Source organism: Phyllostomus hastatus, unplaced genomic scaffold (genome assembly GCF_019186645.2).
Source record: "Phyllostomus hastatus isolate PE091 unplaced genomic scaffold, TTU_PhHast_1.1 phas_scaffold_55, whole genome shotgun sequence".
Taxonomy (NCBI): domain Eukaryota; kingdom Metazoa; phylum Chordata; class Mammalia; order Chiroptera; family Phyllostomidae; genus Phyllostomus; species Phyllostomus hastatus.
This window is the reverse complement of record NW_025334035.1, coordinates 187,095-248,042: the sequence shown is the minus strand read 5'-3', so window position 1 is coordinate 248,042 and position 60,948 is coordinate 187,095. Positions and strand designations below refer to the sequence as shown.

Genomic DNA, 60,948 nt, shown 5'->3' with positions numbered 1-60,948 from the left:
GGTCCGAGCTGTTCTCCGCGGGGGTCGCTAGTTCGGAGACCGATTCCGTAGACTGTGTGAACTTCCTGCATGTTCAGAAGGCAGGGTCTCAGCCACCCCAGTCTTAGCTTGTTTTGAACAGGGCTGACAGACAGTTTATGTTGTTAGTTCTTAGAAGCAAGAGACTCTGTACAGTGTTCACATGATCACATCTGAAACTGTAGTCTTAAATCTTGATTTCAGTAATTAGGCTCAGAATTTGACCTTGTTGAGAGAATATGAGCTACAAATTTCTTTCTTTGAAGGTGTAGTCAAATGACTTCTTGTAAATTTGGAGTGTTACAGAAAAAGTTATAGACTTTGATTTTGAAGGAAATGAAGAGAAACCTAAATGAAAGTTCAATTCGAAGTACAGCAGGTATTGTACAACTTTTACTTTTAAATTTTCTATATTTTGTATATACCATGTAAAGCTTATGAAATTTATAGATGGAGCATTTTGGAAGGAACATTTAAAACGATTGAACGTGTAGTTTAGCCTCTTTACTATTTAGGTCCAAGGACATAGAATAACTGAAGACAAAACATTTAGTGGCAATGGTGAGAATAAACCCAAACTTCTCTGGATTTATGAGTGTTCTTCCTACAAACCCTATGTGCTTGAGTTGTTCTTGCTTTTAGGCTCAAAACAAAGAAACAGATTTATTTTTTATTTGTATTTGTGCCTTATTTAAAATATTTCCAGAAGCAATTCTGTCTTCCTAACACCTTCCTCTACCATTTTTGCTTCCCAACTTATTAGTTAGAGAGCAAGATTGAAGAGAACCAGGGGAATGATGACAATGAGCAATTAAGATAATAATAGCTATTGTTTATGGTGGATGTGCTATATTCTAGACGTTTATGTAGTAATATATTTAATACTTACACCAATCCTTTGAGATAGGTATTATTATTATCATCCTTGTGTTCCAGGTGAAAAACTAAGACACAAAGATGTTGTTAAATAAGTAACTTAGGAAGTGGCAGAACCAGGATTTGAACTTAGGATTGTGTCTCTAGAATCCAGACTCTTAATCACTGTATTATCCTGCCTCTCAGTATATGTCATACTGGCCCAGTTAGTTTAAAGAAATTGCTCAAGTTTATACTTCGAAGTTGTATGCAATTCAACCCTATTTTGAAGTTGTAATCCAAACCCAGGAAGTCTGACTCAAGAGCCAACATCATTTCATCAGACAATTGTCACAGAATCTACATTCTCCTGTAGCACAGAAGTTTTAATGGATCAGCTGGAGTATGGCATGGTGGCAAGATATCTAAACTAAGATTTAGGAAGCTTGGGTCCTACCTAGCTTCTTCCACTGTAGCAGTGTACAAGTTTTTAGGACCTTTTTTCTTCTGAGGTCCCTTCTAGTTCTATTGCTAATAAATTCTGCTTTTTGTCTTGACTTGAGATCCAAGGTATCTTATCTAAAGAATATAGAGTAGTACATATTCTCATTTGAATTGGATATCATCACTCTAAGGCATTATCAAAGTCACTGAAAATATGCATTACAGATACCTGGAGTGCTTGTTAAAATTGCAGAGTTTTGGCTTCCAAACCAAATCTATTGAAATAAAATCCATGAGAATGGGGTCTAGGAACTGGCACGTTAAGCACAATTCCAGTTAAATCTTAGTCAAACTGAAGTTTGAGAACCATGGCCCTAAAGGGTGTGCCAACATAGACCGAAGAGTGTTTAGGGTTTTGGAAAGGATGGGTCAAAGTCTGGTTCTCCCTCACCTCTTTTGTATGTGAAGGGTCCCCTCCAGTTGACATGGTAATAGGCAAACATAGGTGGGAAATAAGGAAAATGAAAAGTAGATTTGGAAAGGGTTGGGGGATGAGGGAAGAGCTAGGAATTATTTCCAAACAAGAGGAATTAAGGCACTGTTAAAGTAGAACAAGAAAGAAGTTCTTACAAAATAGAAACAGACTTATAAATACAGAGAACAGATTGATGGTTGGCAGAGAGTAAGGGTTTTGGGGGGATCAGGTAAAAAGGTGAAGGTATTAAGAAGTACCAATTGGTGGTTATAAAATAGTCACAGAAATGTAAAGTGCAGCTAGGGAATATAGTCAGTAATATTGTAATTACTTTGTATGGTGCCAGGTGGGTACTTGAAATACCAGGGGGATCACTGTGTAAAGTACATGGTTGTCTACCTGTAGGTTGTCTACCTGTAGGTGTACACCTACACCTGAAACTAATACAAAGTAGTGTTGAATGTAAACTGTAAATGAAAAATAAATTTTTTTAAAAGAAAGTATTTAGAGAAACAAATGAGGCTATTTAGGATCTTAAAAATAATGTAAGAATCAATACAAAGATATAGAAATATATTTATATTAAATATCAATTAACATTTAGAAGTAGATTATTCTATAACTAGATCTGTTTTCCTATGATATACTAATTCATTGGAACATTCAATTTAGGCTGTTTGCCTGTACCATTGTTCAATCAGAAAAAGAGGACTAGACAGCCACTAACTTCCAATCCACTTAAAAATGATCCAGGTATCAGTACTACTTCTGACAGTTATGATTTCCCTTCTCTACCAACAGGTAAGAAAATAAGGTGAAAACTTTGAGAAAATAAGAACTAAAATTATAGAAAATTACCATTTCTCTTTTATTATAAGGGATATAGAAAGTTTATGTTTTTCTTCTTTCCATTATCCGTATATAGAGATTACTTGGCTCCTTCTGAACATTCCAAGACAGTAGTTTGAGTTTCCTTGTCTATAAGGGTGGTTTAGCATTTTAAATGGAGTATCTTAGATCTGGGGCCTTTGTTCTAATGAAGTGGTAACCTACATTGTAAAGAATTTTTGTCTTTTTCAAGATACATATGGATATTGTGACTTAGATATTTGGTGCTAAAGAATGAAGAAACTCAAGTTGCCTCAAGAATAAGTGTGCATGGGAACACAGGAAAAATGAAAAAAAAAATAGATCATAGGAAGACTAGAAGCCCAGGAATTCCTAGCATTTGGCCTTAGGCTTTTTTCTCTTACAGCATTTTTGCCTTTCTTTATTTGTTGGCTCTTACTCTCCTATCCAGTTGGCTTTCTTATAGTTTCAACCAGCACATGAACTAAATTGCCCTTAATGGGAGTTAACTTAACCTTTTAGTTCTAGCTCTCAGAGCACATTATTGACTGCCCTCTGAATCTTGTGATTCAAATTCTAGAGAGAGAGAGTCTCTGATTCAGCTCATCTTTTTAAATGAGGTTGTGAAAATACTGGTTTTATCTCTGAAACAATTAGCTGTGGTGGTTGTCCTGGGAGGTCTTAAAGTTTATTGATTTTTTACTTATCTTAGAAGAAAGCATGGACAGTAAGATATTCTGAAATATACTCGGTACATGCTGATTATATACATTTGCAATTTTCTGGGCACATTTAAAAAATCTTTAATAGGATCTTATGCAAGTAGAGTTTTAAAATTAATCAATCAATCTCTCTTTTTTCCCTCTCAATACTTGTATTGTTAATTTTATTCAGTGTTTAACCACAGACCTTAATTTACTTCTAAATTAATAGTTACTTTGTTTTTTCAGCATTTGAGGAATTTGAAGTAAAAATTTTATCTCATCCCCATTTTTGTGGATAAAAATTAACATGGATATGCATAAATGGGCATTTGTCTGGTCATCTTCTGCCATTTAAAAAATTCTCCACCAGCTAAAATATTTTTATATGTATCATAATGTTGACCTTGAAAAATAATAATTTGAGCTGCTCCAGAGAGAAATGTGCATCCTGCTGAACTACTGATTTCTACAGGCTCTGACCAGGATAACTGTCTGTCAGAGTTATGATAAGATTCTTATATTGGGTAAGAGATAAGACTAGATCAGTATGTTTGAAATTTTGAGAGCTAGGTTGGGAAACAACCAATCTTAAAAGAAAATAAACATAAGAGAGCAGAGTAGAATAGAATAGAAAATATCAGAGTATATTACACACAGTAAGAATAAAAATTGATGGCAAAATTTTATGCTTTTTTCTCCCTCTCCCACAACACACATGCACACCACAGATTTATATGTTCTAGGTTATGATGTATTTCTTGCTGTGGGTTGGGATCAAAAAGTTTAAGAAACATTGATTACACTAAATTCATAATACAGAGTACAAGGTATTATACTCGGGTTGATTGTGGAAAAAAGATGCAGATGAAACTATTACCTGTGCTTAAAACTCAATGGGGAAGAAAGACATCTATAAAAATTAATAAGGCAGGCTGTGAGAAATTCCACAACAAAGTGCTACTGAAGAACAAGTCCATATCTTTCAATTCTTTTCTTCAGGCTTTCAACGATCAACTTAAATATGTATGAAATAATTATTTTAAAAATACTACATATTACTTTTTTCTCTACTACTTATATCTTTTGAGATTGGGCCTGGGAAGCAGTGAATCCAGAGTTGCCTCCTTCAACGACAACAATGAACACAGGGTATGTGAAAAAATATACATTACTAAATGTGTGTCTGTTACTGACTGATGTTTTATCTTCGATGTATATTTTACATTTCTGAACTTGGAAACAAACTATTAACACTTAATAAGATGTGTTTCCTCAAAAGGCAAATACCACATTCTGTTTCTCATCCTCTGAGAAGTCAAGATTCTGTGTTTAAGTCTACTCAGTCGAATACTGAGGGGAACAAGAATGGTTGGAGGTGAGTCTACTTAAGAGTTTTTTCTTCTTTTATCTTTCTTCTTCTTTCTTTCTCTTTCCCCTTCCCTTCTCCTTCATCCCCTTCTTCTTTCTTGGACAGAATTACATTTAGGAAATTTCTAAATTTAATAACAACTATATCAATATTAGCTACATTTAATAAAAGAAATTAAGAGAACATTAGATAAATTTAGCAGTGATTATGTTTCCAAAGAACTCTTCATGCTATTGAAATTTCTGCCAATATTTATTACAATGAATTTATGATTTTGCTATGGATTATTAATGATCTAACTGATAATAGGCAAAGAGTCAGGAACAACTCTATCGTATTTTTGGATATATTTAGAAATTGAGGACTGAATACAATGCTCAATCTTATCCTACCTAGTTAGACAGTCTGTTTCAAGGTAAATGGAATGAGAATAAGAAAGAAAAGATGGAAACAAATATTGAATACGTATGCATTTGCAGTGGTAGGAGCCAAGAAATGAAGAGGACTATCAAGGAAGATGGTGAGGGTACTTCTGGGTCATTATCATAAGGATCTGAGTGTAAAGCCTAAATATTATGAAAAAATTGATAGAAAAGGGGACATGGATTTATTTTAGGTTGGATTTTAGTATTCTTGGGTAAGTGACAACTACTGAAGGAAATAGTTTGGGAACAAAGTATTGGAAAACAGCACCAAACATGTGTCGTATATTTGTCATTGTTCAGTGCTTCAATATGTTATTTTAATAATCCTTATAATAGCCTTGTGAAGTTAATATTATCCTAACTTTCATTGAAGATACCATATTTTTTAAAAAAGGAAAATTTCAATAAAGTGTTTAATAAATACATCAAAACAATATTTTTATTTGTAAAAAATGAGTTTTGGTTTTATTACTCCTGCTAGTTTCCTCAGGACTAGTCAGTTGCTTTTTTCAGGACCAGGGCTTGAAACTAAACCTATTAATGGTTTTGAGATGGTTTTTGGAGGCATAGTTCCAGCTGCAGGTACTAGGGGGAAGCCTATTGTGATAGGTATTAGACAGAGACTTAGGTAGCAGATTGTAACCTGGATAGCCAACCACTACTAGAAGTCCAGTTTGAAATAATAATCTGTTACTACAGTTGGAAGATAACAACAGAAAATCCAGGAACAGAAAACATTTGGAACCCCAAGTAGGCAGTTTGTAATCTGCTGAGGATCTTTTAACCAGTTCTTTGCTTAGGTTCAGAATCTAGGCTTTTCCTTTACATCCATCTGCCCCCAACAACAGCCTGTTTTGGGGGATCTTGTTGACCACCTGGACTCCATCTTTATACCAAAGAAGAATCTGAGTGGGACACTGCTCCCTGCCTTGCTCAAGGGTCACTACAACTTAGGCCTCATGGTGTAGTTGGGATATTGAAGACCTGGTGGAGCTGGATTGGCTGGTGAAGCAGCACTGTGTGTGGGCATGATGTTCCAAAGCTTGTCCAGGCTAGGAGCACCTCCTGAGCAAAAAACTATTGGAGGAAATTGCAGATGTGCTGTTACCAGTAAGGAGTTGTGAAACTGAAAGAAACTTTTCTAAACTGAATAATAAAAGTAATTTCCACAGCCATGACAGGGAAGACAAAATTTCTATTCTTCCTCTTGAAAATAAAATCGCTGTTATAGGAAGAGATGATCAATGTACAAAAAATGTCTTGAAGAGGTGTATCAGGCAGTTACTGTAATTAATAATAATACTAATATTTTTCTAGGATATTGTGATTTTTATTAACTTTTAAGGTTTTGAAATTATTTTTTATTTTTTCTCATTATTTTTATATGTAATTTTGTACCTAATTTACTTAAGAAGGCTCTTCAAATTATACAAGCTTCAGGCCCCATATAATTTGTATTTGTTCCTGATCACTAAGGAACCTAGATCTTTTATTTTTTGGATTATTTTCTCTACCAAGGGATGGATTGTATTGTTTGCTCTTCTGTGACATCTTCAGGAAAATTATTCAGAAATAAGAATTTGTGAGTTTTTCTCTGTGGTACCCTTAATTAGAAAGATCAGAAATTATACTTTTGATTTTGGCCTCATTAGTACTGTGTTCTGATCAGCTGATACAATTTGGCTTCATGTAGATAGCAAAATGTTACAATAGATTCATAAGTAGAGCTTTTAAGCTATGTAGTTAAAGTACAAAATTTCTAAGCAAATTGCTAGCTAACTTGCCTGTGTTTATTCTTGTGATTTAAAATCACTGACAAGCAATTAGTTTAACTTAAAATTTTACTTTGTAGAAAATTTAAAACTAAATGTATAAAAAAGTACATAAAAGTTCTCGAGATTTTACTCTCATGGACAACCACTGTTATGGGAAGGCTTATATAGTTTAAAAATATGCTTTATAACACTGAACTCTGAATTGGGAGACAAGGATTCTCTGGGTTCTGTATTGTCAGTAACTTTCTATTTGACTTTGGACAAGTTACTTCTTTCCTAAGGCTCAGTTTCCTCACCTGAAAAAGAGAGGTATAACATGTTGTAGGGTTGTTGTGATGTTGTATTTAGAATTTCTAACTAGTCAGTATAAACCACAAATTCCCATATAAATACAAATTTTAATGATTAATTTTTTAATTAAGAAAAGTTATCCCAGTGTTCATAGTAGCATTTACAATAGCCAAGTGCTGGAAACAACCTAAGTGCCCATTAGTAAATGAGTGGATCAAAAAACTGCGGTACTTTTACATAATGAAATACCACAAAGGAGAAAGAAAGAAGGAGTTCCCACCCTTTGCAACAGCATCGATGGAGCTGGAGAGCATTATGCTAAGTGAAATAAGCCAGGTGGTGAAAGACAAATACCATGTGATCTCACCTCTAAGTGTAACCTAATCAACAAAACAAATGAGTAAAATAGAACCAGAGACTTGCAAATAAGGAACAAACTGACAGTGACCAGAGAGGTGGCAGGAGGGGAATAATGGGAGAAAGAAGGGGAAGGGGCAAGTCAAGGAACATGAATAGAAGACTCATGGGCATGGACAATGTGGGGGATTGACTGTGGGAGTTGGGGGGTTGAGGTTGGGGTGAGCATGGGGGAAAAAGGCGGACAACTGTAACTGAAAAACAATAAATTAAAAAAGTATATAGAAACAAAATCTAATACTTATTAAAAACTATTACAGCTACAGAGGTGGCAACAAAAATACCAGCTTGAAAACCTGGGATAGAAATGATTTTAGGCCTCAATGCAGAAGAACCAACCTAGTGGCAAATGATGGAATAAATTCTCGTCCAATGAATTTGGAAGTGCAACAGCAGAAACAATTAAGAGTATCTCAACCTCCTAACTTATCTCACCAAAGACAAAGTGAAGTACTCAAACAAATACATTCGTCAAAAACATCTGGCTCCACAATGACAAGCCTAGACAAAGACAGTGTATCACAGTCTTTTATGTCCATTTTTCAACAAAATCAATTTAAGAAAAAAAAGTTAGATGATATTCCAGAAGAAACCTCTCTCAAGGTATAATTTTAAAGATGAATATTTACATTTTTATGTTTATGTGTAAGAAATGAGATAAGTATTCAGAAAATTAAAAAGATAAGAACATTTGAAATCAGTCCCATTGCATGCATTACTTAATTAGCACAAATGTCCAGGTCCGTTGGACTGAGTGAATGTTAGTTTCCAAAATATTTCTGTAAAAGTTTTGAATGGCTTCTCTTTTTAATAGCTGCTTTAGAGTCGCCTGCTGGGTTCTGAATTTCACTGTTTACTAATAATTGACCTGATGACAGTTTATCCATTGCTTACAGAAATTCTCCAAGCTCTTCATATGTCAGTCTAAGTTTTTTGTAACAAGGGTCAGAAAACTTTTTCTGATAAGGGCCAGATAGTAAATAGTTTTGGCTTTATGGGCTATGTGGTTTCTCTTGCAACTAACTATTCAACTATACCACCCAACTCTGTCATTGTAGCATAAATGCAGCCTTAGACAATACATTAATGGATGGATGTGGCCTGTTCCAATAAAAGTTTACAAAAACAGAGAGCAGGTTAGATTTGGACCACAGGCTACAGTTTGCTGACCCTCGCCATATAATCTGGTTTTATTTTACCTTTCCAACCTCATGTTCTATAGTCCATTAATTCTCCATTGCACTTGACATATTCAAACTATTCACAATTCTGTAAACATAAATATGTACTCTAATATGACTCTGCTTCATCTTGTATTTTTTCCTATATCTGTACTTCCTTCAGCCTCACTTCCTCTTTCCACTCCTCACTGTAATTGTTTTTTTGTAAATGTCTTGTACGTATTATGTGTGCTGGTTGTTTGCTCAATCTCCCCTCCCTTGCCACCTGGCCCAATAGCTTGTTTATACTCTGCCCTTTTCTGTGCTCTGGGGGCTGAATAGTAAGTGCATCATCTCTCAGCTGACTTCTACTAGGAGTCAGCCTGTGGGAGTCATTGGCAGTACATCAAAAGGCTGGGCAGAGGGGTTGTGTTTTCCTGTGCCTTCCCTGCTTTAATGTAGTGTCACAGGCAGTAGCTGTGTCCCTGCATATTGCCCTTCTTTGAGTCCAACTTCCATAGTTTTGGTATTTTTTTTTCTTCCCTTTGTCCTTTCAACCTAGGAGTGGTAGAAGTTTCGTATTGTCACTTTTTAAGTGCTTAAGTGCCTTAATATTTGTTCTGCCCATGTCTGTAAGCAGTCTTTTCAGTAAGCCATCTGAGGTAAATTCTGTTTTTTTTTTTTTCTAGAAATCTGACTAAAATAGCATGTTTCACAGTTGTTTTCAACCTTACATTTTCTTGTACATAAGAATGATATGACATAGTCATTTTAATAATAGTAGCTCATTATGGCAGTTAGATATGCCTGCCTCAATGGGAGGCATTCATATCTTGGTTAGGAGGGGGCGGAGGGAGGAAAGGTATTATAGTTGGAAAACAGTGTCCCAATAAATGTCTTTAGATATGACCTACCTTCACAAAGGAAGTGCCACCAGTACTCCCTAAAAATTAGTATCTTAACACATTGTGTTTTCAGTTGATCTTTAAAAATGCCAAACACATTCCCATCTCAGGGCCTTTATACTTGCTGTTCCCTCAGTTCTCACTCAACAACCCTTTAGAAATAACTATTTCTGTGTCTCTTTATCCTTTTACCCTGTTTTTTAAATGCATAAGATATATCAATTCCCAACATTCTATTACATATTTTTTGTTTATTTTCTGAATCTCCCATTGGATGGCAAAAATCTGTGAGGGTATGTCTTGCCTGTTTTTCCCACTATTATTTCCTCATTAGCTATGTTTAGCACATGGTAGGTGGTGATAAGTACTTTTGGAATGAATGGATGAATGTGTCTGACTCCCCTTCTAGAATATTGAGCACATTAAGAAAAGGAATTGTGTTTTATTCACCTGTATTTATCACAGGTTTGGCACACAATATTTAAAAATTTTAATAGTTCTTTTACATATTTTACCCACATGCCTATTATAAGGACCTGTAATCTTTACAAAGAAAGTAAAAGAGTATGATGAGAAATCTGAAAGGTTTTTCTAATGCTATTATTTTATTTTTTTTCCAAAAGAATGCCTCATTGTACCAGTTAAAGTTTAAGGAAAAAGAGAATTCTTTAAGACTTATATCTGCAGTTATTGAAAGCATGAAGTACTGGCGTGAACATGCCCCCCAAACTGTACTCCTTTTTGAAATACTGGGTAGGTATAATATACTTCAAAGATACTTAAGTAATACTATTTGGACAATAGTTTTGAATATCAGTGAGAATACCTAGGAGATCTTGAAGAAAAATAAAATTGTGCAAAAAGAGATTACAGTTAATTAGGATTTTGTTTAATTTCTGGGTCTGTCATTGATTTGTGTGACTTGAGATGTATTTGGTTATTTATGGTGGTACTCTTCTGGTTTGTAATGTTAAAACTGGAAAGACACTTACAAGCAATCTAACCCAGCCCTTGAGTTATGTGAGAAAATGGGGCAAATAATTAAAATAGACTTGACTAAAATTACAAAGCTAGTTAGCAGCAAAAATGGGTATAGAATATAAGTTTCTTAATCTCAATCTAGTGTTTTTCTACTATATTCAACTAAATCCAGTAGTAATTTTGTATATAAATTAAATCATACTTAAATACTCTGAAAGAACATTTGTAAAGAACCCTTTACTAATATGAGCACCCTACAATTAATCTGTTTTCTAAGTGAATATTTAGAAGGAGGAGAGTTTGTAGAATGTTTCTGGAATTTGATTCTACCTAAAATGAAGAGAAAAGTAAAAGTAGAGATTCAAAACATATTTCTTTCAGTAGTTTAAGTAAAATAAATATTTAATTTAATTTAAATTAAGAACTATCTGAACATACAGAAAAATATTGAGAATATAACATACATATCCATGTTATATGTATTTTGAAATCTTCTCCATTTATCTTCTCTAGAGATAATCACTGTGGTATCTTTCTTGTTCATGCTTATATAATTTTACTATATATATCTGATTTCATAAATGTATGTTGACTTTTAATAGCTTTTTGTGTTTTAAAATACACAGCTTGCATTTTCACCCAGTATTATGTTTTTGAGATTTACCCATTTTCTGTCCTGCCACAATATTGTCTTCATCCTGAAACTCCAATTGTGGTCTGCCCAGCAGCTACTGACTCTTCCCTTTGGGTATTAAGATGATTATCAAAGTTCTCTATACCATCCATCCTTATACCACAACATCACATTCTTCGATGGTTTCTTTTGATTGCTCTTTTCCAGAGGCTAGCAAATGACTCCTTGCATATCATTTCTGACTGGGTAGTTAAGTCTACCATCCAAACCCTGCCTACATGCTGTAACTGGAGAATGGGATACACTAACTGGTTTAAGTCAATCTCAGGACACTCCTGCACCCGGGAGGCAGGGGAGATACAAATTCCATTCAAATCATATGGCTAAGAATGGCATAGGAGAGGTTTTCTAAAGGAAAATTTGGGTATTATTAGGGGAAATGGAGGCTGACCTCAAAAAATAACAAATGCTCACTATCAGTAGTCAGTAGATGGTATTTGAAGGAATAAATAATGCTCTCATTTGATAGTAATTTTTAGAAATAAACATGAATTATTATTTGCATTTTATAGATGAGACAGATTTAAAAGAAAAACAATTTGCTTAGTTTAGTAAGTTGAAGAACTAGGACTCAAATGCATGCCTTCTGATTCTAATTCAATATTTATTTTTTTCATTAAACCATGATGCTTATTAATTATTAGTTATTAGTTATATGTGTTTATTTTATTATTACAATGTGGTAGAGTGGCCTGGGGATTTAACCACTCTATAAAATAAATTCTAAGAAAAAGGTTCAGATGGCTAACTATTGTCTGGTGTATGAACTTTGGCATGTAACTTGTTCCTAAGTTGGAGAGGGCCAGAAATTTTGTTTCCCTTAGTATAAAACAGTTTCAGAAATATCTTTCCCTATTTATTTTATTTATTTATTAAAAAAATCCTGACCTGAGGACGTGCTTATTAATTTTAGAGATAGGGGGAGAAACATTAATGTGAGAAACATCTATTGGTTGCCTTTTGCATATGCCCTGACCGGGGCCTGAACCACAACCTAAGCATATGGTCTGACCGGGAATTGAACCTGTGGCCTTCTGGTTTGCAAGATGATGCCCAACCAGCTAAGTCATACTTGCCAGAGTTCTTTCTCTGTTTAGATGTCTTCTTCATTAATGTATAAATAAAACTATCAGAGAAATTTGTGTGGGAATAGTTATTTAAATATCAACTTCTCTTTGTTAAACATTTTATTTGCATTTTACCAGCATTGATTTTTCCTTCTATTTTAATGTTGCTTAGCCGTTCTTGATTCAGCTGTTACACCTGGACCATATTATTCTAAAACTTTTCTTATGAGAGATGGGAAAAATACTCTGCCTTGTATATTTTATGAAATAGTAAGTATTTGTCTAAGTATTCTTTGCAAAGCCTGTGCCAGCAAAACATACAAATGCAGACTGTAATTCCATTGTAGTAGAAATTCTGTTTAATACTTTAGTAGTACTTTGAACATTGTTTGCTTTTAGTTTAATATTAAAGTTATCTGTTCAACTAATATGGAGAGCCTGCTTTGTGCCAGGCACTATGCTAGCTGCAACAGATACAAATTGGAATATAAACATGGCTTTCTCAAAGAGTTTATAATCTCAGGTAGAAAGAGAGTTGCATAAATGTTACATTGTCATATGATAAATTATATGATGGAGGTATGTACAGGGTGCTAGAGAGGTAGATAGGAAGGTCAGGGAAAGATTTGAAGAGCGTAGTAACCTATGTTATTTTAGATATTTAGGCTTAATAAACCAAATTGTGTGGGAGGGATGGGAAAGGGTAAGGAGGAATGCATGCTAAATTGAGAGAGTAGTATATTTGAAGACATGCAGCTAAGAGAGCCTGGATTCTATAGGAAAATGCAGGTAGTTTATAATTACCAGAGTATAGAATTAGTAAGTGATGGGGGTAAGGATAGTGGTGCTGGAGGAAGGCATAGATGGGCTGGGATACAAGGAAGAGGCTTGGTGATAAAGAAGGTTGGGGGTGACACAGGAGGCTGGATGTCACAAGGAAGTCTGGAGACCTTATAAGACTTACATACTTTGTAAAAGAATTTGAGATTAATTCTGAAATTGGCCATCATTCTGAAATCAGACATGGATTCTAATTTTTATTCCACTATTTAATGCCTTTATGACCTTGAGTTAGCTGTTTAAACTTTCTGAGCTTCAGTTTTTTATCTGTAAAATGGGGAGACTCTTACTTTGAAAGGTTGTTTGGAGATTAGATAATAAAACATGAATGTAGCCTGCTTCCAACACTTGGCTATTGTAAATTGTGCTGCTATGAACATTGGGGTGCATAGCAACCTAGGTGCCCATCAGTAAATGAATGGATCAAAAAACTATGGTACATTTACACAATGAAATTCTATGCAGCAGAAAGAAAGAAGGAGTTCCTACTCTTTGTGACAGCGTGGATGGAACTGGAAAGCATTATGCTAGGCCTAAATAAGCCATGCAGTGAAAGACAAATACCATATGATCTCACTTTTAACAGGAACCTAAACAACAAAACAAAGAAACAAGCAAAATATAACCAAAGACACTGAAATAGAGAACAGGCTGACAGTGATCAGAGGGGAGAGGGGAGGGAATTTCAGGGGAATTTTAGGGAAAAAGGGGAAGGGTTTACAGGAACAAGTATAAAGGACACATAGACAAAAACTAGGGGCAGGTGGAAATGGGAAGGAGGTGGGGAGGGCTGGGGGGGTGGGCTGGGATGGGAGTAAAAGAAAATTGTACTTCAACAACACTTAAAATAAAATTTTAAAAAATTAAAAAATACCACATCAAACCCTGCCCCCCCCCAAAAAATAAAACATGAATGAACAGTGTCTGACACACAGTAGATGATCAAGAAATAGTAATTGTCAAGTTACTAATTTCTAAAATATCTTAATTTCTTATTTTTCTCTAGTCTTGACTTTTTAAAATAAAACACTTTATAACTCATGACTGTACAGTTATATGAACTATCACACAGTGAACATTATCAAGGTTAAGAAATAGAACATTGCTACTACCCTGTACATTCTTGTGCCTCCTCCCACTCACTACCTCCTGTTTCCTACCTAAAAGTAAACACTATTCTGACTTTTAATACTATAAATTAATTCTGCCTTTTAAAAAACTTTATATAAGTGTTATCATATGGTATATTTCTTTTAGGTCTGATTCATTCAACACAATGTAAAATTCATGTATGTTGTTGCGTGTAGCTATAGTTTTATTTATATTTCTATATACAATTTTCTGTTGTCTGAATATATTGTACTACAGTTTAGTTTTCTATCCTGCTATTGGTGGGCATCTGGGTTATTTCTAGATGTTTTGCTATTATAAATAATGCTCTATCAATATTTTTACATATGTCTCATGCATATGCATGCAATTCTATTGGGTATATACCTAGAAGTAAAATTGTTGCATTATGGTGCATGTGTATGTTCTAATACGGTAGTTATTGCTAAAGAATTTTCCAAAGAGTACCAATTCACACACACACAATCAGTATAGGTGAGTGTTTTTCTTTGTGTTCTTATCAACACTCAGTACTGTCAGTGTTTTTTATTTTAGCTCTTGCAGTGGGTGTTTAGTGCTATCTCATTTCTCTACAGTTCCCTGGTGACTAATGAGGTTGAACACTTTATGTGCATACTGGCCATTTAGATAACTTGTTTTGTAAAGTCTGTTCAGGCCTCATGTTATTTTTTCTATTATTGAATTATATGTTTTTTTTCATTATTGGTTTTTAAGAGGTTTTCAAAAAACTATTGTAGGTACAGGTTCTTTGTACATTATATGTATTGCAAATATCTTCTCATACTTTGTGATTTGCTTTTTGAGTTTTAATGGTGGCTTTTAAGGAACAGAAATTCTTCACTTTAATATAGTACTTTTAGCAATAGTCAATATTTTCCCTTATAGTTAATGCTTTTTGTGACCCTTTAGTGAAAGCAATCCCAGAATAATTTAAATTTGCTCATGATTGAGAGCATTTGATACTGGCTGATCTTTTTCTGGTTTACTAGTCCCATTAGGGCACAGTCCTTTTGGGTCCCAACCCTGAGCTGGGGTGGTGGTGGGGGTGGTTACCAGAATTTCTTTTTCTTAGGGGCCTCTGATTCTACTTTTTCCCCTCCCAACTCTCTGAGCCTGTCAAAAGCTCTGCTCATTTTCTTTAGACTCTTAACTTTGACTATAATTGACAGGTACCTCAGGGGGAAGCACCCCCAAATATCAGGCCCTATCTAGACTCTTTCTCAGATGAGGTCTCTGTAATTCCTCACTGACTTGGTGTCTCTGAAATCTATGAGGAGATTTTTAAGTATTTCATCCAGCTATTTCAATTGTTCTTAGTTGGAGATTTGGTATGAAATATTTTTCTGCCATCTATTGAAAGTAGAACTCGGGCAGTTACAGAAGTGCTATTACACAAGTAGGCAACCTTTTAAGGAGCAGCAGCTTGCTAGCCTATAAGAAGCCTTTCCCAAGTGAAGGTCTTTCCTGTGTGACAAGGCACCGATAAATGCCTAGCTATCATGGTTTGGTCAGCAGTGGGGCCCTGAATCAGGTAAAGGAGTTACAGTATTTTGGAGTGATTCATATTTACTTGACCATATAGTTAGTTTCAGAATGTTGAAATTTCAATGAAATAATGAATGGTTTTATTGATATTATTTTTTTTAAAACAGGATCGTGAACTTCCAAGACTGATTAGAGGCCGAGTTTATAGGTGTGTTGGAAACTATGACCAGAAAAAGAATATTTTCAAATGTGTTTCTGTTAGATCGGCATCTGTTTCTGAACAAAAAACTTTCCAAGCATTTGTCAAAATTGTAGATACTGAGATGAAGTACTACACCAATGTAATGAATGAAATGTAGTGATAAGTTTAAACACTATAACTTAAAGCACTTTTTCTGTTATTGTTGAAATTACTATCTCCATGGTTTTATAGCTGTTGCTTTTCTGTATTTCACTTGTTGAATTAAAATATTTAAATTATTTTCAGTGTATAAAGAATTTTTGAAAAATAATTTTACTGTTTTTATAAAAATGGTACATTTGCTAAAATTCAACCATTTCAAATAAAAATGCTCAATGTAATGGGAATAGACCCTTATTTAACATGAGATAATCATAATTTGAGTCAGCCCAAAGGCCAACATCAAGCTTAATGGAGAAATATAGAGACATTTCCACTAAAGTCAGGAACAAGCAGACAGGGTGCCCACTATTAGTACTATTAGTAAGCACTGTCCTGGAGCTGCTAGTCAATGCATTTCATGTAATTACTTCAAATATTTAGTGAGCATGTACTCTGCCAAGCGTTGTTTCAGGTGCTGGAGGCAAAGCACTTCACAAAGTACAAAAATCTCTGAACTTAAGGAATTTATATTCTAGGGTCCAGAGATACATTAAATAAATGAAACATTTGAGGTATAAGAATTATTGCTGTTGGCAGATGATATGATTGTAATCATGGAAAACCTAAGAAAATTTACTGAGAAATTACTGCAAAAATGAGATAATTTCACAAGACACTAGAATAGAAAACTTAATATGCAGAAATCATTAGTAGATGATATTGAAATGACCTACAACAATTAGAGTGTAAAATGGATAAAGATATCATTTAAAATAGAAAAAAATTTCAGTACTAATCAAGGCTAAATGATAAATAGAGGAAATATGTGAATAAAACCTTAAAATACTAATGAAATATGGAAAAGAAGGCTTGAACAAATCATTTTCTTGGGTAGGAAGACAAAGATGTTGATTTCTCTCTAACTTGTAGCATGTAATTTTTCCTTCTGTGCATACATGTACACACACATGCCAAGCTGATACTAAAGGTTATGTAAAAAAAAGAGAATTATCAGGAAAACTCAAAAGAAAAGAACAATAGACCACATAAAAGCTTTATAATATATAATAAAGTGTTCATTATATATTATAAAACCTTATATATGTTATATGATATTTTAATATATATAATAAAGCTATTATATATTATATAATAAAGCTATTATATATTATAAAACTTAATATATTACTTACCTATTTCTGTATAGCCAATTATGCCCACCCCCAAATTAGTGGCTTAAAACAATAAGCATTTATTATCTCTCACACTTTCTGGGGGCCAGGATTTCAGAAGTAACTTAGCTGGGGACATACTTCAAGGTGGCTCATGCAAATGGCTGCCAAATGGGAGCTTTTTGTTGAGAGGTGGCCTGTTTCTTACAAGGTGAACCTTTACAAAGGGCCACCTGAGTGTCCTCATGACATGGTAGCTGGCTTTCCCTAGGGTGAGAAATCTAATACTGAGGTATCCAGGTGGAAGCTGTCTTTTTTATGACCTAGCCTTGAAAGTCATATCACTCCACTACAGTGAATCATTATGTATGGCCCACATATAGGAAGAAGGGAATTAGTCTCCATCATTTAAAGAAAAGTGTGCCAAAGAAAAGTGTGCCAAAGAAATGGCAGCCTTTAAAATCTGCATGTATTTTGAAAGCATATTTATTCATACACAATATGGTACTGGTTAATGAATAGACAGGTTAATAGAACAATGTAAAGTAGAAAAATAGACTCAAGTATATAGAGAACCTAGTGATAAAGGTAACATCTGAAATCAGCGGGGAAGAAAAGCTATTCGGTTAGTGGTACTGGAACCACTGGGAAGCATTTGGAAAAAAAAGCTTAGAACTTAATTTTATGCTTTTTAAAAAAAGTTTTTTAAACTATTTTTTTATTGTTATTCTGTCAGTTGTCTCAGTTTTTTCCTCCTTGCCCTCCTTCCCCCATCCCACCCCCTGCTCCTATAGTCAATTCCCACAGTCAATTCCTACACTGTTGTCCATGTCTGTGGGTAAGCCAGTCAGTGAAAGACAAATACAATATGATCTCACCTCTAAGAGGAATCTAATGAACAAAATAAACTACTGAGCAAAATAAAACCACAAGCATGGAAACATGGAACAGACTGCCAGTGATCAGAGGGGAGGCGAGAGAGGAATAATGGTGTGAAGAAGGGGAAGGGACTAGACAACGTGTATGCTAAGGTTTTTAAGTATTTTTTTGTATTCTTTTGTAATTCTATTTTATATATTTAGCTTTTTGATCCATTTGGAAGTTACCTTTATGTAGATTGCATGACATAGAGGTTTAATGTTATTTCTATTTCTCAAATAGGTGGCTAATTATTTTGACACTATCTCTTGAATAGCACATCATTTTCATATTGATTTATAATACTATGTTCACTATAAAATCAAATGTACAGAGGCATGAATACATGGAACAGACTGACAGCTGTCAGAGGGGAGGGGGAACTGGATGAAAGAAGGTGAAGGGATCAGCCAAGAGAACATATGTGCATAATTCATAGAGACAACAGTGTGGTGATGGCCAGAGGGGAGGAGGGATGGGGCCTGGGTGGAGGTGGGCAAAGGTTGGGAGGGAATGGGGACATCTGTAATAGTGTCAACAATGAAAATAAAGTTAAAAATAGAAAATTAAATATATAAAAAGGAAAAAAATCCTGTTGGACACCATATATTTGACCCCTTTACCTTTTACTACCCTCTACTCCCCTCCCTTCTGGTAACCACCATACTGTTGTCTGTGTCTATGAGTTTGTCTGTCTTTTTCATTTGTTACTTGCAGTTTTATATCCCACATATGAGTAAAATCACATGGTATGGTTCTTAACTATTTCTGACTTATTTTACTTAGCCTGATATTCTCAAGATCCATCCTTGTTGAAAATGGCAGTATTTCATCATCTGAGTAGTAGTCCATCACATGTGTGTCTCACATCATCTTTATTCAATGATGGAAGATTTGACTTTGGGTGGTGGGCACACAATGCAATATACAGATGCTGTATGATAGAACTGTACACTTGAAACCCATATAATCTTATTAACCAATGTCACCCCAATAAGTTTAATTAAAAAATAAATAAAAAAATTCTGTTGGAGTTTTTCTTAAGACTGCATCAAATTTATGAATTAGTCTGGGGAGAGCGGACAAATTTATAACAGTAATCTTCTGCCAAGGAGTATATCATGTCTGTGTACTTAGATCTTCTCTTATGTTCTCTTATGTATGTTAATAATGTTTTATAAACTTATTTATTAAAATCTTAAACATTTCTTGTTTTATGTATAATTTCTATTTAATTCTCTTTATTTCCTCAGACCTGTCCTTCTGAAACACATCTGCACTGTGGCCTTTCCTCTGTGCATTCTCCTTTTGCCCTCATTCATTAGATCTCTATTGTTAACCATTCTGTGAACTGAGAGGGGTTGTAGTCCCTAGCCCCAAAAACAATCATGGTGGAGGGATCCCATGAAAGGAAGATGCAGAGGATGATAGCAAGTTCTTTTTTAAAAATTGTTATTCTATTACATTTGTCCCAATTTCCCCCTCTTTGTCCTCCTCCGCCCATCCCATCCTCAGCTCCCACAGTCATTTCCCACAGTTGTCCATCTCCATGGGTCATTCAAATGTGTTTTTCGTCTAGTCCCTTCACCTTCTTTGCACTGTTATGCCCCTCCTCCCTCCCCTCTGGTCACTGTCAGTCTGTTCCATGTTTCCATGCCTGTGGTTCCATTTTGTCCTTTATTTTGTTCTTTATGTTCCTCATAGATGAGATCACATGGTATTTGTGTTTTCTAGCTTTACAGTTACTGACTGTAGCAAAGATTCAGTTGTAATGCCAGTGGGGAGACTATACCCAGAAATATTGGTGTAAAGTTCTATAGATATGGTATATACTTTGCACTAGGAACCCATATATGGTGCGCTTTCCTCCATAGCCATGATTCACGAGTCTGGGAATCAAGACATGTGGTAGCAGGACCAACTTCTGTCATTATTAGACCAAATGTTGGCCAAAAGGTCTGTTTAGTTTTTTCTGCAAAAGAAAAGACGCATTTTTCATTTTCACCAATAACTCTATTGATTTAGATATTTTGAGTTTGTCAGCTATCTCCCACTATTGGCTTCTAGTGGATAGAGCAGGGGTGTCAAACTGACTTTCACTGGGGGCCACATCAGCTTTGTGGTTGCCTTCAAAGGGCCGAATGTAACTTTAGGACTATAAATGTAACTACTCCTTAACAGTTAAGCAAGAGCTCAGTGCTGCCACTGGGCTGAAAAAGTGCTGGGCCAGATAAAACACGGTGGAGGGCCGGATTTGGCCCATGGGCCTTGTGTTTGCCATCTGTGGGGTAGAGGCCAGGGGTGCTGCTAAACATCTTCCAATGCATAAGACAACCTAACAACAAAGAATTATTTTACCAAAATGTCAACAGTACCAAGAAACTTCACAAACCACTTTTGACACGTTCAATCAGTTACAGCATCTTCTGCATGCACTGCTCAAATCTTTTATTTTGTGTTTCAGTTGTCTTTACCTTTCTTGAAATAATACAGCATAATATGCTGAAAATGTGTATCTTCTTCCATCTTCAATATTAAAATGGCTGCACAAAAATTCACTAATTTTAATAAGTTTTTAAAATGTACGCTGATATGACAGCTGTCACAATAAAATCTAACAAAATTGTTTTGAATGATGTTAAAACAACTAAGCACTACTAGAGCCATCATATGGAAAAAACTAAACAAACTTTTTGGCCAACATATACTACAACAATAATGTACTTACAAAAGTTTTGTTCCTTACCCTTACAATTTTGGGTTCTTTCTGGTGTAGAGACCTTACATTCTGTCACAGCCTGAGTTCCAAAAAACAGAGGCTGCGACAGTCTTCTTTGTTAGTAATTTATTTGGGAATATTATCTCATGGGGAGAAGTGACAGAGGGGTTAAATAAGGAAGAAGGGAGAACCAGTAGTGGGGTGGCTTACTGAGTTGGCCACCACTAAGAGTGAGTAACGTTGATGAATTGCATCATAGGACCACCCACTTCAGTGAAAACAGGAGAAGCATATGGTCATCAGCTCCCAGCTGATGTGGACCCTGGCTCGTGGGGTCCGAGACATTGTGGATGGGGGAGAGACATTCACACGGACTACTGTTACAGAACAAACAAGGGGGGCCTGGGACGATATACTATTATTGAAAAAAAAGCCCCCAGGTCCGTCATGTCCGCCGCCAGAGGAAAGACGTCTTTCAATGCCAGAGATTTGTGAAAAGGAAAGGAAATGTTTATTTAATGCTATACAACCTTAAAGTAGTGACCTAATGTCTTTATCAAAAATTCCAAAGTCCCTTAAAACACCCACAAACACACACAGTCCTTCCTTCCTTCCCCCTTTGCCCAGTCCAGAGTACCGTATCTCAGGAAAGGAAATAGAAGTCCATGGCTCAGGCAGTCCTCTGGTTATTCCCAGTTAGTACTCCATCTCGACTTGGAGACCTCCCTGGGTTCCCGGCACCCTCCACTGAGTCGCTAGGATCTCTGCTAAAACCAGGTGGTGGTTCCCCCTTCTAAAGCTGCGGGGGTCTCCACTCTGGCAAAGGCATGTGGTCCTCTCTCCCAGGGCCACGGGAGTCCCCATTCAGCCAAAACCGTGTGCTTCTCCCTCCCTACAAAGCTGTGGGAAGGGAGAGTCCCCACTCTGCCAAAGCCGAGTGGTTCTCCCTCTCAGGGCTGCGGGAGTCTCCACTCTGTCAAGGCCTCGTGGTTCTCCCCTCAATGGCTGCCGTGTCTGGGTTTAAATCCCCACGCCAATCTTCCTCTGCAGTCCCAATTCCGACTCCTCCTACACTTGGGCACACTTGCCCTCAAACTGTTGTCTTCTCCAGCTTTTCTGGTTGCCATCGTGGGTCTGGGCAGGTGTGACCCCATGTCATGGAGCCAATCTTCTCCGAGCTTCCACACAGGCGCTGTAACTCGGGGGACCTGCCCCACAGTCACATCTTGGGGGGAGGTCCCTTTCCATCCCCCTGGCCTAGAGCATAGCCATAGCTATTTAGCATATCTAAGTGACCAGCCAAAGGCTATAGGTATGTTAAATGACCATGCCATGGATTAGTTGCAAAGCTTCCCTAAGTGTTCTTGCTCTGTGTGCCCCTTCCCCCAACTCACACCTGTGGGGGAAGGGGTGAAGACATCTTAAAATCTCCTGGATACCTTGAGTTCTGGACCCCATTTCAAATGCCTATTTGGGGTACCCCCTCTTGGCTGCACCCTGTAACACTACCAAGTCCTGTGGAGGAAAAGGGCGGGCAGCTTCACCCTCAAAAGGAGCCAAAAGCTGTGGCCTCCACCATCACAGGCCTTTATTTCTTTTTTTCTGCACACATTACATGATGTTCCTCAATTACTATGCACAGGTTTGCTTTAGGTGGTTACCTTTTACAGAAAACAAAGGAGCCAATGCCGCTAATCACATCACAGAAGAGGGATATTTGCAAATGAATAGGGAAAAGTAGTTGAACTGCTTACACTCCATAATGGGAAGTTTTAGCTTGGATTTTAGGAAGTTACAGTGCAGTAAGTACTTGCTGCAAATCAGGGTGGGGGAGTTTTAGCAAAAGCAAGTCTCAAAGGAGACTAGGAACATTGCAGGCCTGAGTTCCTACCGGAGAACTTATCCATAGGTGTGGGTCCTGTGCATCTCTGAGTGGGAGTTGGGCCCACGCCATGCAGAACAGTCTCCTATACCCAGTATCTGTTATTTAAGAGTTGGGCCACGAGTCATTAACTCCCCTCTACTTTCACGTTGTGTGTGTGTGTGTGAATATTAAGCTTGCTTCCCATGATAGTCTAATCCAGGAAATCAGAGAAACCCTATGGCAGGAATGGCAGGACACAAGAAACCCGTGGGCCAGGTCTGAGGTAATGCAGTCTGATTGTATTTAGGTGAAGCTTGTTGAAATCTGTGCAGAACTGGCTGGAGTAAAAATGATGTCTGAGAGGGTCTAAACTGGTGGTGCACAAGAAGTGTCTGATGCAGTTCCCAAGGGAGGACTACTTCTATGGATTGCTTCAATGGTTCTGTTCTGCTGGATGCTGAGACAGCCACTTGGCCATTTTGTGTACTGAACCAACAGGCAAATTAAGGAGTTACCATAGAAAACTGGGTTTCTCTACACAATGAGGAAAGACCATGTTGGATCGCTAGGATATTCTTTGGGGTACCACTTAGTAAAAGTTAATAGAAAATTATAATAACCCAATAAAGGCAATAATACTGAGGATTCAGACTCCCAAGGAATGAAGGTTGAATGTAAATAATCCCATCCAGCTGAAGTGATGAAAAGGGAATGTGGAGTAGGTATGGAAGAAAGTTGTAATGTTAGCTATGGCCTTGTGCTCAATTGCAGGGTAAGGAGGAGCTGGAGACTAGGAGTTATTCTGACACATCTGTACAGTGGTAGATATAATGGTGGGGGCAGGGTGATGTTTCAGTTTTCTTGGAGAGGTAAGAAGCTAGGTGTACCTTAATAAAATGCAAATCTGGGTTTCTTTTCTATCTTGGTCTGAGGAAGATTGAACATGATCTGAGAGAGTGTATCTTTCCATATGTCTGCATATGGTTAGGTCACAGAAGTCAAATCCTTGTTAGCTTCAGGTTTCTCTCTCCTGGGTGTGTTTATGGGGAATTAGGTTGTAGTGAGAGATTCTGCCACCCTGGGAATCTTTCGAACATGTATCTTTCATGGTAGTACCCTGATGGCTTCTCGTTGCCCAGAGGGTAAAAGCCTAAACTATACTTGAAGTGATTTTAGGATATTCACAGTCTTGCCTGTGCTTGTTTTTATGGCTTCTGCAACCATCCTATTTTACCTCCCAAAAGGTAGGCCCCAGTCTCATAGGACCACTGTCTGTTAAGTAGGCAGTGTTTAAGCATCTATACATGAGCTTCTCTCCAACCCCACCTTCCCCCCAGAGTATAGTTAGGCGCCATCTGTGACTAATCAATCACTGCTCAAGGACTCTGAGAGCATTTGTCCTGAGAAATCCTGGGTAATTACTTTGTCTTCCAGGAGTTCCTCCAGGATCTAGCCTCCTCTGGGATTTAGGGCCCCTTAGGTCCAAGGATGTGTAGAATGGGAGATGTGAGAAGGCATGTTATAGACGCAGGTGACAACTCCAGAGGCTGTTCCTTCACACACCTTAGTGAATGAAGGGGAGCCTAGTCTCAGGCCAGGATCCTGGAATCACCATCAGATAGACTGGGTAGGTTGGGTAGAAGATAAATGAGCTAGTCTTTTAGGGTCCTTCCAACCAGAGGGTCTTGTATAACTGTTCTGCAGCATAGTTTTTCAGGTATAAGAATCCTCTTCTCTACCTCTGAGCCTCCCAAGATTTCTTTGCAATCTAGAAATATTTTGACGGATGTTCACCAGTTTTTGATGATAGCATTTGTAAGTATTACTATGTAATGTATGTCTCAAGATTGTATCATTTCAACAAAAGACATCTGTGTGAGGCAGGCATTCAATAGAGATGAACCCTTGACTATATATTTGAATTACATAAGGAGCTTTAAAATATTTTGGATGGGCTCTCCCTCTCTAGAGAGTCTGATTACATTTATTGGGGGAGGGTGCAGTAATCTGTTTTTAAAAATGTGTTGCATATTCTTACTGCTCAAAATGTTGTCCACAGACCAGCAGAGTTGCATTACTAAATGTAAAATTTGTGCAGACTGACAACTGCTGATTCACCAGGTCAAGATGAAGCATCCATAATTGAGCAGCTGAAGCCCATAAGCCTGATCCGCGGCTGCGGCCAGCTGCAAGTGCTGGCTGTCTGGTTTGTGATTCCTAGTGAAAGTCTTGACACCAGAGATGGGTCCCACTTATTTCCCAGGGGAGAAAAATTCTGAGAAATTTGGTATATGAAACCTCATTTGATGCTTCTCTCTACTGTAAAACCAACCCATTATGTCCACATGTAAAAAATTATTAACATGGCTCAATTAAACAGCATCAACAGGATGGAAACCCCAGCAGCTGAACTTAGTTTCTTTAGGGAAGGAACTTCTCATATCCCTTTGGGCTCCTTTTTAGCTTTCTTCATCAGCTCTGAGGCACACTCTGAGGTATGGCTATCTGGAGAACAACTAGAGGAAGAGGGTAGAATTTATCTTTATCCCTTCCTTTTTCTCCCTTCATTACCAAACCTCCCCATCAGGTTTATTTTTCACAGCAATATCATCATATCCTGTGGGTATCCACACAAGCAGAGAGTGACGGTATGGATGTATGTACTGGGTTGTCTTTTCACAATAAAGAGTAGTGTGGTTGAGGTAGTCTAATATTTTCTAGAAGTCTGAGGTTACATCCAGGAATTCTGCAATAAAGTGTCAAAAACTAGTAAGATCTTGTTCTGACAAGATTTAGTAGATGTAGTATTCTAACTTAACAGGAGTTTGCTGTCCTTCAGTTGGAGGAATGAATGTCTAAGCCTGAAGTACAGCCAATAAATGTTTATGAAACAGCTACTTGGAGGCACTGTGCCAGGTGCTGGCCTTGTTGCAGCCTTGGCCTTTCTTGCATGGGATTCACAATCCAGTAGGGAAGACAGTGATGAACAAATAATCCCAACGGGACTAAGTGCTGTGGGAACAAGCCCAGGATGCTGTGGAAATATAGCAGTGGGTTCTTTCCTGGTCTGGGAGAGAGGCTTATGAGTTGAGCCTGGGTTTCTTTTGCCGAGATGTGAGAGACTTGGAGGAGTGGATTGGGAGAGGGGCAGGGTGAGATTATGAGTTTCAATTGGGGATCTGTTGAGCTGAAGATGCTTATAATATTACATGAGGAAATAATCACTAAGCAATTGATGATACGGTTCTGAAAGTGATAGTTTTACCCATGAGATTTATATGGTAATTGATGACATGGGAATATGCAGGCTTTTTAGGGCTGGACACAGAAAATTATAAGAATATAGTGTCTAAGAAAAAGCCCAAAGAAGCAACAATATATATGATACCATTAGAGAGAAACCAGTCACAGTTACTGAGAATATATGCCCAGGGAAGTATAACAAGAACCAGTGGGATCACACTGAAGATGAACTGAGAGTGTTTTAGAGGGGAGGGAAGAGTCAGTATGGTTACAAGCTAATTAATGAAAAATGAGAAAATAAGTCTGAAAAGTGGCTTGGATTTAGTGATATATTTGTGGTGACAGAAAGTACTGTTACAAATCATGAGTAAAACCAATTATTGAAGAGCAACTAACAGACTACGAATCACAGAAATATGTTTATTTTTATTCAGATATTTAATGGACACTGTGACTTTTCCCTTAAGACACTGGACACAGAACATGACTGGAAGAAATCAAACTATCATCACATACTTCTTCCTCCAGGGCCTGCCAATTGAGCCAGAGCAGAAAAACCTGTTCTACGCCCTGTTCCTGGCCATGTATCTTACCACCGTCCTGGGGAACCTCCTCATCATTGTGCTTATTCACCTGGACTCCCATCTCCACATACCCATGTATCTGTTTCTCAGTAATTTGTCTTTCTCTGACATTTGCTTCTCTTCTGTGACCATTCCTAAATTGTTACACAACATGCAGAGCCAAGACCAATCCATCCCCTATGCAGGCTGCTTGGCCCAAATGTACTTCTTCCTATTTTTTTCAGACCTGGAGAGCTTCCTGCTTGTGGCCATGGCCTATGACCGCTATGTGGCCATCTGCTCCCCACTGCACTACACCACCATCATGAGCCCCAAGCTCTGTGTTTCCCTGATGGTGCTGTCCTGGGTGGTGACCACATTGCACGCCCTGTTACACACTCTTCTCATGGCTAGACTGTGTTTTTGTGCTGACAACAAGATCCTCCACTTTTTCTGTGACATGTCTGCTCTGCTGAAGCTGTCCTGCTCTGATACTCGAGTTAATGAATTGGTGATATTTATCATGGGAGGGCTTATTCTTGTCATCCCATTCCTGCTCATCATCATGTCCTATGCACGAATTGTGTCCTCCATCCTCAAGGTCCCTTCTGCTCGAGGCATCTGCAAGGCCTTCTCCACCTGTGGTTCCCACCTGTCTGTGGTGTCACTGTTCTATGGGACAGTTATTGGTCTCTATTTATGCCCATCAGAAGATAACTCTACTGTTAAGGAGACAGTCATGGCTATGATGTACACTGTGGTGACTCCCATGCTGAACCCCTTCATCTATAGCCTGAGGAACAGAGACATGAAGGGAGCTGTGGGAAGAGTCTTTCTCAAAAAGAAAACTTCCTTCTCTGTATGATGGTAAAGCTTGGATGTTTTTTTATTTATTCAATTTTTTAATCCTCACCTGAGGATATGTTTATTGATTTTAGAGAGAGAAGAGTGGAGGGGGAGAGAGAGAATGGGAAACATCAATATGAGAAAGAAACATCAATTGGTTGCCTCCTATAAACTCCTTGATGGGATCAAACCAGCATCCTAGGTATGTGCCCTGACTGGGACTGAACCTGCAAACTTTTGGTGTATGGGACAACACTCCAATCAAATTAGTCACCAATCAGTGCTATTTATTAAATTTGTTGGGGTGACATTGGTTAATTAGATTATATAGTTTCAAGTGTACATTTTTATGATACACAAGAAAAGACTAAATAGTGCCATTTGTGACGATGTAGATGGGCCTTGAGAATATCATGCTAAGTGAAATAAGTCAGAAAGAAAAAGAACCATGTGTTTTCACTCATATGTGGGATATAAAATGGAATTTTTGGCCTTGGCTTGTGTGGCTCAGTTTGTTGGAGCATTGTCCCATAAACCAAAAGGTTGTGGGTTCAATTCTAGTCAGGGCATATACCTAGGCTGTGGATTTGATTCTGGTCTAGTGCATACATGAGGCAATTGATTGATGTTTCTTTTACATCAATATTTCTCTCTCTCCCTTCCTGTCTCTCTCTCTGGAATTAAAAAAAATTTTGAAGTGGAATTTTTGCATAATTTTATACACTAGATATATTGCTATTAGTATTAGGGTATTAACCACACTTCTTAGTACTAATCTTTTAAAAAATTTCATACTAAACAATTGTATAATAAGTAAGAGAAATGAAGTGGAGGTATACTGTTGAACTTGGAAAGGGGATCTCAGTGACCAGCTATCAAGGTCTTCCTCTTTGTTATTCTTTAGTGACCCTGAAAAGCATCCTATCAATCTTTTAACTGATCTTTCTGTCTTCAGTTGTGAAGCCACTAATTTATTGTGTTATTTCACTTAATTAAAACTTAGTTTTGAAAAATACTGTGTCCTCCTCAGTTAATATTGACTGAAAATCAAACATCTCACTCTATTGAATACCTCTGCTAAACTGGACTATTTATTGTCGAATACAAATTCTTTTTTTCTGGAAGGAAAAGTTTTGTTTCTTTTCAGCATAGAAATGGCAAATTGGAGGAAAGGTGTAGGGTGGAGGTGTTTATATTTGGAGGGGTTTGACCTTCTGAGTAGAATTTCTGCATCGGCTCATTAAACATATTTTTATTTTCACTTCCTTTGTTATTAAATATTTTATTGTTATTCTATTACAGTGGTCCCAATTTTCCCCCTTTTCCCTCCTCCAGCCCAGCCCACTGCCCGCTTGCCCAGTCATTCCCCACCCTGTTGTCCATGTCCATGGGTCATTCACATATGTTCCTTAATCTCTCTCTTCCTGAGCACCTACTCACAACATTCTGTCTCTTCACATTTTCTCCTTTGATTTATTTTCTTTCTTTCTTTTTTTTTTTTTAAAATGCCTCTTCCATCTTCATGGAAGGGGCCATCTCCATTTTCTTTTCTTTTCTTTTCTTTTTTTTTAAGATTTTATTTATTTATTTTAGAGAGGGAAGGGAGGGAGATAGAGATAGAGAGAGAGAGAGAAACATCAATGTGCGGTTGCTGGGGGTTATGGCCTGCAACCCAGGAATGTACCCTGGCTGGGAATCGAACCTGGGACACTTTGGTTCCCAGCCCGTGCTCAATCCACTGAGCTACGCCAGCCAGGGCTTCCTTTGATTTATTTTCATATCTACATTGTCTTGAAAAATTTTTTTATTGTTGTTCAGTTCCACTTGTCCCCATTTTCCCCCCTGTTGCTCTCCCCTGCCCTGTCCAACACCTGCTCCCAAAGACAATCCCCACCCCATCGTCCTTGTCCATGGGCCCTTTGTACATGAGCCTTGATTTGAACTGAGCCTAAAGTATAATTTCTATCTTTTTTATTCACCTTTCTTTTTTAAAATATATTTTATTGATTATGCTATTACAGTTGTCCCATTTCCCCCACTTCATTCCCCTCCACCCTGCACACCCTTTCCCACCCACTCTCCCCCCCCCCACTTTAGTTCATGTCCATGTGTCATAAGTTCTTTGGCTTCTACATTTCCCATACTATTCTTGCCCTCCCCCTGTCTATTTTTTACCTACCATCTATGCTACTTATTTTCTGTACCTTTTCCCCCTCTCTCCTCCTCCTACTCCCCTGTTGCTAACCCTCCATGTGATCTGCATTTCTGTGGTTCTGTTCCTGTTCTAGTTGTTTCCTTAGTTTGTTTTTCTTTTTGTTTTAGGTGTGGTTGTTAAGAACTGTGAGTTTGCTGTCATTTTACTATACATGTTTTTTATCTTTTTTTTCTTAGGTAAGTCCCTTTAACATTTCATAAAATAAGGGCTTGGTGATGATGAACTCCTTTAACTTGACCTCATCTGAGAAGCACTTTATCTACCCTTCCATTCTAAATGAAAGCTTTGCTGGATAGAGCAATCTTAGATGTAGGTCCTTGCCTTTCATGACTTGGAATACTTCTTTCCAGCCCCTTCTTGCCTGCAAGGTCTCTTTTGAGAAATCAGCTACAGTCTGATAGGAAGTCTTTTGTAGGTTACTGTCTCCTTATCTCTTGCTGCTTCTAGGATTCTCTCCTTCATTTTTACTTTGGGTAATGCAATTATGATGTGTCTTGGTGTGTTCCTCCTTGAGTCCAACTTCTTTGGGACTCTCTGAGCTTCCTGGACTTCCTGGAAGTCTATTTCCTTTGCCAGATTGGGGAAGTTCTCCTTTAGTATTTGTTCAAGTGACTTTTCCACTTGTTGCTCTTCCTCTTCCCCTTCTGGTACCCCTATAATTTGCATGTTGGAATGTTCTTTTCTGTTTGGTTGTTTCTTTCTTCCTTCTGGTCCTCTCCATTGATTTGAGTCCCAGTTTTCTTCCCATCACTATTGGTTCCCTGTGCACTTTCCTTCATTTCACTTAGCATAGCCTTCATTTTTTCATCTAATGTGCGACCAAATTCAACCAATTCTGTGAGCATCCTGATCACCAGTGCTTTGAACTGTGCATCTGATAGGTTGGCTACCTTTGTCACTTAGTTGTATTTTTTGTGGAGCTTTGATCTGTCCTTTCGTTTGGGCCATTTTTTTTGTCTTGTTGCACCTGTTACATATGAGGGGCGGAGCCTTAGGTGTTCACCAGGGTGGGGCAACTCACTTTGATGGGGTCATGATGCTGTATGTGGGGGTGGGGTCCAAGAGGGAACAATGGTGCCTGCTCTGCTCTCTGTCGGATCCTAGTCCCCTCCGCCGCTTCCCACAAGCAAAGTGGGCTCTTCTGGTGCTGATTCCCATGTGGGTGGGCCTGTGTACATTCCAGGACCCTGTGGGTCTCTCCAACAAACTCCCCCATGAGGCTGGGAGTCTCTTCCCCCATGAGGCTGCACCTCAACCCCTGCAGATGTTTTCAATTGGTGTTTTGAGGCCTTATTTCCCAGTGCTGGGACCCTGGACTTTGTGGTTTGTCTTACTCCCCAGTTTTGTCTGGTTTATCTGCGCACGAAAGTGGGACCACCCAGCCAGCCAGCCACCTTGCACACAGTGCCTTGCTTCACAATCGCCGCTTCACTGTGTCTGCCTGTTGCCACCCCATACCCGGGGTCTGCCTGCTGCTGCCTGAGTGCTCAGGGTCTGCCTACTGCAGTCTTGTGCATACGGGGTGCCTTGTGGGCCTAGTGCCACCACTTTTTGTGCCACAACTCCTCTCCACCCTGCCAGCTGATTGACTCCGCCCCGCCTACCTGTCTGGATGACTGTGTCTATTTTAACTCCTTTGTTGTCAGACTTCCATACAGTTCGATTTTCTATCAGTTCTGGTTGTTATTTTATTTCTAAATTGTTGTTGTCCTTATTCTGGTTGTGCGAGGGGACACAGTGTGTTTACATCTTGAGAAATTACTTCTCCATCTTGGCCAGAAGTAATTTCTATCTTCTTTACTACAATAGTTTAGTTTGTCTTTACCTGGAAGCTAATGCATTCCTTGGGTCCTAAACATTCTTCCCTCTGGTATGGAAAAGAAAACCAAAGTCTGCTTAAGAGCTTCACTTAAAAACATTTTTTAAAATTTAATTTAAATTATTTTATTGTTGTTCAATTACAGTTGTTTGTATTTTCTCCCCATCCCTTCTCCTCACCCCCCCAAACCCACCTCCCTCCCTTGATTCTACCCTGCCCCTTGGTTTTGTTCATATGTCCTTTATAGTAGTTCCTGAAAACCCTTCTCCTCACTGTCCCCTCCCCCCTCCCCTCTGGCTATTGTTAGATTGTTCTTAATTTCAATGTCTCTGGTTGTATTTTGTTTGCTTTTTTCTTTTGTTGATTATGTTCCAGTTTAAAATGAGATCATATGGTCATTGTCCCTCACCACCTGGCTTCTTTCACTTAGCATAATGCTCTCCAGTTCCATCCACGCTGTTACAAAGGGTATAAACTCCTTCTTTCTGCTGAGTAGAATTCCATTGAGTAGATGTACCATAGTTTTTTGACCCACTCATTTGCTGATGGGCACTTAGGTTGCTTCCAGCACTTGGCTATTGTAAATTGTGCTGCTATGAACATTGGGGTGCATAGGTTCTTTTGGATTGGTGTTTCAGGGTTCTTAGGGTATAATCCCAGCAGTGGAATTGCTGGGTCAAAAGGCAGATCAATTTTTAGTTTTCTGAGGAAATTCCATACTGTTTTCCACAGTGGCTGCACCAGTCTGCATTACCACCAACAGTGCACTAGGGTTCCCTTTTCTCCACATCCTCTCCAACACTTGTTTGTTGATTTGTTTATGTTGGCCATTCTGACTGGTGTGGGGTGGTATCTCATTGTGGTTTTAATTTGCATCTCTCTGATGGCTAGTGATGCTGAGCATCTTTTCATGCTTCTCTGGGCCCACTGTATGTCCTTCTTGGAGAAGTGTCTGTTCAAGTCTTTTGCCTATTTAAAAAAAAATTTTGTCTTCCTAGAGTGGAGTCATGTCAGTTCTTTATGTATTTTGAAGATCAAGCCTTTGTCTGAGGTGTCATTGGCAAATATGTTTTCCCATACGGCTGTCTCTCTGTTCATTTTAATGCTGTTATCTTAAAAAATTAAAAAAATATTTTATTGATTTTGCTGTTACAGTTGTCCCATTTGCCCTCTTTTATTCCCCTCCACCGTGCACCCCCTCCCACCTGCATTCCCCCCAACCTTAGTTCATGTCTATGGGTTGTACATATAAGTTCTTTGGCTTCTACATTTCCTATACAATTCTTAATCTCCCCTCTCTATTTTGTACCTACAATTTATGCTTCTTTTTCCTTGTACCTTTTTCCCCATTCTCCCCACTCCAGTTCCCCATTGATAACCCTCCATGAGATCTTCATTTCTGTGATTCTATTCCTATACTAGTTGTTTGCTTAGTTTTTTTTTAGGTTTGGTTGTTTACAGTTGTTAGTTGTTCATTGACAACTATGAACATTTCACTTCTTTTTCTTAGATAAGTCCCTTTAACATCTCATATAATAAGGGCTTGGTGATGAACTCCTTTAACTTGACCTTATTTGGGAATCATTTTCTGTCCTTCCATTCTAAATGATAGCTTTGCTGAATAGAGTAATCTTGTGTGGTAGGTCCTTGCATTTCATGACCATGAATACTTCTTTGCAGCCTCTTCTTGCCTGCAAGGTTTCTTTTGAGAAATCAGCTGATAATCTTATGGGAACTCCTTTGTAGGTAACTCTTTTGTCTTGCTGCTTTTAAGATTCTCTCATCTTTAATCTTGGGTAATTTAGTTAGGATGTGTCTTGGTGCATTCCTCCTTGGGTCCCACTTCTTTGGGAATCTGTGAGCTTCCTGGACTTCCTGGAAGTCTATTTCCATCTATTTCCTTCACCAGATTGGGGAAGTTTTTCTTCATTATTTTTTCAAATAAGTTTTCAATTTCTTGCTCTTCCTCTTCTCTCCTCTTCCATTCAAGTTGAAATGTTCCAACTTGGATGTTGGAACATTTCAAATTGTCCCAGATGTTTCCAAGTTCTCTTCATTTTTTTTGAATTCTTGTTTCTTCATTCTGTTCTGGCTGAATGTTTGTGTTTTCCTTCTGATCCAAACTGTTATGAGTCTTGGTTTACTTCCCTTGACTGTTGGTTCCATGAATTTTTTTTTTTACTTTCACTTTTCATAGCCTTCAATTTTTCCTCTGTTTTGTGGCCATACTCAACTATTTCTGTGAGCATTCTGATTAGCAGGTTTTGAACTCTGCATCTGATAGGTTGGCTATCTCTTCATTGCTTAGTTGTATTTTTTTCTGGAGCTTTGATCTGTTCTTTCATTTGGGCCATTTTTTTGGTCCAGTGGGCCTGTTACATAGTAAAGGGCAGAGCCTTAGGTATTTGCCAGGGTAGGGAAACCCACTTTGCTGCATCATGGTGCTATATGTGGGGGAGGGGTTTGAGAGGGCACAATTCCACTTGCTCAGCTCTGGGCCACTTTCAGCCACTTCCCCCACTACCCACAAACAAATTGGGCCCTTTTGGTGTTAATTCCTAGGTGTGTGGGGTGGGTACATTCCAGGACCCTGTGGATCTCTTCATTGAACTCTCCTGTGAGGCTGGGGGTTTCTCCTGCTGCTGCAATCCCCACACGTTTTTTCAGTCAGAGGTTTTGAGGTTTTATTTCCTCACACTGGAACCCTTGGTTGCATGGTCTGTCTCCCTCCCCAGTTGTTCTTCTTGGTTTATCTGCAAGCAAATGTGGGACCACCTGGTCTGTCAGCTGCTGTCTCAGCTACCCAGGTCCTCCAGCTACCACCTTGCCACTAGTCCTCTCCCCCTACTGCTGCCCAACTCCACCCCTCCTACCTGTCTGAATGAATATTTCTCTTTTAACTCCTTGGTTGTTGGACTTCCATATAGTTCAATTTTCTGGCAGTTCCTGTTGCTTTTTGTTTTTAAATTTGTTGTTGTCCTTCTTTTGGTTGTGCGAGGAGGCACAGTGTATCTACTTTCACCTCCATCTTGGCTGGAAGGCAACAGCTTTACTTTTTAAGGGTCTCTTTTCTGCTTAGTATTTTGGAATTTATCAACAAATTTTATACCCATGATCTGAACCTACTCTTAATGATGCATTCTACTTCTTCATGGAATCACATCTCCATTTTAAAGACTGAAAAATGTGGAATTTGACGACTAACCAGGGTTCCAATGTGGATCAGTATTGGGCTTACTTAATGTCTTAGTGTATCTAAGTTTAAGGTTTTTCCTTCTCATTTACCACATGAGAAATAACTGGAACAGGCGTTTAATTTTTAATCTGAGCTCCACATATGGCACTGTCTAGGTTTCCAATGTGGGTTCATATTTTCCTTATTCTCCCTTCTAATTGGTGGCATGTAAATCTGTAATTTTAATCCTTTCATGTATTCTGCCTACCTCCACATCTCTATGTGTAGTCTAGACTTTTCTCTAGTGTTGGGGGCCACTTTGTGTGGTATTGGAAACTGTAGCCCCAAGTGACAAAGGCCTTGTCTGTAAATCTTGACTGGAATGTCAGGAATGCAGGTGGCAGGCGTGATCCAATACTAACACTGAGGGTTCCTGTGGGAAATCAGGCCTGAAGAATACATTGTATCCTTTGAAGCTTGCTTTGCTTTGTATAGCCCTATTGATGTAAACGATGTTTAAATTCAAAGCATAAGGGAGTGAACTCCTAATGTCATGAACCATGCCTTAACAACGTTCTGGCATCAGTATATCTAACAGACTTTGACCTGAGGCAGATCTCTGTGTTTCCTCAATTGTTATCTATGGATATTATCTGTTCTCTGTAACTATGGCCTTAAAACTTTGATTGATAAGTGTTACATGCCTGCTGTATACCCCTGCACATACTGAGCCCAATAAAATCTGCTTCAGAGAAGGGCTCAGGACACTCTCCACTAGAGGGAATTGCCACCTCCTTTCCCACTGGAACAACAGATTGTGTCCAGGACAACTCATTCTCCTCCACAGTGGCCAGGAGAACTCCATGGGATGGGGCTTCCCACACTCTAGTTCTTCATTTTTATTTTTATCTTCATAGTGGACATCTCTATATATGATCTATGAACACTTCAGTCTTAACATGCAAAAATTGAAGTCTGGTTTATGTTTTATATTCCACTTGTTTTTAACTTTATTGAAGTACAATTTATAAAAATTGCACACATTTGTTTTATATGTTGATGAATTTGGATATATACATATATTTACAATATATCACCACAACCAAGGTATTAAGCATATCTAGCACCCCCAAGAATTTCCTAGAGTTTTTGTGTTTTTTCGTTTTTGTCGTTTTTGGCAAAAACATGAGGTCTATCCTCAACATATTATAGAGTTCACAATTCCATATTATTAGCTCTAGGTACTATGTTGTATGGCAATTTTTAAAACTTACTCATTTTACATAACAGAAACTTTATACCCATTGAAAAAAATAATTTTTTCCTTATCCACCCCCACTCCACTCCTGAAAACTACCATTCTATTCTCTCTATAAATTCAACTGTTTTAGACACCTCATATAACCAGAATTACACAGTATCCACTCTAGTGTAACTGGGCTATTTCATTTAACATAATATTCTTTCATCCATCCATCTTATGTCAAATGGCAGGATTACCTCCTTTTTAAAAATTTGAATAATATTTCATTATTTGTATATACCACACTTTCTTTATCCATTCATCTATTGATGAACATTTGACTTGTTTCCATTTCTTGGCTATTGTGAATAATGCTTCAGTGAACATAGGGTTGTAGATATCTTTTTAAGATCTGATTTCATATGTTTTGGATATATAGCCAACAGTGTAGAATAGTTCTGATTTCTCCACATCCTCTCCAACACTTATTTTTTTCTTTTTAATAATATTCATCCTAAGAGGTATGAAGTGACATCTCATTGTGATTTTCATTGACATTTCCTTGAAGATTAGTGATGTTTAGCACCTTTTTTATATTTCTGGGGGTGCATTTGTATGTGTTGTTTGGAGAAATGTCTTCAAGTAGTTTTCTCATTTTTACATTGGCTTATTTTAAAAAATTTTGAGTTCCAAAAGGTTCTTATATATTTGTGATATTAACCCCTTTTGAGGATGATAGTTGGCAAATATTTTTCTTCCATTCTGTAGGATGCCTTTTCATGCTTGTTTCTGTTGCTGCACAGAAGCTTTAGTTTGATGTAGGTATTATTTCTGTTTGATCATATTCTATGATCTTTTGAATGTGCTGTTGAATTTTGTTAATATTTTGTTGAGAAGGAGAAGGGTCATCAAGGAACATGTATAAAGGACCAATGGACAAAGAAAATGTAGGGGGAGGATTGAATGTGGGAGGTGGGGGTGGGTAGGATGGGGAGAGTAATGGGAGGAAAATGGGAACAAGTGTAATTAAACAATAATAAAATAAAATAAATGAAAATATGTCCAGAAAAAGAAAAGGTAAAAATCAGTAAGTAAAAATATTTTTAAAAGAGCTCCATTTTTAGTTTTCTGAGGAAATTCCATATTGTTTTCCACAGTGGCTGTACCAGTCTGCATTCCCTCCAACAGTGTACTGGGGTTCTCTTTTCTCCACAACCTTGCAAGCACTTGTTTGTTGGTTTGTTTATGTTGACCATTATGACTGGTGTGAAGTAGTATCTCATTGTGGTTTTAATTTGCATCTCTCTGATGGCTAGTGATGCTGACCATACTTTCATATGTCTCTGGGTCCTCTGTATGTCCTCCTTGCAGAAGGGTCTGTTCAGGACCTTTGCCCATTTTTTAATTGGGTTGTTTGTCTTCCTGGAGTTGAGTTGTGTGGGTTCTTTATACATTTTGGAGATCAAACCTTTGTCTGAGGTATCATTTGAAAATATATTTTTCTCTGCAGTTGGTTCCCTTTTTGTTTTGCTGATGTTTTCTTTAGTGGTGCAGTTTTTTATTTTGATGAAATCCCATTTGTTTACTCTTTCCTTTATGTCCCTAGTTCTAGGGGACATATCAGTGAAAATGTTGCTGTGTCAATTATCTGAGATTTTCCTGCCTATGTTTTCCTCTAGGACTTTAATGGTGTCACGGCTTATATTTAAATCTTTTATCTGCCATGAATTTATTCTTGCGTATGGTGTAAGTTGGTGCTTGAGTTTCATTTTTTTGCACATAGCTGTCCAGTTCTCCTAACACCATTTGTTGAAGAGGCTATTTTTGCTCCATTTTATGCTGCTGCCCCCTTTGTCAAATATTAATTGACCATAGAGACTTGGGTTTATTTCTGGGCTCTCTGTTCTGTTCCAGTGGTCCACGTGCCTGTTTTTTTTTTATGCCAGTACCTGGCCGTTTTGATTACAGTGGCCTTGTAATATAGTTTAGTGTCAGGTATTGTGATACCTACTTTGCTCTTCTTTATCAAAATTGCAGCAGCTATTCAAGGTTGTTTATGGTTCCATATAAATTTTTGAAGTGTTTGTTCTATGTCTGTGAAACATGCCACTGGTACTTTAATAGGGATTGCATTGAATCTATAAATTGCTTTGGGTAGTATGGACATTTTGATGACGTTAATTCTTCCAATCCATAAACACAGTATATGTTTCCATTTATTTGTGTCTTCCTTAATTTCTTTCTTTAGTGTTGTGTAGTTTTCTGAGTATAGGTCTTTTAGCTCCTTGGTTAGGTTTATTCCTAGGCATTTCATTTTCTTTTTGCTATATCAAATAGGATTTTTTCTTGATTTCTGCTTTTGCTGTCTCATTGTTGGTGTAGAAAAATGCCTTTGATTTCTGGATATTGACTTTGTATCCTGCTGTTTTGCCAAATTCATTTGTTAGGTCAAGCAGTTTTCTGGTGGAGTCTATAGGATTTTCTATGTACACTATCATGTCATCTGCAGACAATGACAGTTTTGTTTCCTCTTTTCCCATTTGGATGCCTTTTATTTCCTTTTCTTGTTTGATCACTGTGGCCAGGACTTCCAATACTATATTGACTAGGAGTGGTGAAAGTGGACATCCTTGTCTTGTTCCTGATCTCAGTGGGAAAGTTTATTATTTTTTCCCATTGAGTATGATGTTGGCTGTAGGTCTTTCACGTATGGCCTTTATTATGTTGAGGAATGCTCCCTCTATTCCCACTTTGCTGAGTGTTTTTATCATAAATGTGTGCTGTACCTTATCAAATGCTATTTCTGCATCTATTGATATGATCATGTGATTTTTGTCTTTTGTTTTCTCATGTGATGTATTACATTTACTGATTTGTGAATATTATACCACCCTTGCATCCCTGGGATGAATCTTACTTGGTCATGGTGTATGATCTTTTTAATGCATTGCTGGATGTGGTTTGCCAATATTTTGTTGAGGATTTTCATGTCTATGTTCATCAGAGATATTGGTATGAAGTTTTCTTTCTTTGTTGTGTCTTTATCTGGTTTTGGGATTAGGATGATGCTGGCTTCATAAAAAGAGTATGTGAGTCTTCCATCACTTTGGATTTTTTGGAATAGTCTGTGAAGGATAGGGGTTAGCTCTTTCTTAAATGCTTTGTAGAGTTTTCTTGTGAAGCCATCTGACCCAGGGCTTTTGTGTGTTGGGAGTTTTTTGATTACTGCTTCAATTTCATCTGCTGTTATTGGTCTGTTCAGGCTTTCTGCTTCTTCTTCATTGAGTTTTGGAAGATTATATTTTTTCTAGAAATTTGTCCATTTCACCTAGGTTTTCAAATTTCTGGGCATACAATTCTTTGTAGTAATTTCTTACAATCCTTTGCATTTCTGTGGTATCAGTTGTCATCTCTCCTCTTTCATTTCTGATTGTGTTTATTTGGGTCCTCTCTCTTTTCTTCTTGATGAGTCTGCTTAAAGGCTTGTTGATTTTGTTTATCTTTTCAAAGAACCAGCTCCTGGATTCATTGATCCTTAGAATTGTGCTTTTAGTCTCTATGTCATTTAATTCTGCTCTGATCTTGGTTATTGCCTTCCTTCTACTTGCTCTGGGCTGTCTTCATTGTTGTTCCTTGAGTTCTTGTAGGTATAGGTTTAGCCTGTTTGTTTGAAATGTTTCTATCTTTTTTAGGTAGGCCTGTATCGGTATGAACTTCTTTCTCAGGACTGCCTTAGCTGTGTCCCATAAGTTTCGTGTTACTGTGAGTTCATTTTCATTTGTTTCCAGAAACTTTTTGATTTCTTCCCTAATTTCATTCTTGACCCATTCATCATTTAATAGTACACTATTCAATCTCCATGATTTTGAGTGTTTTGGGTTTTTTCCCTTGGGTTTGGTTTCTAGTTTCAGTCCCTTGTGGTCAGAGAAATTCCTTGGTATGATTTCAAATTTCTTGAATTTGTTGAGGCTTGTTTTATGTCCTATCATGTGGTCTATCTTTGAAAATGTTCCATGTGCATTTGAAAAGAATGTGTATTTAGCTTCTTTGGGATGAAGGGCTCTCTTTATATATATTTATATATATTTATATATATATCTTGAAGTCCTCTAAGATTTCTTCATGTATTTGGGTGCTCCTATTTTGGGTACACATATATTTACAATGTTTACATCTTATTGGTGGATTCTTCCCTTGAGTATTATGAAGTGACCTTCTGGGTCTCTTTTTATGGCCCTTTTTTGGAAGTCTATTTTGTCTGTTATGAGTATTGCTACCCCAGCTGTTTTTTTCCTGTCTGTTTGCTTGGGAAATTTGTTTCCAGCCCTTCACTTTCAGTCTGTGTTGTTCTTTTGTCCTGAGGTGGGTCTCTTGTAGGCAACATATGTATGGGTCATGCTTTCTTATTCAGCTACTCTATGTCATTTTATTGGAGCATTTAACCCATTTATGTTTAAAGTTATTATTGATAGGTACTTATTCATTGCCATATTTGTATCTCTCTCTCTCTCTCTATCTATCTCTCTATCTCTCTCCCTTCCTTTCCTTAAAGTAGTCCCTTTAGCATCTCTTGAAGAGCTGTTTTGGTTGAGGTGTATTCTTTTAGACTTCTTTTGTCTGGGAAGCTCCTTATTTGGCCTTCTATCTTGATTGAGAGCCTTTCTGAGTAAAATATCCTCAGTTGCAGGCCTCTGGTTCTCATTATTTGGAATATTTCTTGCCATTATTTTCTGGCTTGGAGCATTTCCATTGAGAAGTCAGCTGCTAACCTTATTGGCACTTGCTTGTATGTTACTTCCTGTTTCTCCCTTGATGCCTCTAAGATTCTCTCTTTGTCTTGAAATTTTGCCATTTATGATGTATCTTGAAGTGGGCTTCTTTGGGTTCTTCTTGATTGGGACTCTCTGTGTTTCCTGGATTTGTGTGACTTTTTCTCTCATCAAATTAGGGAAGTTTTCCATCATTATTTTTTCAAATAGGTTTTCTGTCCCTTGCTCTTCTTCTCCTTCTGGTAACCCTATTATGTGGATATTATTGTGTTTCATATGGTCCTGCATTTCTCTTAATCCCTGTTCATTCTTTTTGAGCCTCTTTTCCTTTTCTTGCTTTTTTTTTCCTATTTTGTCCTCCAGCTCACTGATCCGATCTTCTGCTTCATTTTAATCCTACTTTTGACTCTTTCTATTGTGTTCATCAGTTCAGAAATTATATTCTTCATTTCCTCTTGGCCCTTGTTGATAGTTTCTATTTCCTTTTTCATGTTGATATAGTTTGCAGTGAGTTCATTGTGGTTTCCCTGTAGTTTCTGGTAATTCACTGTGAGCTCATTGAACTTCCTGATAACCATTGCTTTGAACTTAATATCTGATAGTTGAGTTGCCTCTGTTTTGTTTAGCATTCTTTCTGAGGCTGCCTCCTTTCCTTTCATTGGGGATTGTTTCTTTGTCTTCCCATTGTTTGTGAGACTCTTCTTGTTAGCCTCTGCTTCTTAAACTGGTCTTTCTGTATCCTTGGGTTTATGGTGTTAACTTCTGTGGTAGAATACCTGTGAGATTCAGTGGCGCAGTCTCCTTGATCTCCTAAGCTCACTGGTCTTGGGCTGTCGTTTAAGTTGGCTCTGTGTTTGTTTTTGGGTTTTTGTTGTTGTGGGTCTTTCTTTGGTGGGTCCTTCCCACCAGCTGGTTAATTGAAGGTCACTCTGTCTACCACCTTTTGTATTTTGTTGTACTGGTGAGAGGAGGTTGTGTTGAAGCTGGTTCTTCCATGTGTACAAGGTTTTGAAGATTCTCTCTTGCTCTTGTTCAGTTGTTTGTTCTGAGTAATTTCTCCACGATTCAGTTGTATTTCCAGATAGGTCCTGGATTGAGGTTAGTGTGGCTTCCATTCCCTCCTTCACCTTCTTCTGTTGCTATCTGTTGGTGGTTCCTTTGTTGCTGGGTTTCCTCTTCCACCAGGTATCCTGGCGTTCACTGCTTCTACCTACTCTTTTTTTGTGATCAGTTGGAGCAGAAGGGAAAATGTTTCAAGACAGCAAGAGAGTATTCTTTGATATTTACATTAGCAGCCAGTCTAGAAGAGATAGTAGGTCTTTTGGCTATGTATAATGTTAACTGTGATCTTCCACCCAAGTAGCCACTTTTTAGAAAGGATGGAAAGAAGATGACTCTTGTCAGGGAGAGAAGGGTTGTGAGTTGGATCTAGAAGGCAGTGAGGTTGTGGGAGGTTAGATTCTGAGGTAAGGTGAGAGTAAAGGATAGTAAATAGGTGTAGTGTGTGAGAGAATAGAGTTAACCACTATAGTAATAGAGTTCAGGAAACCATGAAGTGTGCTAAGATCTGCGAGGGGTGTTGTGTAGTATTTACAATTGTATGGAACAGCTATTATTTACAATACTAATGGAGCAACAATCATATGACAGAATCTATGTGATAACAAGAATAGGGAGTATAGGACCTTAAGTAGTGTGCTAATGGAACACGAGTGAAGTGAAGGACAGTAAATTAACAATACACTATGAAAGGGAGAACAGGGGAATGCTGTCAAATGATACAATATAACCAGCCAAGGAAAGAAGACTAAACAGAAAGAAGAGGAATACAAAAATACTATTAAAATAAAAGATGTAAGAATAGTGAAAAATAATAATATGAATATGCAATAACTTGCAGGTTCTCTGTTATAGCAAAGTGATATTTGGCTCACTGTCTCAGCTCTTGGGATGCCTCCTCTTTGGGCCCAACTCTGGTCTTTTTACAATTCCAGGTTCTTTTTGTCTCACTTGTGGGTATTAAAAAAAAAAGAAACAGAAGAAGGAAGGAAGAAGAGATAAAATTGGAAAGAAAGGAAGAGGGAATAAAACAAGAAAGAAGGAGAAAGAGGAAAAAGGAAATGAGAGATAAAAAATAATAAAAATAAAAAATACTTAAAAAAATTCTCATTTTTGTTTCAAACTGGCCACACCAGTTTTTGTGGTCTTGCTGGCTGCAGCAGGCTGAGGCACTTTTCTCCCTTCCTGATTTATGCTTAGGCAGCCTCATGGGCACTCTCCCCATGGCTAGCCAATCAGTCTCCCCAGAGCTAGCCTGGTGCCTCTCTGAGGGGCCTTGGGTGTGGAATCCAGGCCTTGCAGAGTGCACTCTACCCTGGGTTGTGGGCGTGCCCTTGGCCAAGCTGCCTCTGGCCCCACGGGTTCAGGGGGGCATCGTTCCCAGTGCTATCAGGGCATGCAGGGCTTCCTGGGCTACCTCGGAATCACTGCCCAGCTGGGTAGGGAAGAGGTCAGAGCGATTGTTGCAGGAGAATTCCCCAAACAGTGTCTCTTTTCACTTTTTCTTTTTGAGAAATTCCTCCTACTCAAGCTTGCCACTCCATAGAGTGGTCTGGACTCTTGCACAGCCCAATTCTCTAGCCACACTGGGGACTCTTGGGGTCAGGGCCTGCCACAGCATGATTCTCAACTTGCCTGAGCCAGCGTGCACAGACTCTGTGGGTGCTCACAGCCCCTGTGTGTTTGCCACTTAGTCCTTATTCCCCTCTCTGAGACTTCAAGCAACCAGGTCTGTCCTGGTGCTGCTCAAGCCTTGTTTGGCTGGGGAGGGAGCAGTTGATCCAGCTCTCTCCCCAGAACCCTGTGACAAAGCCAGTGGGCAGGCACCGGGCCTGGGGCTGCAGCTACCCTGGACCCTGTGCTGGTCCTTGGGACCTTATTGTCCTGAAGCACTCTCCTTACCATCTGTTTTTTCAATGTCTGCTACAATTTTGGTCTCCTATTTTCATATATGCTGGGGTACTGTTGGCTATTTGCTCTGTTCCTCCAAAGGAAGGCTAGGTTTTTCTCCCATGTGTAGGGGAAAGTGGAATCTGCTACCTCCTACCTTACCATCATCTTCCTCCCCCTCAATTTTGTTTATTACTTCAAATAACCAGTTTTTAGTTTCATCGATATTTTCTATTGTATTTTAGTCTCTATTTTGTTTGTTTTCTTTGGTCTTTTTAATTTTCTTCCTTCTACTTTCTTTGAGTTTTGTTTGTTATTATTTTTCTAGTTGCTTTAGGTGCAAAGTTAGATTGTTTATTTGAGAATTTTCTTGTTTCTTGAGGTAGGCCTGTATTACTCTGTACTTCTCTCTTAGAACCACTTTGGCTGTATCCCAGAGATTTTGGAAACTTCTGTTTGCATTTTCATTTGTCTAGAGGTAGTTTTTAATTTTCTGTCTGATTTTCTCTTTGATCTATTTGTTATTTAGTATCACATTGTTAAGTTTCCATGTTGTTTGTGTTATTTCCAGTTTACTTCCTATAGTTGATTTTTAGTTTCATACCATTGTGGTCAGACAAGATACTTGAGATGAATTCAATCTTCTTGAATTTATTGAGACTTTTTTGTGTTCTGATATGTAATCTATCCTGGAGAATGTTCTTTCTTTTTAAACTTTCCAGGTTTTTATTCTGTGTGTGTGTAATTTTTATAGAAACTAGATAAAATTAATTTTATATTTTACCTTTGTCTTTGTGTATTTCCCATATCATTAAGAAGTCTTCAAATATATAATTTTCAATAGCTTCATATTATTCTAATGTATAGATATGCTGTAATTTACTTAAACACTTTTCTAGTTTTAGATATTTAAATTGTTTTCTTTAAAGTACATAAATATATGAATGGCTATGTGCACTTGAAAAGAGTATGTATTAAGTGTTTTTGGATGAAATGTTCTATAAATTACTTAAGTCTATCTGATCTAATGTGATGTTTAAGGGTATTGTTTATTATTGATTTTCCATTGTTATTATTGTATTACTGTCATTTTTCCCTTTATGTCTGTTAATATTTGCTTTATGAACTTAGGTGCTTCTATGTTGGGTACATAGATGTTTATGATTGTTATATCCTCTTCTTGGATTGACCTGTTTATCATTTTATGATGCCCTTTCTTTGTCTCTTTTTCCAGACAGACCTGTATTTTGTCTGATAGGAGTATTGCTGCCCAGCTTTCTTTTCATTTCTATTTTCATGGAATATATTTCTTTCATCCCTTCCCTTTAAGTCTGTGTGTAAGTCTTTCAACCTGAAATGAGTCTCTTGTTGGCAACATATAGATGGGTCTTCTTTTTACCCATTTAGCCATCCTATGTCTTTTGATTGGAAAATTTAGGATATTTCATTTAGTAATAATTGCTAGGTATGTATTGAGAGCTATTTGTTAATTGTTTTTTGGTTGCTTTTATAGTTCTTTATTCCTTTCTTCTCATGGCTTCTTCCCTTGTGGCTTGCTGGTTTTCTTTAGTGTTTGTTTTCATTCCTTCTGTTTATTTATTTTTTAAATTAAAAAATGTATGTTTTGTTGGTTTTGGGTTTGTGGTTACCACGAGGTTCATGTATATCAGTCTATATGTATAATGGTCTATTTTAAACTGATAGGTGTTTAAGTTCAAATGCACTCTAAAAACACTACATGTTTACTCTTTCTTCCATGCTTTATGTTTTTGATGTCATATTTTAGATATTTTTGTTTTGTGTATCCATAACTGCTCATTGGGGTTATAATTGATTTTGCTACTTTTTTCTTTTAACTTTCACACTAGCTTTTGAAATGGCTGATTTGCTGTGTTTACTATATTTGCCTTTACCAGTGAGATTTTTAAAATATATTTTCTTACTTCTTGTTATGGACTTTTCTTTTCTGCATAAAGAAAACCCTTTAGACCTTGGCCAGCTAGCACAGTTGGTTAGAGCATTGTTCCAATATGCCAAGGTTGTGGGTTCAATCCTGGTCAGGGCACATGCAAGAATCAACTAATGAATGCATCAATGAGTGGAACAACAAATCGATGTTTCTCTGTCTAAAATTATTAAATAAAAAAGTTAAAAATAAAAGAGAAAATTCTTTAACATTTTTCATAAAGATATTTTAGTGGTTATGAACTCCTTTAGTTTTTATTTGTCTGGGAATCTCTTTCTCTATTCTTTAATTCAGATGATAATATTGCTGGGTAGAGTATTCTTAGGACTTTTTTCTTTTACACTTTAAGTATATCCTGCTATTTCCTTTGGGCTGTAAAGTTTTTGCTGAGAAACCAGCCACTAACCTTATGGGGTTTTCATTGTATGTAACTAGTTGTTTTTCTCTTGCTGCCTTCAAGATTAACTTTGGCCATTTTAATTACAATATGTCTTAGTGTGGATCTCTTTGGGTTCATCTTGTTTGGAGGATCTGTGCTACTTGAATCTGGATGTATGTTTCCTTTGCCAGGTTAGGAATTTTTTTAGCCATCATTATTTAAATAAACTTTATGCCCTTTTCTCTGTCTCTTCTCCTGGGATCCCTATCATGTGAATGTTACAGTGCTTGATGTTTTCCCAGAGGTGCCTTAAATTGCCCTCACTTTAAAAGTTCTGTTTTCTCTCTACTGTTCTGATTGGTTGATTTCCACTATTCTGTCTTCCAGGTTGCTGACCTATTCTTTTGTATTATTTGATCTGCTGATTGGATCTCATTACATTTTCTAACTCTGTTGAAGTTCTCACGAAATTTATATATTCTACTCTCAAATTTGATGAGCATCCTTATGACCATTACTTTAAACTTTTTCCCTAGGAAAATCACTTATCTTGTTTTATTAGGGTTTTCTTCCTCTTCCTTGATTTACAATATATTCCTATGTCTTCTCATTTTGTTTGACTTTCTGTGTTTGTAAGAATTAGATGAAACAGCTATCTTTCAAAATCTTGAAAAAGTGACCTTGTGTAGAAATAACCTCTGTGTAGACTGTTTATGGAAGGTTTTGTCAAGCCAGTTTTAGCCAAGGTGGGCATGTGTGGTACCTGGGGCACTGGCTCTCTGGGGCTGGAGCTGGCTTCAGATTGGGTGGCCTTGTGGACATGCATATACAGCTATGTCCTTTGTCTGGGGACAAAGTGGGCTCAAGACAGCATGGCCAGGAACATGTTATGGAAGTCAGCCAGATACCTGGATAGAGCTCCTATCTACACTACCTAGGTAGAGGGAGAATGTAAAGAACAGCACTCGCTGGCACATATTTTATAATGCTTCTGGAGATCACCAACTTTCTTTATGCAATCTCACTTTTTGTTGTACAGAGCTGGTCAGCCAGCCTTTAGCCTGTAGGTATATATTCAGTGTGTTCATGGGAAGAGGCAAGTTCAACAACATCCTATGCCATGATCTAGGACCCACCTCAGAAAAACCACTTTAGAGTACCATTTGTATTAGCACCAAACCATTAAATACTTAGGTGTGAATCTTACACAATATATGCAAAGATTTATATCTTTATAATCACAAAATACTGATTGAAGAAATCATAGACACCTAAAGAAATAGATAGATATAACATACATGGATTAGAAGACTCAATATTGTAAAGATGCTGACTCTCCCAAAACTTATATAATGATTCAATACAATTGCAATAAAAATTCCAAAAGGATTATTTGGGGGTACAAATTGATATTTTGATTGTAAAAGTTATATGTAAAGTAAAAAACAGCAAAAGCAAATTCATTTTTGAAAGTGAAGACAAAATAAGATGACTAACATTACCTGCTTTCCAAACTCACTATTAATAAATATAATTAGGAAAGTGTTGTATGAGAAGAAAAGATAGAAATACAGATTGGTATAGAGAGCATAGAATAAATAGCATATAGAGTCCAGAAATGTATTCACTTACATGTCATCAATTTATTTTTGACAAAGGTACAAAGATAATTCAGTGGATAATGTCTTTTCAATGACCAGTGCTTGAAAAATAAGTTCCATATGCAAAAGAAACCCCTGATCTGGAGCTCATACTCTACAACAAAGGATTGTGTACCTAAATATTTGTATGAATACTGACAATCTTTCCCTAACTCTTGTTTCATGGAGTTATGGAAGTCTGAGACCAGGAATAGAGGAGTATGTAATGACGAGAATGAGATGAGGTGCTATTAAGTTACATCTATTAAAGCTGTTTGAAGTCGGTTAAATGGAGTTGGTTACTGCAGCTGTAGCTGGGTTAAGAGGTGAGGCTGAAATGGAGAATGGTGCACAAGAAGTGTCCCAGAAGACTGTTACCAGAGGATGGAAAAATGGTTTCATCGATTCAGAAGTCCAGGTGGATACATGGACATTTTGTAGTTCCTATGTGAACCAACACACAAAGATTAGGGTTAAAATTCTGCATGGGGTGGTGATTTTGATTACCAAGTGAAAACTGGGATGCTCTACACAACTAGATCAGAGAGGATAATGTGTGAAATTTTGTGGAATTCACTTGTTAAAACTAAGTATTGTCATGTCTAATAATAAATATTAATGACAACTATAAAAACCCAATAAAGCAAGGCATATGAAAATGCATATTCTCTAGAAATAAAGGTCTGCAAAATATCTTGGTGAAAAGAACCCCATAAAGCTGAGACAATGCAGAGGAGAACATGGAATGTGTGCTGAAAGTGGAGTTATGGTTGTCAACCATGGTCTTGAAATCAACTGCAACATAAGGAAGAGCTGGAGACTAGGATCAGTCTGGCACAGTAGGATCAGTATGGTAGTAGAGATGATGGTGGCAGCAGGCGTATTAAGGTTTTCTTAGAGAGGTAAGGGAATAGATGTACCTCAGTGGGATTCAAACTGGACTTCCTTATTGATCTAGGCTTGAGGAAGATTGAACATGAACTGGGAGAGTTTATCTTTTTCCTTATTCTTGTCTCTTCCACATACACGCATATGGTTGGGTCATAGAGATCTAATACTTGTTTGCTGCAAATGTATCTTTCCCCTTGGGTGTCTTTTTTTGGTGAATTGGGTTGGAGTGAGAGATTCCACCACCCTGATACTCTTTCCAAAGTATGTTTCTTTTGTGGCACTTTGCTTAAAGAACACTGATTGCTTCTAATTGCCCACCAGGTAAGGTCTCCTACACTTCTAGGATAATTTAGGATATTCTCACTCAGGTCCCTGTAGTTTTCATGTCTTCTCCAACCACCACCCTCCTCTATCACCTCTGAAAATTAGGCTTCTGCCCTACAGGACTACTGTCCATTCCCTAAGCAAGCAGTGTTTAAGCATCCATACACAGGCTTCTCCATATTCCACCCTCTCCCCATCCCAAGCATAGTCCAGTGTGGTCAGTGACTACAATCAGTCACTTTTTAAAGAGGTTCTGAGAACATTTGTCCTGAGAGATCCTTGGTAATTACTTTGCTTTTAATGAATTCCTCCAGGATCTAGCCTCCTCTGGGATCCCAGGCTCCTGAGACCAAAGGAGGTATAGAATGGGAGATGTGAGAAGGGATGTTGCAGCACAGGTGACAACTACAGAGGCTGTTACTTCACATGCCTTAGTGAATAAATGGGAACAGGATCTCAGGCCAGGGTCCTGGAATCACCATCAGGCAGACTGGGTAAGTTGGGCCGAGGATGAGTGAACTGGTCTGTTAGGGTCCTTCCTACTGGAGCATCTTAATTCCCAGGCTGTGTGATGTTTGGCAGGGGAGTTTGCAGGTATGATATTCCTTCACTTCTTCACTTCTCAGCCTCCCAACACTTCCCCCAAATTCTACAATATTTTGATTAATACTGTGGCAGAGTAGCTCATTGATAGAGCATCGTCTATATGTGCCAACATTGACGGTTCAATCCCTGGTCAGGGCACACACAGAATCAACTGGTGAATGCATCAATAAGTGTAACAACAAATCAGTGTTTCTCTCTCTGTTTCTCTCTCTCTCTCTCTCTCCCTCCCTCCCTTTCTCTCTAAAAATTGAGTAAAATAAATAAATATAAAATATTTTGATTTATATCCATCAGTTACAATCTTTTAATTAGTAATAGCATTCATAAATATCTGATCCTATGGAATGCATTTCAACCACATAATATAATTTTAATATAATGACAGTTTTGAGGTAGGCTTTAATGCAACAGTTCCAGCCCTTGCTTTATTTCAGAACCACCCCGAGCTTTAAAAATCTTTGCACAGGCCCCATCTCAGCTATTGTGATTAAATTTATCTGAGGGAGACCAGTGACCTTTATTTTTAATAGTATCATACATAATTGCAGCTCACTATGTCATCCCTAGACAACAAGGATGGGCATCCTTTTTCAAAGTGCTACTTTGAAAAGTAGCTACATCTTACATAATCAGAATCAGTGTTTTACTAGAACTCCCAGGCGATTTGCATGGACATTAATTTCAGAAGCACTGCCTACGTGATTTTTTCATGTGCAAGCAGGCAGAGAACTATTGACTTACTGGGTGAAGAAGATGAGAGGCTCATTGTATCATCAGTGGCAGCACCTTCAAGTTCTACCTCCTGTTTGTCATCTCCATACTATTGTCACAGGAGTCAGGTCCCTTTAATCTACCTGGAAAAAAAAATTCAGAGAAACCAGATATATGGTTTGTCTTGGATGCTTTTCTCCACTGTATTACTAGTACATAGAGGCCAAGTGTGAGAACCATTACTATGGCTGGATTGAATAACATCAAGGGTGAAAATCCCAGCAAATGGACTCATTTGTGTCTTTACTGAAGGAGCCTCTCACATCTCTCAGTGCTTCTCCTGTTTCTCTGGTTTGAGGCACACTAAGGTGCCTTAGAGTGCTCCAGGGAAATAGAACCAATGGGAGATTATCTATCTATCTGTCATCTACCTACCTACCTACCTCTATTTTCTACACTAGTGACAGGAGTAGTGAATCTGAGGTACCCTAACATTTTCCATGGGCACAAAATTACATTAATAAATTCTATCATCAAGTGTCATATTTAGTGCTAAATGGTCGAGGCTAGAGACTTTTTGCCCTGTGAAAATGTAGCAGGAGTAGTGACTTTTACTTGAAAGGACTTCTGTTTCTCCAACTTCTGTTAAAGTTGGAGAAATGCAGGTCTCAGCCCGAAGCACAGCCAATAAATATTTGTGAAGCATGGACCACATGGAGGCATTGCACCAGGTGCAGTTGAGGAGACATGGCCTTTCCTGCACGGATCTTACAATCTGGCAGGGAAGACAGCTGTGAACAAATAATCCCAGTGGGGACAAGCACAATGTGCCATGAAACACAGCAGTGGTGCTCACCTGTGGGGAGACAGAGAAGGTTTAGCGTAGTAGGTGACATATAACATACCTACAGGATAAGTAAGGGAAAACCTGGTGAAGAGGGTGTAGAGGTAGGAAGATGTTAGGCAGGAAGAGAAGTAAGTGCAGAAAGGTGGAGGCAAAAAAATTGTCACATTGAAGTCCAGCAGTACCAGAGAGAGGTATGGGAATGCATCGTGGGGCCAGATGAAGCTGTGGTGGTAGAAAGGGTCAGGACATGAGCACTTCTTAATTTAAATATATATAGGAAAATGATCATGAAAAATTGTTAAGTGAAAAAAGCAGTCGATAACATTGTGATTGTATCTTCTACTTTCATAAATATTCATTTGTAGACATTTTATACTTTGATCCTCAATGCCAGTATCTGAAGTCCTTGGGAATGACTCTGTTGTTTATTGTTTCTACTGATTCACAAAAATAAATATAGTTGGTTTAAAATATTATATTAGTTTTGTGTGTATAATACAGTGACTTGACATTCATATACCTTACAATGTGATCACCACACAGTCCAGTAGGCATCTGTCACTGTGCATAGTTTTCACAACATTATTGGCTATATTCCCCTTCACTGGATGGGTGAAAAAGAAGCGTGTTTGAAAGGAATTTTCCTGTATCTTAAGAACAATGGGGATCTATGAAGACTTTAGGGAGAATGATGATCAGGTTTCCATCTTAGAATGCCACAGTGAGACTGAATGCTACTTAAGAAGTAAGGTTCCAGCATGAAGCAGGAATGTGACTGAAGAGCTGTTTCAATAGTATAGGTGAGATATGAAGTCAGTTGGTTTAGGATAGTGAGTGTTGAGGAAAGGAATGGATGAATGAGAATTAAGTGGTAGAATCTATTGGAATTGCTCACAGATGGATGTTGAAGATGAGAGACAGATGGGAATGAAAGAAAACTCTCAGCTTTATGACTGGAGAGCATGGAACTCTTTCAATGAGATGTGGAGAATTAGAGGAGGGGAGATTGGGAGTGGGGGCAGGGTGAGATGGTAATTTTCTTCTGGGGTTTATTAAACTTAAAATGCCTATGATAGCCCTGGCTGGTGTGGCTCAATTGGTTGGAACATTGTTCCATACACCAAAACGTTGGAGGTTCCATTTCTGGTCAGCCCACATAACGTTTGCAGGGTTCAGTCCCTGGTTGGAACACATATGGGAAACAATCTCCCTCTCTCTCTCTCTCTCTCTCTCTCTCTCTCTCTCTCTCTCTCTCTCTCTCTCCCTCTGTCTCTCCCTCTCTGTCCCTCCTCTCCCCCCTCACTTTTCCCTCCCTCCATTTCTCTCTAAAATCAATAAACATATTTAAAATTTCTTAAATGCCTATAATACATCCAAGGAAAGACAATCATTAAGCAACTGAATATCCCTTTTTATAGGTGAGAGAGGCATCTACATCTGAGGCTTAAAGGGTAATTTAAGTCTGTGGAGTAGAGAAGTTTTTCTGGGTAGTATGTATAGAATTATAAGAGAACAGTGCTTAGGAAAAAGCCCAGAGGAACACCATCATGTAAGATATTGATTGAGCAGCAGAGGGTCATAGTTCCTGAGAGGGTCTGGCCAGGTAGGTCTGAGGAATACTGATTTAGATTATGTGTCTCAGAAGCTAATGGAGAAGATTGTTTTAAATAAGTTGGAACATTGTGTATGAAAAAGAAGTAAAAAAAGTAATTTTTTATCATGGAAGTTCTGATTATAGAGATTTGGAGAATAGAAATTGTCATTATTGTGAAAAGGTGATATATAAAGTGTTTTTGTAGAGTGCCTAAAATACCATCCTAGAAATGTACTCATTTTTAAATTCAAATTTCAGTGGACACTATCATTTCTTTCTAAAGATACTGGAGACAGCTATGGCAGCAAGGAATCAAACCATCCTCACAGAGTTCCTTCTCCTTGGACTGCCCATTGAGCCAGAGCAGAAAAACCTGTTCTATGCCCTGTTCCTGGCCATGTATCTTACCACCACCCTGGGGAACCTCCTCATCATCGTGCTTATTCACCTGGACTCTCACCTCCACACACCCATGTATTTCTTTCTCAGTAATTTGTCTTTCTCTGACCTCTGCTTTTCCTCTGTCACAATGCCCAAGCTGCTGCAGAACATGCAGAGTCAAGTCCCATCCATCCCCTATGCAGGCTGCTTGGCCCAAATGTACTTCTTCCTGTTTTATGGAGATCTGGAGAGCTTCCTGCTTGTGGCCATGGCCTATGACCGCTATGTGGCCATCTGCTCCCCCTTGCACTATGCCACCATCATGAGCCCCAAGCTCTGTGTTTCCCTGGTGGTGCTGTCCTGGATGGTGACCACATTGCATGCCCTGTTACACACTCTTCTCATGGCTAGACTGTGTTTTTGTGCTGACAACAAGATCCTCCACTTTTTCTGTGACATGTCTGCTCTGCTGAAGCTGTCCTGCTCTGATACTCGAGTTAATGAATTGGTGATATTTATCATGGGAGGGCTTATTCTTGTCATCCCATTCCTGCTCATCATCATGTCCTATGCACGAATTGTGTCCTCCATCCTCAAGGTCCCTTCTGCTCAAGGCATCTGCAAGGCCTTCTCCACCTGTGGCTCCCACCTATCTGTGGTGTCACTGTTCTATGGGACAATTATTGGTCTCTATTTATGTCCATCATCTGATAATTCTGTTAAGGAGATGGTCATGGCTGTGATGTACACTGTGGTGACCCCCATGCTGAACCCCTTCATCTATAGCCTGAGGAACAGAGACATGAAGGAAGCCCTGGAAAGAGTCTTTTTGAAAAAGAAAACCTCCCTTTCTGTATGATCAAATTTAGTATTTTTGCATGATGTTATTCAATGGATGTATTCATATTAATGTTGATATATTAATCCACACTTCTTATTTTTAGTACTGATATTCTTTCAAAATGTTAAAAGCTGAACATTTTGTACAATATGAAAAAAAATGAAGTGGAGCTGTGTAGTTAAACTCAGAATGGGGGTGGCCTATTAGCAAATTCTTCCTTTTTCTTATCCCAGGTGATTCTGAAGAAGTAGCATTTAAGAAGTTTGAATTGTCTATGTCTCTAGTTTTCAAAGAAGTAATTTATCATGTCTGAATTTTTTTAACTAAAACTGTGTTTCAAAACTACTTGCCCTTCCTAGTAGGCACTGAGTAGAATTTAAACTTTTCTTTCTCTTGATTATCTCTGCTAAACTGGACTATTTACTGCTGAGTAGATGTTTTTAACTTACCTGTTCCTTAGCAGGTGTTCACAAAATTCTGTCCCTAACTACTAGTCATGTGATTTTTTTCTTTTCTTTTTTTGATCATTATAATGGAAAAACTTTTTATTTATTTATACATATTTATTTATATTGTTGTTCAAGTACAGTTTTCTGCCTTTTCTCTCCACTCCTCCCCACCATTCCAGTCATCCTCACCTCCTACCCCTGTCCCTACCCGCCTTGTTATTGTCCATGTGTCCTTTAAATTGTTCCTTTAAACACTTCACCCTTTTTTCCCATCATCCCCTCCCCTCTCCACTCTAATCACTGTTGGCCTGTTCTCAATTTCCATATTTTTGATTATATTTTGCTTGCTTGTTCATTTTGTTGATTATGTTCCAGTTAAAGGTGAGATCATATGATATTTTTCCCTCACCACCTGGCTTATTTCACTTAGCATAATGCTCTCCAGCTCTATCCATGCTGTTGCAAAAGGTAGGAGCTCCTTCTTTCTTTGTGCTGCATAGAATTCCATTGTGAAAATGTACCATAGTTTTTTTAATCCATTCATTTACCGATGGGCACTTAGGTTCCTTTGGCACTTGGCTATTGTAAATTGTGCTGCTATGAATATTTGGATGCATAGGTTCTTTTAGATTGGTGTTTCAGGGTTCTTAGGACATAATCTTACCAGTGGAATTGCTGGGTCAAAAGTCAATTCCATTTTTAGTTTTCTGAGGAAATTCCACACTGTTTTCCATAGTGGTTGTACCAGTCTGCAGTCCCACCAACAGTGCACTAGAGTTCCCTTTTCTCCACAACCCACCAACACTTGTTGTTTGTTGTTTTGTTTATGATGGCCATTCTCAGTGGTGTCAGGTGATATCTCACTGTGAGTTTAATTTGCAGCTCTCTGATAGCTAGCGATACTGAGCATCTTTTAATGTGTCTCTGGACCCTCTGTATGTCCTCCTTGGAGAAGGGTCTCTTCAAGTCCTTTGCCGATTTTTAAATTGGGTTGTTTGTTTTCCTGGAGTGGAATCATGTGAGTTCTTTGTATATTTTGGAGATCAAATCCTTGTCTGAGGTATCATTGGCAAATATGTTTTCCCATATAGTTGGTTCTCTTTTCATTTTAATGGTGTTTTCTTCAGCCATGCAGAAGCTTTTTATTTTGATGAGATTCCATTTATTTTATTTATTTTTTCATTTATATCCTTTGGTTTAGGAGACATATTGGTGAAAATATTGCTGTGTGAAATATCTGAGATTTATGTGCTGATGTTTTCCTCTAGGACTTTTATGGTGTCACAAATGATATTTAAGTTTTTAAATACCACCTGGAGTGATATTTAAATCTCCACCTGGAGTTTATTTTTGTGTATGGTGTAAGTTGGTGTTTGAGTTTAATTTTTTTTTCATGTAGTTGTCCAACACCATTTGTTGAAGAGGATATTTTTGCTCCATTTTATGCTGCTGACCCCTTTGTCAAATATTAATTGAACATAGAGACTTGGGTTTATTTCTGGGATCTCTAGTCTGTTCCATTGTTCTATGTGTCTGTTCTTCTGCCAGTACCAGGCTGTTTTGATTACAGTGGTCTTGTAATGTAGTTTGAGGAGGTATTTTGATCCCTCCTACCTAGTTCTTCTTTCTCAAAATTGTTGCAGCTATTCAGGGTTGTTTTTGGTTCCATATAAATTTTGAAGTGTTTGTTCTATACCAGTGAAATATGCCATTGGTACTTTAATAGGGATTGCATTGAATCTATATATTGCTTTGGGTAGTATGGACATTTTGATGATGTTAATTCTTTTGATCCATGAACACGGTGTATGTTTCCATTTGTTTGTGTCTTCCTTAATTTCTTTCTTCAGTGTTGTGTAGTTTTCTGAGTACAGGTCTTTTAGCTCCTTGGTTAGGTTTATTCCTAGGTATTTTATTTTTCTTGTTGCTATAGCAAATAGGATTTTTTTCCTGATTTCTGTTTCCAATATTTCATTGTTGATATACAAAAATGCCTTTGATTTCTGGATATTGACTTTGTATCCTGCTGTTTGGCTAAATTCACTTATTAGATTGAGCAGTATTTTGGTGGAGTCTATAGGATTTTCTGTGTACACTATCATGTCATCTGCAAACAATGAGAGTTTTGTTTCCTCTTTTCCCATTTGGATGCCTTTTATTTCCCTTTCTTGTCTGATCACTGTGGCTAGGACTTCCAATACTATATTGACTAGGAGTGGTGAAAGTGAGTATCCTTGTCTTGTTCCTGATCTCAGTGGGAAAGTTTATCATTTTTTCCCATTGAGTATGATGTTGGCTGTAGGTCTTGCACATATGGCCTTTATTATGTTGAGGAATGCTCCCTCTGTTCCCACTTTGCTGAGTGTTTTAATCATAAATGTGTGCTGTACCTTATCAAATGCTTTTCCCACATTTATTGATATGATCATGTGATTTTCGTCTTTTGTTTTCTTATGTGATGTACTACATTTATTGATTAGTAAATATTTTACCATCCTTGCATCTCTGGGATGAATCTTACTTGGTCATGGTGTATGATCTTTTTAATGTATTGCTGGATGTAGTTTGCTAATTTTCTTGTTGAGGTTTTTCGTGTCTATGTTCATCAGAAATACTGGTTTGAAGTTTTCTTTTTTTGTTGTGTCTTTATCTGGTTTTCGGATTAGGATGATGCTGGCTTCATAAAAAAAGTTTTGGAGTCTTCCTTCTTCTTGAATTTTTTGGAATGGTCTGTGAAAGATAGGGGTTAGCTCTTCCTTAAATGCTTTGTAGAGTTCTCCTCTAAAACCATCCAGTCCAGGGCTTTTGTGTGTTGGAAGTTTTCTGAATATTGATTCAATTTCATCAGCAGTTATCAGTCTGTTCAGGATTTCTGCTTCTTCTTCATTCAACTTTGGAAGATTTTATTTTTCCAGAAATCTATTTCATCTAGGTTTTCAAATTTCTTGGCATATAGTTCTCTGTAGTAATTTCTTACAATCTTTTGTATTTTTGTGGTATCAGTTGTAATCTCTCCTCTTTCATTTCTGATTGTGTTTATTTGGGTTCTCTCCCTTTTATTCTTGATAAGCCTGCTTAAAGACTTGCCGATTTTGCTCCTCTGTTGGGTTCATATATATTTTCAGTGTTTATGTCTTCTTGATGGATTTTTCCCTTGTGTACTATAAAGTGACCTGTGGTTCTCCTTTTATGACCCGCTTTTTAAAGTCTATTTTGTCTGATATGAGTATTGCTATCCTGGCTGTTTTTATCCCTGTTCATTTGCTTGGAATAATTTTTTCCAGTCCTTCACTTTCAGTCTGTGTAGGTGTTTTATTCTGAGGTGGGTCTCTTGTAGGCAGCATATGTGTGGGTCATGATTTTTTATCCATTTAGTTATTCTATGTTTTGATTGGAACATTTAATCCATTTACATTTAAGGGTATTATTGATAGATAGTAATTTATTGCCATTTTTCGTACCTGTTTTCCTCTCTTTCACTCTTTTTCTTCTTTTCTTAAAGCAGTCCTTTAGCATCTTTTGCAGAGCTGGTTTGGAGGAAGGCTTCTTTTGTCTGGGAGACTTCTTATTTGGCTTTCCATTTTAATTGAGAGCCTTGCTGGACAGAGTAGTCTCAGTTAGTCTCTCAGAGTAGTAGGCCTTTGGTTTTCATTACTTGGAATATTGCTTGCTATTCCCTTCTGGCTTGGTCCATTTCCATTGAGAAGCCAGCTGCTAGTTTTATCAGGGCTCCCTTGTATGTTACGTCTTGTTTTTCCCTTGGTGCCTTTAAGATTCTTTCTTTGCCTTGGAATTTTGCCGTTTTAATTATTATGTGTCTCGAAGTGGGCTTCTTTGGATTCTTCTTGGTTGGGACTCTGTGTTTCCTGAATTTGTGTGACTTTTTCTCTCATCAAATTAGGAAAATTTTCCATCATTACTTTTTCAAACAGGTTTTCTATCCCTTGCTCTCTTCCCCCCTCCCTTCCCCCCTTCCTCCTCCTCCTTCTTCTTCCTCTTCCTCTTCTTCTTCTTCTTCTTCTTCTTTTCCTCCTCCTCCTTCTCCTCTTCCTTCTTTGTCTTCTCCTTCTTCTCCTTCTTCTTTCCCTTCCCCTCCCTCTCCCCTCCCCATCCATGTCCCCTCCCCTTCCCCTCCTCCTCCCCCCTCCTCCTCCTTTTTCTTCTCCTCCTCCTTCCTCTTCTCCTCTTCCTCCTTCTTCTTTCTTTCTTTCTTTCTTTCTTCTTCTTCTTCTTCTTCTTCTTCTTCTTCTTCTTCTTCTTCTTCTTCTTCTTCTTCTTCTTCTTCTTCTTCTTCTTCTTCTTCTTCTTCTTCTTCTTCTTCTTCTTCTTCTTCTCCTTCTCCTTCCCCTTTTGGTACCCCTATTATGCAGATATTATTTCATTCCATGTTGTCCTGCAGTTTTCTTAACACCTCTTCATTCTTTCTGAATCTCTTTTCCTTTTCTTGCTCTGTCTGGATATTTTTTTTTATCTTGTCCTCCAGCTAACTGATTCAAACCTCTGCTTCATCCAGTCTGCTTGTAATTCCTTCTAGTGTGTTTTTTTATTTCTGAGATTTTATTGTTCATTTCTTCCTGGTTTTATTTATAGTTTCTCTTTCCTTTTTTAATACTGTCGTAGTTCTCACTCAGTTCCTTGTAGTTGTTTGTAAGTTCCTTGAGCATCTTTCTAACCATTATTTTGGTTGTATTTCTGATAGTTTGCTTACCTCCATTTCATTTAGCTCTTCTAGTTGGGAGTCTTCCATTCCTTTTGACTGAATGTTCTTTTTTTTTTGTCTCCCCATTTTAGGTGGCTCTTTTTGTTTGTCTCCATGCTTCCTGATGTTTTGCTTTGCTAGCTGTCTTTGTAGGGTGAATTTCTATGGTGTGAATTCAGTGGGGTTCAGTGGTGTGGTCTCTTTGATCTCTTTTTCTGGATGCTGTAGGTTTGCCCTTCCTTCTGTTTGTGTGGGCTCTCTTGTTATACTTGAGTTTTTATCTTTTGGTGGTTCCTTTGTTGGTGGTTTCTCTCCTCCAGCAAGTATCCTGATGTTTGCAGCTCCCACCTGTTCTTGTATGTGATAATGGCAGAGGGTAGGCAAAATGGATTAAGATAGTGGGAGAGTATTTTATGGGATTTAAAGTACCAGTAAGTAGAGAAGAGATAGGAGATTCTTTGGGTAAGTATAGTGTTAACTGTGATATTTCACACAACTAGCCACTTTTTATAAAAGGTGAAAGAGAGATAAGACTCTAGTTAGATGGGAGAAGGATTGTGAGCTGAATCCAGAAAACAAAGCTCTTGTGCAAGGTGAGATGATGAGATATAGCGAGAGTAAAAGATGGAAGGTAGGTGTAGTGTGAGAGAGAATAGAGTTAACCACAACAACAATAATAATGCTCAGGAATAAAGTGAAGTGGGCTAAGATCAGGAAGGGTTGCAGTGTAGCATGTATGATTGTATGGAAAAAGAAGCATTTACAATAATACTGGAACAACAGTAATATGACAAAAATATATGATTTGGATAACCAGAATAGAATGTACACGATCAAGACTAGTGTGTTATTGGAACACAAGTGGAGAGAAAGAAGGAAAATTAAAATAAAGAGAGAATAAGGAAAATCAGTCAAACAATACAATTAAGCAGAGAAATAAAATGAAGAAAAACTAAACATAAGGAAAAAAATTTAAAAATGCTAATAAAATAAAAGTAATAATAATAATAATAATAATAATAATAATAATAATAATAATAATACACATAAACAATAAAATGCCAATTCTATGGGATAGCAAAGTGACATTTGTCTCAGTTTCTCAATTCTTGGGGTTAGGCTTGTGCTCCCCCTTTGGATCTGCCTCTGGACCTTTCATAACTCCATGTCTTACTGTCTTACTTGGGGGAAGAAAAAAAAGGAAAAAAAAGAGAGAGGAAAGAAAAAATGTAAGCCTCCTCCTGACTTTAAACTCATTGAGTGAATTCTGCTGGTCTTCCTGGATGCCACAGAATGAGGGGGACTGGGTTTCACTTTTCTCCTTTCCTATGGTTTTGAGAGGATGGGGACCAGGTCTGGGCCACAATATTCATAGTTGCCCAGCCTCCAGCCCAGGTCCTTTGTGAACTGCCAGGCTCAAATCAGTCACTCAGTCTCTGGGTGTGCAGCATGAGTCAAGCTCAGTTCTAGTCAGCCACTCAGTCTCTGGGTGTGCATAGCTCAAATCACCCTTGGGGCAAGCTAGGCCCTGCTCAAGACTTCCTTACAAAGCAGCTGCCTGCAGTTCTTAACAAGCACACAGCTCAACTTTCTAACCAGTCTGGAGACTATCCAGGTCAGGGTCTGACACAGCCCATCTCTTCTCCCTTCTCCAGGGGTCACCCAGCACCCCAATTTCTCTGGTGCCTGCATCTTCAGTCCCAACAGATGTATACCACCTCTGTGTGTCTTCCACTTTGTCTCTATTTCCCCCAGAGACTTCCAGCATCCAGGTCCTTCCTGATGCTGGGTTGCCCTTCCTGTTCTGGTAGGGGAGGGAGCTGGTGATCTAACTCTCCTCCCCATATCCTGAATCAGACACCAGGCCAGGGGCCACAGTGGCCTAGGTCCCTGCACA

General features: G+C 38.0%; 3 protein-coding genes across 3 annotated transcripts; all 3 read left to right on the top strand.

Moving 5' to 3' along the window:
• The first annotated feature begins 354 nt into the window (after positions 1 to 354).
• SPATA22 (spermatogenesis associated 22) lies at positions 355 to 16,244 on the top strand. The gene is made up of 8 exons (XM_045824542.1): positions 355 to 397; positions 2,465 to 2,593; positions 4,434 to 4,494; positions 4,625 to 4,720; positions 7,883 to 8,225; positions 10,311 to 10,440; positions 12,602 to 12,699; positions 16,053 to 16,244. The coding sequence occupies exons 1-8, from the start codon at positions 355 to 357 to the stop codon at positions 16,242 to 16,244; spliced, it is 1,092 nt and encodes a 363-aa protein (XP_045680498.1).
• A 10,383-nt stretch (positions 16,245 to 26,627) lies between these two features.
• LOC123809345 (olfactory receptor-like protein DTMT) lies at positions 26,628 to 27,572 on the top strand. The gene has a single exon (XM_045824462.1). It carries the CDS (start codon positions 26,628 to 26,630, stop codon positions 27,570 to 27,572), a length of 945 nt encoding a protein of 314 aa, XP_045680418.1.
• A 25,407-nt stretch (positions 27,573 to 52,979) lies between these two features.
• On the top strand, positions 52,980 to 53,921 carry LOC123809334 (olfactory receptor-like protein DTMT). Its single transcript, XM_045824440.1, has one exon. The coding sequence runs from the start codon at positions 52,980 to 52,982 to the stop codon at positions 53,919 to 53,921; it is 942 nt and encodes a 313-aa protein (XP_045680396.1).
• The last annotated feature ends 7,027 nt before the right edge of the window (positions 53,922 to 60,948 follow it).

Excerpts from the sequence above, each read along its gene's own strand:
- LOC123809345 (XM_045824462.1), top strand. The coding sequence starts at position 26,628 with ATGACTGGAAGAAATCAAACTATCATCACATACTTCTTCCTCCAGGGC.
- SPATA22 (XM_045824542.1), top strand. The coding sequence starts at position 355 with ATGAAGAGAAACCTAAATGAAAGTTCAATTCGAAGTACAGCAG. Across the intron at positions 8,226-10,310 it reads CAGAAGAAACCTCTCTCAAG|AATGCCTCATTGTACCAGTT; the intron begins GTATAATTTTAA and ends TTTTTCCAAAAG. Across the intron at positions 12,700-16,052 it reads CTTGTATATTTTATGAAATA|GATCGTGAACTTCCAAGACT; the intron begins GTAAGTATTTGT and ends TTTTTAAAACAG.
- LOC123809334 (XM_045824440.1), top strand. The coding sequence starts at position 52,980 with ATGGCAGCAAGGAATCAAACCATCCTCACAGAGTTCCTTCTCCTTGGA.